This window comes from Myotis yumanensis, unplaced genomic scaffold (genome assembly GCF_028538775.1).
Source record: "Myotis yumanensis isolate MYYU_CA2020_CCGP unplaced genomic scaffold, mMyoYum1.0.hap1 SCAF_23, whole genome shotgun sequence".
In the NCBI taxonomy this organism is placed as follows: Eukaryota; Metazoa; Chordata; class Mammalia; order Chiroptera; family Vespertilionidae; genus Myotis; species Myotis yumanensis.
In genome coordinates, this window is record NW_027223774.1 from 3,793,842 (window position 1) to 3,861,694 (window position 67,853).

Sequence of the window (67,853 nt, forward strand, 5' to 3'; positions counted from 1 at the left end):
GGTCCCGGGTTCGATTCTAAGTCAAGGGCACTTACCTGGGTTGCAGGCTTGATCCCGGGCCCTGGTCAGGGCGCAAGTGGGAGGCAACCAATCGATGTGTCTCTCTCACATCGATGTTTTTCTCTGTCTCTCCCCTTCCCCTCCCACTCTTTCTGAAAATTAATAATAAAATAAAAAAGCAACGGAGAAAATAGCCTCGGGTGAGGATTAACCAAAAAAAAACAAAACACAAACATACCCAGAAAAGCCATTTCTGTGATTGTTCTCATCTGGAATGGAAAAAAGGAAAAAGGAAAAAGAAGGGGAACCAAACAACCACAGTTGAGGGTATAGGAAATCCCTGGCCTTTATATCAAATCAAAACATCATTTTTTCCACCGGGAAGCTCGCAGCCCGCCCCATCCTCTGGCAGCTGTCAGCAATCTCCTGTCACCCTTAGCTCTGCAGTCCGCCCGCTGACACCCAAACGCAGCCCTCGACATTGCTGCTGTGTGACGCAGGGCCAGGCACCCCCCCCCCCCCCCCCAGCCTCGGCCTCCACAGCTGTAAAGCAGACAAGATGACAGCGGTCTCCCCGGGGTGGGATGATGTGAGGATCACGGGACTTGGTCCATCTGGGGGGCCCTCCTGGCCCAGAATAAGTGCTTGGGAAAGACATCCTCAGCATCGCGAGAGTACCTTGCGACCACCCCTTGCACCCGGGCCTTCTGCTCCCTGTCTTTCTGCTGTGTCGAGGAAGGTTTAGGGTTGGGGAAGTGGGTTCCGGGCCCCACAGAAAGGAAATAGCAGCCCAGGTGTGTTTGCGGTCAGAAACGAAGACCTGGAAAAAATGGTGGTGATGGGGCCATGGGAGGGTGGGGTGCAGGGCCAGCTAGGGCCGGGCAGGGAGAAGCAGTGGCCGAGAGCTGCCCGGGGAGGCATCGGAGCTAGGGGCTAGAGGCAGTCGAGGCGGTTGCTCTGGACTCTGGAGCCCCACGGAGCTGGCTTTGTGATCTTGGGCGAGTCACCTCCTCTCTCTGAGGCCCGTCTGCTTCCTTGTCGGGCAGTGATCCGAGGTGGGGCTGCCCTGAGCACATACTGAGCGTTCACTGTGTGCCTGCTGGGCACTGTGCTAAGTTCATGGCCCACAGCGCGCCTGTCCTTGCAGGGAGACTCTGAGTATCATTCCATTTTCAAGCCGAGGACATGAAGTCAGAAAGGTTAAGTCACTTGTCCAAAGCCACACAGCAAAGGGCACACACAGGCTGATCCAAACCGGGGCAGTTGGCTTTCTGAGTAATACTGGGCACCCAGAGAGAGGATTTTTTTAAATTGATTTTAGACCGAAAGGGAGAGAGAGAAACATTGATGTGTGAGAGAAACGCCAGTTGCTTCGAATGCACCCCAACTGGGGATGGAGCCCACAACCTAGGTGTGTGCCCTGCCTGGGAATCGAACCCGCCACCTTTTGGGGTACAGGATGATGCTCCAACCAACTGAGCCACCTGGCCGGGGCAAGGATTTTGTCTTTGAAACTGTGAATTGAGATGCATTCGTGAGCGGAGGTCAGCATTTAAAAAAAAAAAAAAAAAAAAGGTTAGAATTGAAAATATTCCAGTGCTTAGTGTGTTTTAACAGTAAATCTTGTGTTGTGTTTTTTTCCACTCACGCAGCTGACAGAGGGGGAGGAGGGGTGGTTGTTTGCACAGGTTGCAATAAAAATGTTTATTCGTCTAGATTGAGGTCAGAGAAGTCTGAGAAACATAGCTGAGGTGGTGAATCAAGACTGGTTCTCCCAGAGAAATAAATGGAGAGAGAGAGAGAGAGAGAGAGAGAGAGAGAGAGAGAGAGAGAGAGAGAGAGAGAGAGAAGGGTAGAGGGCAGTTCTCACGCACGTCCATCTACCACAATTTTAAGTTCTTCCGGCCTTAACTTTTCCTCCACCCGATCGCTGGTATGTCCCAGAGTGCTCGCTACTGAAAGAGCAATGCCGGCTTCTTTGCTTTTCTCAAAGGACTCGATCAAACCTATAAATCTTGTTCCTCCGTGATGGCTGGGGACGGACACATACCTAGCCCTTCCCCCCCCCCCCCAACCCCCCCAACACTTAGCACTACCAATGGGCCGGCAGCCTTGCAAATACAGTTTTCCATGTCGTGTTCTTTGAGGTTTTCCTTGTGCCCTGGGAGGGAGCTGGTGATGTTTCATCCATTTTACAGAAAGGAAACGGAGAGATTCCCGCCACATCACAGATCCCAAGACCTGCAGCTGGCAAAGGGTGGGGCCTCCGTTCAAATAGAGCCTTCGTCAGAACGGACGGTTAGCACAAAGGCCGAGGTCATCGAAGGCCCTCCCAGAAGTCCCACAACAGCAGCCCGGCTGCAGGATGTGGGCAAAGGTTGGCAGGCATTTCCCTGTAACATGAACCCTGAGTGTCCACGTGGCCAGGGGACACCTCGCTTTCAGTGTATGCGCTGCCCGCCTCCAATTCATGCCATTGGGCCGATCTTGTAACGTAAAACAGTTTGCTTTATCGTCGTTATCTTACAAAAAGTGGGACATTATATTGTCTCTTTTTTAAAAAAATAACTACATTTATATCACAATCACTATTTTTTTAAAAATATATTTTATTGATTTTTTACAGAGAGGAAGGGAGAGGGATAGAGAGTTAGAAACATCTATCAGCTGCCTCCTGCACAGCCCCCACTGGGGATGTGCCCGCAGCCAAGGTACATGCCCTTGACTGGAATCGACCCTGGGACCTTTCAGTCCCCAGGCCGAAGCCATATCCACTGAACCTAACCAGCCGGGGCTATATTGTCTCTTTCAAACTCAAATCATTTTCATCAGGATACACTGTGCCTCGATGCAGATTCCCAGGCCTGCCCTATAAAAGGTTAGAATTCCCAGTTAGCATCTTCAGGCAAGCCCCTTCCTTAGAGATGAACTTGTATTTAGCGACTGCGTTGGTATAAACACAAATATAATCCGGACATTTTAAAAATAAATAAAACAGGTCAACGTTTTCCCCGGCCTCCGGAAGCGTGTGGGCCCCAGGCTCCGTGCCTGCTGTCTCCACGGGCGCTGTCAGCCCTGGGTTCGGGGACCCCCATGTGTGAGGAGCTGGGATTTTTGCCAAGTTTGGGGAGCACCCCCGAGGGTGGCTCATTGCCTGGCCTCCAGGCACCTCACATGTTTGTTCTCACTGGAATCAGCACCGCGTGGTGGTCACGGGCAGACCCAGGGCTGAGTGAGATGTGACTCAAGCAGCTGCGACCTCGGGCCTCACGGAGCCTCAGTTTTCCCCATCTGTAAAATGGGAGCAATCCCCGCACCATTATCCTGTCTCATGGGAGGCGTCCTGGGAGCTGCTGGCTAGACCCAGCGCTGGGGGTGCGGCTCTTACCTACAGGGATCCCCTCTAGACAGAGGCCCCTCTGACCCCCCCCCTCCTCCCCCGCAGATGCCGGTGCTGAAGCAGCTGGGCCCCGCGCAGCCCAAGAAGCGGCCAGAGCGCGGCGCCCTCTCCATCTCCGCGCCGCTCGGCGACTTCCGGCACACGCTGCACGTGGGGCGCGGGGGCGACGCCTTCGGGGACACCTCGTTCCTGAGCCGCCACGGCGGGGGGCCGCCCCCCGAGCCCCGCGCGCCTCCCGCGGGGGCCCCGCGCTCCGCGCCGCCGCCCGCCGTGCCCCAGCCCCCGCCGCCCGCCCTCCGCGCGCCCCGCGCCCGCCGACCCGCTGCTGTCCTTCCACCTGGATCTGGGCCCCTCGATGCTGGACGCGGTGCTGGGCGTCATGGACGCGGAGCGTCCGGGGGCCGCTGCCGCCAAGCCCGACGCGGACCCGGGCTCCGGGGCGCAGCACCCCAGGGCTCGCTGCCGCCCCAGCGCTGACCTCGAGCTGGACGACGTCATCGGCCTGTAGGCTCCCGGCTCCCCTGCCTTCCCGCACCCCACTTCTTTATACATAAACGACTAAGGTCTGCGCCCGCCTCTGTCTCTTCACTGTGCACCTGGGCAGAGGGTGAGGGGGTCCCGGCGCCTTTAAGAGTCAGGTGTGTCACCTGCGGCTCCGGTACCGCGGAGACCGGACCCGTCACTTGACGTGGCCCCGCCCACAGGCCCATTCATTCGTCCTGTTGACAGCGCCGCTGCGGGCCCGGGGCGGCCTGACTCCCTCCAGCTGCGGGGCGGGGTGCAGCGGCCCTTGCTGGGCGAGCCGCAGGGAAAAAGGCGCGGTCCCTGGAGGAGGCCCCCTGTCCTTCCCAGGTGCGTTGGTTCGAATGCGAGGACGGCAGCGGCGTCAAATCTGAGCTACGAAGTTTGATCTTGCAGACGCCTGGCGGTCCCTGCGCCCGCGGAGGACGCGACCGGAGGGCGGGGCCACACAGGCGGATCCCGAGGCGGGGCCGGAGCAGGCTCATCCAGCCCGGCCCGGGGAGGCGGGACGGCACGTGCACGCATTAGCCGGGCGGAGTCGGGCTCACCTAGGATTTCGAGAGGCGGAGCCGTACAGGTAACCAGTAGCCGGGGGCCAGGGCGCGCGGCGCGGGCCCGGGCGGGAGGTGCTGCACCGGTGGAAGGTTGGGGCGGGCGGCGGGGCCGCACCTGTAAACCGCGGAGGGGGGTGGGGACAGACTCCAGGTGACGCCGTGGGGCGGACCCACGTGGGCCTGAGTCAGAGTCCCTGGCGCGCGAGGGCGGGCTTCCCGGGTCGGGGCGCGGTCGGAGCGACCGCCGCTGACGACACAGTCGGGTCACCGCCCGGGTTCCTATGGCGGCGGCCGGAGAGCCCGCATCGACCCTGGAGTCTCCCGCCGCGGAGGCCCCGCCGCCGGCGGCCTGCCGCTTCTTCCTAGAGGGCCGTTGCCGCTTCGGCGCCCGCTGCCGCCAGCCCCACCCCGGGGATCCGACGCCGACGCAGCCTAGAGGCGGGGCCGGGGCAGGGGCCGAGGCCGGGGCCAAAAAGCCGCCGCTGCGCACCGCCGCGGCCGTCATCCAGCGCATCCGCTGGGACCCGCGCCTGGACCCCGCCGACTTCGCGGTGGGCTACACCGACCGCTTCCTGGGCGTGGTGGAGGAGCCCTTCGGCGCCTTCTGCTGGGACGAGCCGCTGGCGGCGCTCGGGCCCGGCTCGCTGGCCGTGCCGCAGCACCGCGTCCGCTACTTCCGCTTCCGCGGCCGCATCGTGTGGGATCGCGACTCGCGCACCGACCACGTCTTTGGCTCCGGCTCCGCGGAGGGCCGCGGGCCCACCATCCTGGACGCGCTCGACGGAGGGGACGTCCTCGGGGATGGAGAAGTGCGGGATGACACGGACGCGCACGCGCCCGGAACCAGAGAGGCGCCCGACAGCGGGGATGAGCATGGAGTCGAGGACACATCTGGGACCCGAGAAGCACAGGACTGCGCGGCTGCGCCCCCGTCTGGCGCCCCAGCAGGAGGGCTCGGACAGCCGCCTGGGACAGGCCACGAAGCGGAAGCCAGGAGCCCGGTGCTGTTAGGGACTAAGGTGAAGGCCCAGGAGCTGGGCGGGGCCGGCAGCCCCGCTTCCCCACGGATGGGGCCAGAAAGGGCGCTGAAGCCGGCCGCCAAAGCCGGGACCAGAGAGGCGCAGACCGTGGTGGTTCCAGGGCAGCCCCCGGATGACTTTTCCGAGACGAAAGAGGGGTGTCAAGTGGAGTGGGGTACTGGGGCCTGGCCCGAAGCTGGAGGAGAGGCCACCGCGGCCAGGGCCACAGCCCCTCGCCAGCCTCGGCCCACGCACTTTGTGGCCCTCATGGTGACAGAGCCCGTGCTGCAGGCGGGGGTGGCCAAGGCCCAGGAAGAGCTGGTCAGGTCTGCGCCATCGTGCGCTGCTTTCCTGGTGCCCCCCCAGGCCCTGCACCTGACGCTGGCCCTGCTGAGGCTGGGGGGCCCTGGCGAGACAGCGGCTGCGGTCAGCGCGCTGAAACGCGCCCTCTCAGATCCGGGACTGCAGGTACCCCCACAGGTGACGTTTAAGCAGCTGGTGCTCCTGGGCCCCCATGTGCTCTGTGCACCACCCTCCCCGTCCCTGGAAAACATGGCCCAAGTGCTGAGCCAGAGGCTGGAGGCTGAAGGGCTCAGAGTGCTACAGCCCCAAGGGGGGCTGCACCCCCACCTCACGCTGGCCAAGGTCCCCCGGGGCTCTCAAGGCCACCTCCCCGTGCCTGGGCCCAGCCCAGGGCAGGAGCTGGGGAGCCAGCTCCTGAGACAGCTCTGGCTGTGCCGCATGGGGAGGGCAGGGGACAGCTACCAGCCCCTGGCCGAGATCCCCCTGGGGTGACGGCCCCAGACCTCTGGGTAGACAAACCGGATCTCAGGGCCAAACACGGAGGAGAGCCAGTCCAAGCAGGAGGGACAAAGCACACGCTCGCTCTCTCTCTTTAATTGTGGTTTCTCTCAAGCTTCCACAAGTGCTCAGTGATCCAAAGAAAGAATGAAGGAAAGAAAGGGGGAGGGAGAGGAGGGGAGGGGAGGCAGAGAAGGAATATCTGGAAAAAAAGCAGCCTGACAGTCCAGCTGTTTGCAAACTCATTGCACAACCTCCAATTACATGGCAGAAGAGGGAGGGAGGGGAAAAGAAAAGGGGAGGAAGGAGGGAAAATAACTTAAATAAACACACAAAAAGAAACGAGAAGGAAATGTGACGTGAGCTGGTGATCCATGAAGGCGGGGAGGGGAACCGTTTACCTGTGCTGAACCAAGGGAGGAGGGAGCAGGGGGGGGAAGAGGGAGGGAAGGGGAAAAAAAACTAGAAGAGACACTGGGGTGGCAGGAGGAGGGGACACGAGACAACTTAATACAACTGCAGACGAGGCGGCCCGGCCGGTGAGGTCCCGCGATGGCCTCCGGAGTCTTCAGTGCAGGTGGCAACGTGGATCTGCTGGTGGCCTGGTGTGGCGATGGCGTTTCTGGGGCGGGAGCCGAGGGCAAGACACAGTCTCTGCGGCCCCCCGCGCCCCGAGCACTGAGGCCCCGGAGGGCTGGGCAACAAGAGTCTGTGGTGAGGTAGGCAGATGGGCGACGAGCGAGGAGCGGCGGGCAGCGTGCTGGTGCCCCCGCCGCAGCGGGCACGGGCGGAGCGGCCTGTCTTCTTCTGCTGGCCCCCTGGCATGAGATGGGCCAGGGTGCCGAGTTGGTACTGGAGTACGAGCTCGAGAGAGAGAGAGAGAAAACACTGAGACAGCATTAGTAGAGGTGCAGTGTGGACAGACCAAGCCCCCAACCCTCGGCTGCCCCCCTCCTCCCCATCCCATCCCTCTGAGGCAAAAATAAAAACGTAGAAAAATCTCTGTACAGACTCCCCGGTAGGAAAACGGGGGCAGGGATGGTGGCTCTTCCTGGAGCTCACTCCCCACAATTAATTTACAACCCAAGTCCATGGCTCAAAAACAAAATCTGCAGAGGTGGCGTGGGGGCCGCAGCCCTGCCCCCCACCCCCGTGGCGCGGTGCTCAGAAGGCGGACAGCTGCGCCAGGCTGAGGCGGCAGTCGATGCTGGTGTTGTCCGGGCCCGTGTAGGCCAGGCCTAGGGGCTCTAGGAAGGCCCGGCAGGCGGCCTCGCCCTCGAAGGCCAGCTCGGCCTGCAGGTAGGAGACTGGCAGCGCAGGGCGGAAGCTACGGAAACAAGAGGAGAATGTGATGAGGCGGGCGGCGGGCAGGGGCCCCACGAGCAGGGAGTGGGTGCCCCCCTTTCGACACCCAAAGGATTTCCTCAGCACATTACCTGCTGACCTCTGGTACCCACCCCTCACCCACCTCCCCACCTCTGGAGCTTGGGGGGCCCAGATATGGGGCTGACAGCCCCCACCCCAGTTGTGCCCCCATTACCCTCACTTACCTGTGCGGGAGGCCAGGAAGGAGGGGGAGGGAAGGGCCTCACCGGCTCTTCCACTGCTCCCAGGCCTGAGCAGTCCCTCAGAAGAGGGCCACTGTGGCCGAGGGCAGGGGCCAGGCAGATGGCCCATGGGGACAGGCACGGGACGGGAGGGTTGACTGCTACTCTGGGGGCCCGGCCCTCACGGGACCCCAACCCTGGGTCTGAGCGCCTCAGGGATGCCCTGGGCACAGGTGTCAGCCAGCACTTCCTACACATCCCACACAGGGAATTCTGGTTGTCACAAGAGACACTACTTGTTGAGCACGGGGCCTGCGCCTGGAAGCAGCTGTCTAAGTGCTCGCTGCCTGAGTGAACCCTCGCCTGTAGGCTGAGTCATCCACCCTCACAAACCACCCCCGTGTCACCTCGGACACTAGTGGCTCAAAGAACTCGGAATGGGCCTTGCCCCAAGCCCACGTGTGGCCCCAGCCCTGCTGTCCATGGAGCCCAGGAGAGCCTGCTGCCCCCCCCGAGCTGGCCTCCTGGCCAGCCTGCAGGGACCTGTCTGCCAAGGAAAGGCAGTACCAGTGCCAGGCCAGGCCCCTCTCACCTCGGCCAAGCACACACACTAACAAGGAGGAGTCCCGGCCCCGCTACCTGAGCTGGAGGAAGCCCGGGAGCTCCCCGCAGGGGCCTGTCGGGCTGCAGAGGGTGGACGCACTTGCCAGTAGGCAGCTCCTGTGCATCCTCACCCCGTTTCTGCCCATGTCCCCCTCTGTCCGTGGCCCTAGAGCAGTGGTGCTCAACCTTCCTAATGCCGACCCTTTAATACAGTTCCTCATGTTGTGACCCAACCATAAAATTATTTTCGTTGCAACTTCATAACTGTAATGTTGCTACTGTTATGAATCGTAATGTAAATATCTGATAGGCAGGATGTATTTAGACGGCCCCTGTGAAAGGGCTGTTCGACCACCCGCCCCCCCAAAGGCGTCTCGACTCACAGGTTGAGAACCGCTGCCCTAGAGTGTCCCTAACCTTCAGTTCGAACGTCCTGTCCCAGGCTCCAAACCATCCACATGGATCGAAAGCTAACAGACATGGCGTTCAAGGCCCTCGCACCACCAACCCAAGCAGGGCCCTCACCCTCGGAGAGGCCGACAGCGGGCCCCATTAGTGCTGTGGGGCGCCAGGCACTGTGGGCTGGTCAGCAGCATCCTGGACTCTACCCGCCACAGGCCAGCAGCAGCCCCGGCTGTGACAGCCGTGACAACAAAAGGCACCTCCTGACACGTCCCTGTCTCCCAGGAGACTCGCTGCCCTAGAACATGTCCCTCGCTCTCGAGCACGTGGCGGGCGCACCCAACGGCTGGGGAACAGCCCAGCCTGCCCGGCATCTCGCCCGTTTCCCTAACATCTGGTGCCCGCAAAAGACTCAAGTCAAGTGGGAATGGGGCCCTGTCCCGTCGGACCAGAAGCTGCCAAGAGCAGGGCCGTGTTTTCTAGTTTGTCTCTAGAGCGAGAGCTGTGGCAGGAGAGCCACGGGAGAAAGGCAGACAGAGGCCTCGAAGGCAGGAAGCCCAGAGCTGACCAGCCAGGGTCCCAGGTGATGTGAGTGGGAAGAAAACCCGCAGGGGGTGGAGGGACCCCGGAACGGAAACAAAGAATGGTGGAAGAGGGCCAGAGGGAGGGCCGAGCAAAGGGGAGCAGGGGGGACAGCAGAGGAGGACGAGACAGGGAGAGAGGACGAGACAGGGAGAGAGGATGAGACAGGGAGAGAGGACGACAGGGAGAGAGGACGAGACAGGGAGAAGGGGCCAGGACAGACCGGGACTGGAGCTAGAGGCCTGCTCGCCAGGAATGGAGGGGGAAGGGGGGGACGGGGGAGCTCCACTGAACATACGTTTTGATCATGGCCTTGAGGGCGGCTTTGCGCTCCCGGTCCACAAACTTGTCTATGAGGTAGCCAGACATACAGGGCGCGTGGCTGTAGAGCCGGAAGAAGCGGTGGTAGTTGCCCAGAGCCCAGGCTGCCCTCAGGGCCAAGGCGTGGGCCACACAAGGGTCCGTCTTCAGCTCCCGCGTCAGGTAGGCCAGCTCCGTGGTGATGTCTCCCGAGTTGTTGGTGAAGATGTAGTAGAGGATGCGGTAGGCGGTGAACTCACCCACGTTGCCGGGCAGGCTCTCCGCATACAGTGACTTGAGCTGCGTCTGGCACTGGTTGAACTCCTCGTGGTCACCCTGGTGGGCGGCAGGGCGAGGAGGAGCAGAGTGAGGCTGGGGAGAAAGCCCGGGAGGAGCCCGGGAGCAGCCCGGAGGCAGCCCGGCAGCCCACTCACCTTCTCCAAGGCGATGCGGGCGTGCGTCTCGTACACCTCCACGGTGAATTCGGTGCGCACGCCTTGCACCTGGGGCAGCAAGGAGAGGAGTCAGGCCAGAGCAGGGCGGGACGCACCCCGCACCCCTAGTCCCCGTCACCCAGCCCCAGCCCCTCACCGTCAGGTCCTGCCGGATGGACTTCATCTGCTCGCAGGCGAAGGCATAGTCCTGCTTCTCTTTCCATTGGGACTTGACCATGCACAGTGATTTCTTCAAGACCTGGAAGGCCACACATGGAGCTCAGTGACAGGCAGGCAGAGCAGGGACACTCCAAACCCCGTTAAGCCCCGCTAACTCGGTGTCTGAAATGAAGGCTGCAGCATCAAACCCGCCGAGTGGCCACGCGTGAGGAAGAACCCACAGACTGCGGGAGAGCTCCTGGGCCCTGTCCCACGTCAGCGCCCGGCCTGCGCGCACCCGGGACACGAACACTCACAGCCTTGTTCCTGGGCCTGTGAGGACTGGGGTCCTTTGTCCCATCTCGAGTAGGACCCGGAGGCCCAGAGGCCTGGCAAGTCCCCCGACAAGGCCGTGTGCTTGGGACTCAGGGCTCAGAGGCACAAGCTGTGCTCAGTTCACCCTCGAGTGCCCACCCGGCCAGCCAGGCCCTGCCCTTCCCAGCACTCACCGCCACAGGGCGCACCGTGGACGGGTCGGGGGCGCAGGTGAGACGCAGGTAGTGCTTGGTGATGTCAGGGCAGGTGCCCACGATCTGCAGCTCCTGCCAGTCGGGGTCGCCCCCGCTGCTCTCCAGGCCGCCCACCTGCAGCACCAGGGGCTCGAGGCGCAGGCGGCGGGAATGTCCGTGCTGGAAGCGGGCTGCCCGCTTCTGCTTCTTCAGCTCACGCTCGGGGTCCTCACACTCCAGCGCCGCCATCCTCTTGCGGTTGCGCTTGGTGGGCGCTAGATCATGCCTTGGGGGGAGGGGAGGGGAGGGCCGGTGAAGGAGACGGGCATCGAGCACCACCAGGCCTCTGCTACGCGGTCCAAGGGCACAGCTCCCTCCCTGGTCACCCACTCAGAGGCTCACTCACCTCTTCCCTCGCTGCGCCCTGCCTCGGCCCCGATCCATGTGGGCCCCCCGACCGCCTCGGCCTTTGGGGGGCGGGTTCCTGCGGCCCACAGGCTGACACTCATTCCCTGAGTAGGAACTGTCCGAGTCCGAGTGGGAGTCACTGTGTGGAAGAAGCAGGAAGGTGAGGCCCGAGCTCGCTCCCCCGCAGGCCCACCCCCGCCTGGAGCCTGCACCCACCTGCGGCGGAAGTGGCGGGTCGGGGACCGGGAGGAGGAGCGGGAACGGGATTCTGTGCTGGAGGAGGAGCTGTGGTCCTTCATGAACACATTGCGGTTGCCAAACTTGGCAAAGCTGCCCCGCGCTCGGCCAGCACCCCCAGCCCCTGGCGTCCCTCGCTGTGACTGGGCACCCCCGCCCCTGGTCGTGGCGCCTGCCCCCCTGGGAGGGTGAAGGCTGCTGGGGGCCTCCCACCGCTTCTTCTTGGGGCTCTCTGCCACAGTGTCCCGAGTCAGCCTGAGGACAGAGCAGGACATCACCAACCCACACCTCCCACCCAACCGGCCATCTGCCCCAGGGACACTCCACCCTGGTGATTCACCCACCTGCCTCCACGGGCCTCAGCTCCACCCTGGGCCCCACCCAGCACCCAGGCAGCCCTGGCCTCGTCTCCAGGCTGGACTCACCCGGGCAGAGGCTCCCGGCTCCAGTCGATGGTATAGGCCGAGCCATCCTGGAGCCGGGCCTGCAGCACCTCCTTGAGCAGCTTCTCCGTGCGGTCCTTGTCCTCTTCTGACTCGCAGGCCGTGAAGCAGCGCTCCACATACTCCTTCATGTCCTGCGGCCAGTCGTCTGGCTTCCCGGACAGGCTCCCCCTGCACAAGGGTGGAAGTGGGCACTCAGCTGGGAGCACCCACTCCGGCAAAGCCTGTCACCACCGCCGCTCCGTGAGCTGGCGCACAGGAGGCACGACTCCAGCGTTTCTTTCCTCCCGTTTAACGCTCACGGCAACCCCGAGGGAGCCACCGCCCTCTGGAGCAGCAGGGCCTGCCTGGCGTCCTCGGATGCCGAGTACCAGGCAAGGGCCATCACCTGTGGTTCTGGGCCTTCTCGGGGTTGGGCTGGGGGCCGAAGCCGCTGTGCTGGCCCTCCGAGGTGGAGCTGAAGTTCTGGTTGGTGACAGCAAAGGGCCGCTTCTGAATGTTGAACTTGAGACCACCAGTGCCAGGAGCCGCTGGGGGTGGGGGAGCAGCGAAAGCTGGAGTTAGGCCTACCCCAGACTCCTGGAATGGCAGGCCCAGCTCCAGGCAGCCCCCCGAGGCCTTGGGACAATCCCTGCACCCCGTGCCCCCTGCCGAGGCTGAGGTCCAGCCCGTGCCCTGGCTTCCCTGCGCTGCCCACTTACGCTTCATGCGGTTCCACAGCTGCTGGCCCTTCTTGGGCTTGGCCGGCTCGGTGTACGTGTGCTGCCCGTAGGCCTGGCCCGAGGTGGGCCCCGCCTGGCTGTGCTGTGTGGCTGGCGTTGTCCCAGGCTGGGGGCCGCTGTTCAGAGCGTGAGCCCCATGCGAGGGGTTGGAGGGTTGAGGGGGCTGAGCTGCTGGCAGCTGCTGGGGAGGGGCCTGGTAGGACATACCGTCATCCATGCCGGGGACGGGGGGCTGTGGGAGGAAGTGGCGCTGAGGGCGGGAGCAGAGCCTCTGGCTGCTCTCACACTCAGGTCACATCCCTCAGCTTTCAGCCCGGCCATGACCCTCCCCTGGGGAACGGGGTCTCCTAACCACCCTTCCACGGGCTGAGAAGGCGGGAAGACGGGCTCAGACATTGCTTTCCCATGGCCCCAGCTGGTAAGTGGCAGCAGCCTCCCCCCGCCCCCGCCTCCCCCGCCTCCCCCCATAGTGGTTATGGTCTGAGCACGTGTACCGTATCAGCCATGGCGCACACATGATTACACACTCCTAGCAGCTCTGTATTAAGCCAGTCACCATTCTCACTGAGCTGGCTGAGCAGCAGGTCACAGAACTGTACTCACACCCCAGAGGGGGTGCTGGGATTCCAACCCAGATCCCTCGCCTCCCTGCACTAGCCCCACCACTCCGCCAAGGTGCATGTAAGTGCAAGGCCAGGTCATGTGTGCGGCTGTGCACAGGTGCACATGCAGGGGGAACGCACAGATAAGCTGCCACACTACAGACTGCCCCCACCATCACCCCAACAGCCCAGGCCCTGGCCTTGCTAAGCCCCAAACCCATCCTGGTTTCAAAACCTCTGCTCTGCCCTCTTCATTCTCAAAGCAGGACTTGCTGGGCAGGAGGCGGGTGGCTCAACAAAACTCACAAACTACATCCCCAGCCGGAACCTGACACAGACACGGGCTGGGCGTTACCTGGTTCAGAGTGCCTTGGTGCTGGGGGGCTGCTGGCTGCTGGGGTGTGGCTGAGCCGTAGGAGCCGGCCATCCCGTACTGGGAGGGGGAGCCGTAGCCCTGGTACATGCTCTGCACAGGCAGGGAGGAGGGTGAGTGGCAGGCCGGCTCCCCTCCTCCTGCTGCTCAGCAGCCAACAGTCCTGACCCTCCCCTCGTCACTCACCCCTCTGCTTCTCTACCACATAAATGCACCAAATTCTCTCACATTAAGGAAAGTGTTAAATAAAATTAAAACCTCTAGCAAGCCTATATCCCACTTGCGCTCGCTCTCAGAATTCTTTCCCTATTCCACAGTAACTGCTGTGCCAGCTCCTCTAAGTGGGACCCTGGACAACCCATGCCCGAGTGAAGCTGGCACTCAAGGTACACGCGGCTGCAGACACACGTAACCGCCCAGCAATCAGTGCTGTGAAAGAAGAGGCCAAGGAGAGCAGCAGAGCGGAGGGCAGGGCGTACGCCTTTCAATAACAAAGCTCCTCAGAGAAAGGCGCCCTCTGGGGGGCGAGGGAGGACGCAGGAAGCACAGTGGCCGCAGCGCCCGTGGCCGTGGTGTGGGCAGATGGAGGTCCTGTGCAGTGAGCACAGGGAGGGCGGGGCGGGGACCTGGAGTGCCACGGGGGCGGGGACGGGGACGGGGACGGGGAGGGGGCACTCACCACGGGGTAGTAGTAGCTGTAGGGGTAGGCGTAGCTGTACTGCTGGTACCACTGGTAGTACTGCTGCTGCTGCAACGCCGAGGCTTCCGCCTGAGACACATACTGTGGGGAGAGGCCCACACGCCGTCAGCCTGGGCAGCAGGAGCCCACGGGCCACGGCCCCCTTAACCAGGAAGCAGGGTAACTGCCCAGGAACAGCACTGGGGCCGTCTCTCCACAGAGCCAGCCTCTGCCCTCAGACTCAGGCACCTCGGGGGTGGGGACACTGGCACCCTGGGCACTTCGCCGAACAGCCCTTGCCTCCCCCACTCTGGGAGCACCCTGACGCGGTGACCCGAGAGGGTACCAAGCTGTCCCGCCCCCAGCGACCCCCCCCACGGGGGTGCCCAGGCCGTGTGGCCTCCTCACCTGTGAGCCGGCCACAGGCCCGTTGCTGCTGGCCTTGGAGCTGCCGGCAGCGCCCGCCTTGCTGATGCTGGCCAGGGCCTGGCGGGCCTTCTCCCACTCCGGGTTCTCGTGCATGGGCGTCTCCATGCCGTTCTCCCTGCCCGCCCCGGCCACCATGCTGTACTGGGAGGACCTGTGGAGCGCACAGAGCCGGCTGCTGAACCGACTGCGTGGGGGGGGGGGAGCGGGGGGGGGAAAGGCCACCACCCACCCTGTGGGATCACAGGTCCCGCACTGGCTCCTGCAGCCTAAATGCCCCAATCTAGGACGTGCTGACACCCCGTTTCTGTGTCGGTTTTCTGTGTGGAGTCAAGGAGATTCCCTACCTAAGAGACTTGTGCAGGGCCTGGTGCACAGCAGTTGTTAAACATAAAGCGAACAAAGCACTACAACCTGCAGACCTGAACACGGGACCTGGTGCCTGGCAGGTCTAAGTGGTCTAGGAACAATGAATTCTGCCCGACACCACCCCACTCCGCAGGCTATAATCACACTGTTTTGGAAAAAATAAGGAATTCTTTCTGACAACACCCCACTCAGCAGATTATAATCACACAGTTTTAGAAAAAAAATAAGGAATTTGCAAGAAGATAGCAGCTGAGTGCTGGAGGTTGCCCCCAATCGGTTCACTGAACGAAGCATCGCGATCTGCAAACCAGCACTGGACTGTGGCAAGTGAGGGCTCTGAAGGCTTGACACCCCACAGGCAGCCCAGGCTCCCTCACTCTGCGGTCAGGGGGCCAGCCCTGCCCTGACCCCCAGGGGTGCCGTCCAAGGCCCTACCCCGAGGAGGAGGAGGACGCTGGGGCTCGCTCCTCTTGCCACCCCCCCCCCCCACCCCCTCTGTCCCTCTAGCCCACTAACCAGTCGGTTCCACGCTGATCACCCACATTGGCCGCCATCTGGACCCTGGGGTGTAAGGGGGGGACCTCGGGAGCCAGATTGCTTTTTCACCGTCTGCGAGAAAAGGATCCGTTAGGGCAGTGGTTCTCAACCTTCCTGATGCCGTGACCCTTTCATACAGTTCCTCATGTGGTGATGACCCCCAACCATAACATTATTCTCGTTGCTACTTCATAACTAATGTTGCTACTGTTATGAATCATCATGTAAATATCTGATATGCAGGATGTACTTTCATTGTTACAAATTGAACATAATTAAAGCATAGTGACTCATCACAAAAACAATATGTAATCATATATGTGTTTTCCGAGGGTCTTCGGCGACCCCTGTGAAAGGGTCGTTCGACCCCCAAAGGGGTCGGGACCCACAGGTTGAGAACCACTGCGTTCGGGGAGACTCAAGCAGCAGCAAAAGAAACGTCACAAAGTGGGGGAGAGAAGCAGATGGACTCAGGGAAGCCAGGCAGGAAGGGGAGTGTGAGAGGGGAGCCCCGGGGCAGAGTGTGGGACCAAAGGGCCACTGTGGGGGGGGGTGGGAGGGGGGCTGGCCTCCCTGCAGGGCTCTGGGTGGAAAGCGAGGGGATTCCCCAGAGGGAAGGAGCAGGATCTGAAACCCCTATGAAAGGGAAGGAGGAGGGGCACCCCGAGACAGGGGGAGGTCAGAGGGCGGGGTGGGGGCCTGGCCAAGGGTGAGGGCGGACTCTGTGAATTCCTGAGCAGCAGCGGGAGAGAGAGGGCACCCTCCGGGCTGGGAGAACTGGGTCAAGAGGGCAGCGTCTGACCCAGCCTCCAGCAAAACACAGAGGGGAAAAGAAAAGAAAGGAAAGGGAAGGGGGAAGAAAAGAAAACACAGCGGAAAGGGGGGTTTCTGGAGAAGCCCAGGGTGCCCGGGGGGAATGTCACCGTGAGGCAATGGCTTCCCAGACAGCTGAGCACAGGGGTGGGGAACCCCCTTCCTGCCCGGGGACAGCTGGACGTTTGTAACAACAGTCGAGGCCCATACAAAACCATCAGCTTAAAAATGGGTCAGACATTAATTCACACACCCTCACGCCTCGGCAGGGCCAGACCAGATGATGTCGGGGCCCTCGGACTGGACGCTCCCCACCCACCTTAAGAGGAGAGAGGGAGAGAGAGAGAGAGAGAGAGAGAGAGAGAGATTGATTGATTGATTGACTTCAGAAAGGTTCCCGAAGGCTCCCGACCTAGAGGGAGGGGTGGGCCTGCGGGGAGGAGGTGGGGTGAGCAGAGAAAGCCGCGGGGTGCCGGAGCCCTTTCGGAAGGTAAGGGTCGGGTGGGGAGGATACAAGGAAGTGAATGGGTGTCTTGGGGGGGGCAAGGACTTGGGGGCGGGGAGGGGGGTCCTAAACCCGAAGGAATAATTGACAAGGACGGTGAGCTCCAAGGCGAATCCGGCTGGAGAACCCGGAAATCCTACAAAAGTGAGGGGACGGCCCTGGGGAAAGTCTTAAAGGGGAAACAGAAGGCGGGCGGCCCCGGAAGGAGGATGCGGGAAGGCCCGGCGGGGCCCGGGGGGAGGGTCCTGGGCAGGTGTAAAAGGCCGAGGCACCGGGCAGATTCGGGGGGGACGGGGCGGGGGGGAAGGAGGAGGAAGAACCAGCCCGACCCCCGCACCTGGCCCGCGAGCCACCGCCCCGGCCGCGCCGCGAGTGCGCACCGCGTTCCGGCGCCAGGGTCTCCCCCCGTCGCCCGGACAACGCTGTCGTCTCCGTGGCACCGCCCAGCCAATAGGAGATAAGGGGCGCCGGGGGCCCAGGAATTCCAAGCGACCGGCGGGCAGCGGCGAGGGACACAGCACGGGCCGCAGGGTGCGCCGCCGCGCGCCCCACCCGCCCGCGCAGGCGCAGTGCCGCCCGCGCCGCCACACCCTGTGGACGCTCGCGCGCCGCGTCCGTTGAGGTGACAGCCACCAAGGCCTCAGGGCCCCGCGGGGCGTGAGGCCGGAAGCAGACGCCGCGCCGACCCGCCCGCCGGCTCCCCGCCCCTCACACCCACCTCCGCCGTTCGCTCCGGGGCCTCGGCAGCTGCGGGCTAAGGCGACAACACCACCTCCGAGGGGAGGCTCGCGAGCTGGCTGACTCCGGTCTTCCTTGAGCTTCGACGTTCGGAGCGCGGCGTCATGACGTCAGCCGCAGGCCTCGTCCCGCCCCGCCCCCCCCAGGCGACCCTTCACAGCCAATGGGCGTCGCGCTCTGGGCTTTGAGCCCGCCCTCCCGCCTACGCACTCAGCGGGCGGGCTCTCCTGACAAGCCGGAAGACGGGGTGGGGACGGTGGCCCCGAGGGGACACGCGCGACCGGGTTGGGCGTTGCGTTCGTCCTTTAGCCGAGTTTTGGCTGCGTTCGTGGTAGCCATTTACTATTCCGATTGTAGACATAAACCAGGGTGGCTGGGACTTGTGGGACTGCCCGCCGTCCAGGCATGGGGGAGCCTGGGGAAGGGAGTGACGAGCGCAAAAAGGGGTGAACACAGGCCCCACCGGAAATGGAAGCGCCCTTAGTCCCTGAAACGGAACGGCGCGTCCGGCAGAGGGGATGGCGGGTCCCACGCTTGGAGACAAGCCCGGCTTAGGTGGGCAGAGAGTGGGGACGGCAAAATACAGGTGTGGGGTCCTGGTGAAGAGGCAGGCCCGTAGAGGGGGACAGGTAGCCGGTCCGTACAGGGGGGACAGGTAGCAGGCCCGTACAAGGGGGCAGGTGGCCGGTTATGGCAGGTAGCAGGTCCGCGAGGCCGCTGATGGAGGCTGAGGAGTGTTTGCACCATCTCTGTAAACAGGCCTATTTTTTTTTTAAACTTCTCGTAACGAAACTTGCAAGTGTTTCCCTCCAGGACCCGGATAAAATCACCCCGTCCGGGTGCAGGACGGGTCCCCCTGGCAGCGACAGCAGGTGGCGGAGCAGCATTCCAAGGCGGCTTCCTCCCCAGGTTTTGCTATTCTGCGCGTTCCCTTTGATCCCTGCGTCTCCGGTGGTTGCCATTAGAATAATTGTAGATTCACAGAAAGGCTGGGGCGGGGGGGGGTGCAGGGCCCCGATGCCCTCACCTCCTGTGACTGTAGGATCTGTCACAACTAAGAAGCCCACGTTGGCACTTGGCTATTCACTAGACCGCAGACTTCATGTGAATGTCGCCACCTTTCCCACTAATGTGTCACTGAGTCCAACCCAGGGGACCACAGTGTATTCAGTATTTAGCGTCCCTTTAGTTTGTCTTCCCTGTATTTAAGGTGGGTTCTTGTACCCAGCATCGAGTCGGATCTTTCTTTTCCCCCTAAGCCTGCAATCTCTGCCTTTTATTTATTTATTTACTTATTTATTTATTTTGAACAATTTCCCGAAAGAGCCAAAGGTTCCGCCCTAACCTGCTTTGACCGGAGTTCCACCCTTATAAGCCCCTCCTCTCTTAACCTCTGCCTTTTATTTTTTTTTAATATATTTTATTGGTTTTTACAGAGAGGAAGGGAGAGGGATAGAGAGTTAGAAACATTGATGAGAGAGAAACATCGATCAGCTGCCTCCTGCGCACCCCCTACTGGGGATGTGCCCGCTACCAAGGTACATACCCTTGGCCAGAATCGAACCTGGGACCCTTCAGTCCGCAGGCCGACGCTCTATCCACTGAGCCAAACCGGCCAGGGCCAATCTCTGGATTTTAAAAGCAGTGTTTGTCACTGTTCTTTAACGTGATCATTGGTATGGTGACGTTTAAACCTCTTGACTTGCTATAGGATTTCTATGTGTCCATGGTTCTTTTTTTTTTCTTTTTTCTTTTTTTTTTAGAGTTTAAAGTGAAAGAGAGTTTATGAGTGAAGCAGTGAGACAGAGTGAGCTACTCCACGGACAGAGCAGCTGTCCCCCTTCCTTTGCTCCCCTCTCCTCATTTTATTTTATTTTTTTAGGTTTGTTTTTTTCAGAGAGAGGGAGGGAGAGGGGAGAGAGAAACATCAATGATGAGAGAGAATCATGGATCGGCCGCCTCCTGCACGCCCCCGCCACTGGGGATCGAGCCCGCAACCCAGGCATGTGCTCTGACAGGGGGGGGGGGGGGGGGGGGGGGGGAAGCAAACCATAACCTCCTGGGTCATAGGTTGACGCTCAACCACTGAGCCACCCCAGCCAGGCGCCTTTTCCTCTTTTCCTGCCTTCTTTTGGTTTGAGCATGTTTAAGTAGTAGACTTTGTTTTTTTTAGAGCAGTTTTGGGGGGGCCTTTGGGAGGTGCTGTGCCTCAGTTCCCCTCCCCCCAAGTCCCTTGGCGGGAAACGCTCTGATGACAGGGGCTGTGGCGATTTCAGGGCTCAGCTCGACATTCCCCATCCCTCCGGGATCTCTCTCCTCCCTGGACTGATGTCTTGGGCACCGTTATTGTTGCACATATTTCGTCTGGTTTTGGGGGCTGTTTTCAGGAAAGAGGGCAAATCCAAGTCCCTGTTCCTCCATCTGGCTTGGCAGTGAAAACTGCTCATATGTTTCATATGTTATCATTTTGAAATAAAAAGATTTCCTTTTTGTTGTTGTTGTTGTTTTCTTAATATATTTTTATTGATTTTTGTGCCGCACCAGCACAGCCAAGGGTGAGCCTGAGGGCCGGTGAAGGATTGAAGAAAAGGCAGACAAGAGAATATAGCTGGGGCTAGGTGGACCTCCCGTGCCTGGATGAGGACACACAAGACCCAGCCTGCAAGCTGCTGCTTTATTTTACAGTTTGATTAAAACAAGGGTAGATGAACATGTATACAAATGTTCTTGTTTTGGCAACACTTGCTGCACCTCCCACAGCCCATTAGCTCCTTAGGGAGGAATTAGAGAGGCTACAAGGTCAGGCTTAATTATGCTAGGAGAGCTCCACCCTCAGCCTGGGGCCTGTTTGTGGCCCTGCCACAGGTCTGCGTGACCCTAGAGCCGCTCCCTACAGATTTTAGAGAGAAAAGGAGAGGGAGAGAGAGAAACATCAATAGTGAGAGAGAATCATTGATAGGCTGCCTCCTCCACGCCTCACACTGGGGATCCAGCCCGCAACCTGGGCTTGTGCCCTGACCAGGAATCGGACCATGACCTCCTGGTTCATAGGTCGACACTAACCGCAGAGCCAAAGATTTACTTTTTGTAAAGGTCACTGGGAGGCTCGCTCGCAGGAAATCAGGCGGGCTGAATGGCAGGGTAGTTTGCAAACATCCCGCCAACATCAATCAGCACACAGTTCTGCCTCGGGACCCGGTCTCAGCCACCAGGGGGCAGTGTTTGAGAGCAAAGCAGCCCCCATAGCACAGGGCTGGCCCCAGGGTCACCCGGCACAGTCAAGAGAAGGAAGTCTATACAGGTAGCCCCCAGGTCCCCCCTCCCACCGGCTCCTCGAAATAGTAGTGGGTTTTCCTTTCCCAGCTTCAGGCCCTCACACGGAAAGCTGCCTTGAACATTCCTTGCAGTTTGCAAACCAGAAATAATCAGGGGGCATGGAGAAGCCCCTATGGCAGGTGGCACTCGGGACCAACAAGCCCTGACCCCTGGGAATGCCCACGTGTGCATGTTGGGACCTGGGGCTTTTCAGTTTCGAGAGGCAACGTGGTGTATAGTCCGCACGGCACCTCGTTCCCTTAGGACCCTGCAGGACATGTCCCCATCCGGGTTCCTGCAGGGAGCAGATGAACATGGCCACCAGGTGGGGACATCGTCTCTGAGTGACCCCCTGCCAGGGTGGCTCAGGTGTGGACGCCCAGTGAGTCAGGGGAGGATCTCTGGTCCAAGTGCTCTTTGGATTTCAGAAATTTCTTACCGCCCCCCCACCCCCACCCCCGGGGACAAAAGGGGCCGCATGCTGACCTGACAAGCTCAGGGGAGGCCTGCATGGCGGTCTTGCAAACTCGGAGACCTAAAGTCACCACAAAGGATGGTCTGAAATTAAACTTTGACTAAAAGCAGTGATGGTGGGCAGTTACGTCCTGGGCCAGTATCTTCACTGACAACGTTAACCTTTACCTTAACGGAGCCTATCTGTCTTTTTGCATCTATGATAACATACCCTTGAAATGTCTGGGTAACTTGTGACTTCCCTGTATCTGGAGCCCCTGGGGCACAACCGAATGTGCTGGGTCCCAGGACAGAGACCACAGATTCCTTCATCATCATGTTAATTATTCCTGCACCCACCTAAGTGTGTGTCCATCATTTTACTTTTTATCCAATCCCAGGGGTTTCCCTGCTTTGCTTATCCCTCCTCCTTAATCTGTCACCAATGAATTTCATGTAACCCACCTACGTGCCTTTCCTTTGATTGCAATGTATAAATGCAGATGTAACCCCGCCATTTTCTGGAGCATTATCTCAATTCGTTGAGGTTCTGCTTCCCGGCATATGTTGACAGTTTGGCTCAAATAAACTCACAAAAATTCTTTACAGGTTTCAATGGTTTTTTTACGTTAACACCCCCACTTTTCTTTATTGATTAAGGTATTACATATGTGTCCATATCTCCCCATTACACCCCAACCCCCAATCCTGCCCTCACCCTCACCCCCTGTTGTCTGCGTCCATTGATGAGGCTTATACGCATGTATACAAGTCCTTTGGTTGATCTCTCCCCCTTACCCCTCCCCTACCTTCCCTCTGAGGTTTGAGCATCTGATCGATGCTTCTGTCTCTGGATCTGTTTTTGTTCATCGGTTTATGTTGTTCATTATATTCCAAAAATGAGTGAGAGCATGTGATATTGATCTATTTTTTTTTTTTAAAGAATATGTTTGTTTGGTTGGTTGGTTGGTTTTAGAGAAGAAGGGAGAAGGGGAAACACCCATGAGAGAGAACCATCCACCGGCTGCCAGGGATCGGGCCCCGAACCCCAGGCGGGCGCCCTGACCAGAAATCAAAGCTGGCGACCTCTTACTGCCCAGGACAAGGCTCCAGCCAACGAAGCCGCACCAGCCAGGGTAGGTTTCAGGATTGAGAGGAAGGACCGAGAAGCAGTCAGTGGCACCACCCACCTGGCAGATAAGGCAGCTTCCCTTACCAGGGCCTCATCTGCTTTTGTCCCCTCCCCTGCCCCTGTCTGTCACACCCACCTCAAACCTTTCTCTGGCCTTTTTTTTTTTTTTTTCTTCTAAAATCCCAAACCCAGCCGAGCGCTGTCATGTTTGGATAACCCCGTGGTACAGTGACTTGATGGATTCGTCCTCTCTCGGTGGATTTTGGTTTCTCGAGTGTAGCCGGTCAAAGTTTTGTTGCAGAAAACAGCCCTCAGTGTCTGTACTGAGTCAACTACCTCTGCTTTGTTTGCATCAACTGATTCCCAAAAGCAGGAGGGCCAGCTCACAGGGTCTGTATAGTGTTGTTTTTTTAAAAAATATATTTTTATTTATTTCAGAGAGTAAGGGAGAGGGCGATAGAAACATCAATGATGAGAGAGAATCATGGATCGGCTGCCTCCTGCACACCCCCTACTGGGGATGGAGCCCGCAACCCAGGCATGTGCCCTTGACCAGAATCAAACCTGGGACCCCTCAGTCGGCAGGCTGACGGTCTATCCACTGAGCCAGACCAGGTAGGGCTATGCAGCTTTGATTTCATCCCACATAAGATTATATTTTTCGTAGGATTGCAATTCACAGCCTCAAGAGCAGCTTGTTTGAGCCCCCCGGCCCCCCACATCCTTGCCAGCAGAGAATGTTAGCACTCCTTTAATTTTTATGGGAACCGGGTGGTGGCGGGGGAAATCGTTTCAAATTGCACTTCCTAATACTCAGGGTTTGAATGGATTTTTGTCTGTTCACTGGTGTTGGGATGATCATGTCATTGGAAGTTCAACTTGCTTGTTTTTAAGTTGGGTTGCCTTTTTCTTTGTGGAAGCTTTGTAGATTATATTCATGTATTAAGATATATATATATCTTATATATATATATATTGCCACCTGTATTTTTTAAAAGAATATCACAATTTTCCCCAGGCGATCAGCTTGCCCCTTTGTGGTATTTTTTTTTTTAATTCTATGATTTGTCCAATAGATTACCTTTTCCTTTCTGGCTTCAGGATATCTTGTTTAAAATCCACCCCAGCCCTGGCCGATGTGGCTCGGTTGGGCATCTTCCCAAGCACCAAAAGGTTGTGGGTTCGATTCCCAGTCAGGGCACATGTCTGGGTTGCAGTCTTGATCCCCTGGTGGGGGGCGTGCAGGAGGCAGCCAATCAATGTTTGGCTCTCACACGGTGTTTCTCTCTCTCCCTCTTCCATAGAAACACCAATGATGAGAGAGGATCATTGATTGGCTGCCTCCTGCACGCCCCCCACTGGGGGACGTATCCACAACCAGGAATGTGCCCGACCTCAAATGCTCAGCCATGAGCCATGCTGGCCAAGCTTCCTCTCTCTCTCTCTCTCTCTCTCTCTCTCTCTTCTCTCTCTCTCTCTCTCTTTCTCTCTCTTTTATTTTAATCCTCCCCCTAGGATATTTTCCCATTGATTTTTAGAGAGAGTGGGAGGGGGAGAGACAGAAAGAGAGAAGCATGGATGTGAGAGCCGTACATTGATTGGTTGCCTCCTGCACCAAGAGGAGCCTCCGGGCTGGGGAGGAACCTACAACCAAGGTCCATGCCCTTGACCGGAACTGAACCTGGGACTCTTCAGTCCGCAGGCCAACGCTCCTCTCTCTCTCTAAAAAAAAAAAATCTTTAAAATCCACCCCACCCAAGCAAGATATACAAAATCCTCCTTCCCCTTGCAAGACTGCTGGCGCCTGGTCTGCATTTAGATGTGTCACCCCTCTTGCATGTAGAGTGCTTTCTGCCAGATGGAGACCCGATCCGTCGTGTGAGCGGTCGGTGCCGTGGCACCAGCCGGTCCTTCCCGCCTGCCTTGAAGCTGCCTTCCGTCATCTCCACACACCCCAAGGCCTATTTCCAGGCTGTCTATTCCCACCCGGGGTGGCTGTCTTCCTGTGTCAGCACGCGCGCTGCTTTTAGAATCAGGGGGAGGTGTGTGTGTGTGTGTGTGTGTGTGTGTGTGTGTGGAAATAGCAATCCCTTCGGAAACCCTGCAGAGCCTGGTGTGTGTTGGGGGGGGGGGGGGGCGGGGGCGAGCATAGCAATCCCTTTAGAACCCCTGCAGAGCCTGGTGTGTGTGTGTGTGTGTGTGTGTGTGTGTGTGTGTAAATAGCAATCCCTTTGGAGCCCCTGCAGAGCCTGGTGTGTGTGTGTGTGTGTGTGTGTGTGTGTAAATAGCAATCCCTTTGGAGCCCCTGCAGAGCCTGGTGTGTGTGTGTGTGTGTGTGTGTAAATAGCAATCCCTTTGGAACCCCTACAGAGCCTGGTGTGTGTGTGTGTGTGTGTAAATAGCAATCCCTTTGGAACCCCTGCAGAGCCTGGTGTGTGTGTGTATGTGTGTGTAAATAGTGATCCCTTCGGAACCCCTGCAGAGCCTGGTTGTGTGTGTGTGTGTGTGTGTGTGTGTGTGTAAATAGCAATCCCTCTGGAGCCCCTGCAGAGCCTGGTGTGTGTGTGTGTGTGTGTAAATAGCAATCCCTTTGGAACCCCTGCAGAGCCTGGTGTGTGTGTGTATGTGTGTGTAAATAGTGATCCCTTCGGAACCCCTGCAGAGCCTGGTTGTGTGTGTGTGTGTGTGTGTGTGTGTGTAAATAGCAATCCCTCTGGAGCCCCTGCAGAGCCTGGTGTGTGTGTGTGTGTGTGTGTGTGTGTGTGTAAATAGCAATCCCTTTGGAACCCCTACAGAGCCTGGTGTGTGTGTGTGTGTGTGTGTGTGTGTGTGTAAATAGCAATCCCTTTGGAACCCCTGCAGAGCCTGGCCTCCGAGCTGAAGGGGCAGGTCTCCCCACCCGACCAGGAGGCCAGATCGGGGAGGGGAGAGAGAGGAAGGAGAGAGCTGGTTGTAAAATAAAGTCTTCCCTTTTATTTCAAATCAACCCATTCCCAAGTTAGTGCCGCGAGTTGAGATCAGAGGCCCTACGCCCACCGAGGCGGGGTGGGGCGGGGTGGGGGTGCTCGTGTCCCTCAGGGCTGGCCCCTGGTGGCCAAGGAGGAGGGGCCCCTGGCTGGCCAGCCCCGGGCCCTGGCCTTCTCCTGGGCTACGGGCTACGGGCATGAGGAGGAGGCGGGCCGGGGAGGCGGTCCTGTCTGGGGTGTCCGTGGCCAGGGCCGTTGTTAGCGGGGGAGGCCCGTCAGGCTGGGTTAGTGGGGTCTTCTCCGGCAGCCCGGGAAGGAGCTGCAGAGAGAGACAGAGACGGCGCTGGGGCTGGCGGGAAGGCCACCCAGGCTCCACGAGGGAAGGAGGGGGGGACCGGCTCCCAGGGCCGGGGGTCACTCTCTCACTCACCGGGGAGGGGGCACAGGCTCCCGTCTGGCGTGGAGAAGAGGCTCAGATAGAGGACTGCCACTGCACGAAGCGCTTGGATTCCTGGGGGGGTTTGGGGTCAGAGGAGGGCATGACATGGGAATCTGGCTTTGTAGTGTGGGCCCCAGCCTCCTCCCTCAGACCAGGAGTCCCCGCCCACAGCCTCCTCCCTCAGACCAGAAGTCTGGGCCCCCAGCCTCCTCCCTCAGACCAGGAGTCCAGGCCCCTAGCCTTCTCCCTCAGACCCAGGAGCCCAGGCCCCAGCCTCCTCCCTCAGACCCAGGAGTCCAGCCCCTCCTCCCTCAGACCAGGAGTCCAGGCCCCAGCCTCCTCCCTCAGACCAGGAGTCCAGGCCCCTAGCCTCCTCCCTCAGACCTAGGAGTCCAGCTCCAGCCCCTCCTCCCTCAGACCCAGGAGTCCAGCTCCAGCCCCTCCTCCCTCAGACCCAGGAGTCCAGCTCCAGCCCCTCCTCCCTCAGACCCAGGAGTCCAGCTCCAGCCCCTGCTCCCTCAGACCCAGGAGTCCAGCTCCAGCCCCTCCTCCCTCAGACCCAGGAGTCCAGGCCCCCAGCCCCTCCTCCCTCAGACCCAGGAGTCCAGTACCTGAGGGTTGAAAGGATCGTCATCGTCTGTGTCATCATAGTCATCACTGGGGGGTTGAGGGGGGGGAGTGGCAGAGAAGGAGGATGGGTAATGCATCAGGAGGCTCTCCCCCCAACAGGACACCCCCACCCCCCGCCTTGTGGCCTCCTCCCACCTCCTCCGTCCCGCCCTGACCTGGGTGGAAACAGGGCCCAGGCGCGGGGCAGGCTGCAGAGGGCGGTGGCCAGGGCCCCCGCGGACAGGAGGGAGAAGAGCAGCAGGAAGAGCAGGCCCTCGAGGGCGTCTTCGCACAGGCCCCGCAGGGCGGCGCTGTAGTCCTGGGGGGCAGGAGAGGCCATCAGCGGACAGGTCCCCCTCTCTCGCCCCCCCCCCCCACTCAGACTGCCCCCATGCCGGCTGTGCCATGCTGGACAAGTCACTCAGCTTCTCTGTGCCTCAGTTTCCTCCCCGTCCTACGAGCTCAGCACAGAGCCTGGTGCACGGGAAGCATTTGGCGCACAGTAGGGGCTGCGGTCACTGTCATGATCACACCCACAGGTAGGACCTCAAATCTGGGCCTCTTGCCGGTCACTGAGAACCCTCTTCCCCGCCCCACCCCCCACCTACTAGATGCCAGTAGCACCGCCCCCGTTGTGACAATCAAACACGCCCCCAGTACTGCCCCGTGTCCCCTGGGCCAGGTCGCTGGCCTGAGCTGCAGCAGACCCCTGGGGTTGGGGGCGGGGTGACAGTGGGTGAACATTCAGGAGGCAGAAGTGACAAGACTGGTGACGCCCTGGCTGGGGGGTTATGGGAAGGGGAAGGAGAGGGGCGAGGGCCTGGTGCCAGGTCCCTGCCTCCGTGGAGTACAGGGCCAGCTCTGTGACCTCGGGTGACCCCAGCCCTGTGTACCTGATCATCCAAGTCTGCAAGACAGACAATAACAGCAGTTTCTTCTTGATGGCATTACTAAGAGGGCTCCAGGGCCCGGTGAGTCACCACCCCGAAAATAGCCCAGAGCCCCGACTTAGTGAAGCCCACGGGCATGCGGGGGATGGCTGATTTTCTCCTCCTGCACCCTCACAACCACCCTGCCAAGCAGGTCCCCACGCCCTCATCTCACAGGCGAGAAGGCGGATATTCAGGGGGTGCACTTGCCGGGGGCCACACCGCCCGCCTCGGAGCCAGACTGGAAGGGGTCTGGGACCCCGGGCTCCCTCTCTCCTGGGTGTCCTGCCCGGGTCCTGCCTCGGCAGGATGACAGCATGTGCCACACCAGAGCTTGGCAGGCATTCAGCCTGACTCCCGGCCTTGTAAGTGAGGACACTGAGGCACAGAGAAGTCAGCGACTTGCCTGAGGTCCAGAGCTAGGGCTGCAACCAAGGCCGTCTCCCTCCAGGCAGATAGGGAGACAGGGAGGGAGAGAGGGGAGGACCAGGAGGAGAGTGGGTGAACTGGAGGGGGAAGCGAGGGATGAGGACAGAGCAGGGATGAGGGGTGGGGAGAGAGGGAGGAAGGCAGGAAATATGGATTCTAGAGGACAGATGGACAGATGGTTAATGGGTAGAGAATAGTATGTGATATATAGACAATAGATTGACAGATAAGGGGATTTGGGGGGGCAATGGGGAAAGACTGGCAGGGTGCGGGAGGGAGGAGGCCCTTCAGGGTCCAGGCAGAGAGTGCTGAGGGGCGGGGTCAAGGGTCACCTTGTGCAAGCCTCGACAGTGCAGTAGCGCCACCAGCTGATGGAAGTTTCCTTCCGTCACATTCAACGTCTCCTCCAAGGACAGCAGAGGTTTCTGTGGTGGGAAGGGGTTGTTGTCCTACCCTGGACCTGCCCCTGGCCGGGGCCCCGCCCATCTCTTCAGACACCGCCCACACAGGCAGGCCACGCCCCTCTAGCCAGGCCACGCCCCCTGACCCAACCCTCCGGCTCCGCCCATCTCTTCAGACAGACCACGCCCCTTTATTCGGGCCACGCCCACACCACAAGACCACGCCCAGACCATTAATTCCCACGCCCCACCCACAGCCACGCCCACCGACCTTTCCTCGGGCCCGCCCATAGCTCGGGGCCACGCCCACCAAACACGCCCTTCTCTGTGTCCCTGTCCTTTCTGTGGCCCCGCCTAAATCTGAGGGCCACGCCCACCGACCCGCCCTTTCAACGGCCCCTCCCACAGTTCAGGACCACGCCCACTAATAGACTCTCCCGACCACGCCCATGTCCGGGCCACACCCACCAAACACGCCCTTTCGGCGCCCCTTCCCTTTCTGTGGCCCCGCCCATATCTCAGGGCCACGCCCACCGACCCGTCCTTTTCGGAGGGCCCCGCCCGCACCCACAGATCTGGCCCCGCCCTTTCCCTGGGAGCCGGGTGTAGGCATGCGCAGCGCCCACCTGCGCGGAAGGGAACTGGGGCACAGCTTCCCGCTCCAGGCCCTGCAGCTGGGAGTGGATGTTGGCCAGAGCTCGCTGGGACAGGGTCAGTCTCTGGGGGGACACAGGGTGGGAGGGAGGGAGGAAGACCCCGTGGTCCACGCCCCCAGCCCGCTCCTCCCTCGCAACACAGGATTGGGGTCCCTGGCACCTTCATTCTCCCCCACCCGGGGACCCTGAAGTCCAGGCCCCAGCCCCGCCCTCTCCACCGGAGTCCCTGGCCGCAGCCCTCACCTGTTGAAAGGGGCTGGAGATGGCCTGGTTGCAGAGGAAATAATAGCTCAGGATGTCTGAGGCGGGAGGGAAGAGGGGAGGCCGTGAGCCTGGTAGACCCCCCCCACCCCCCAGCTCAGGACCCCCCTGAGCTCCCAGTGGCCTGGCATTCGGAGACCGGCCTCGCCCAGTCCCTAAAAGAAACACGCTGGTCTCCACCCTCCACCTGCTGCTGAGGCCCTGGCTGGACCACACTGTGCGGGGTACCCCCAGTTTCTCCATCCCTCAGGCCCCCAAACTCAGGCCCCGCCCCCCTCCTGAGCCCAGCATCTTCATCCCTCGTCTTCTCCAGCCCACCCTGGGGGTGCTGAGAGCGTCAGGGACCGGACCAGCCTTGCTGACAGCGTGGCACCCCCATTCCACCCCACCCCACCCCAGGCAGGACGGGGCACAGAGGCCTGAGCACCCAAGGGGTGCACCGGACCACTGGGGTCACCTGAGTCGAGCCCAGTCTCCTCTTGCGTCAGGTTCAGGATGTAGGTGTCGGGACTAGAGCAGAAGTCGCTGAGGCCCTGAGGGAGGCAGCAGGAAAGGGGGCTCAGACCAGAAGCTGCCCCAGTGCCACACCCCCAGGGACTCAGTGACCCCAGCCTCCTTCCTCAGACCCAGGAGCCCAGGCCCCCAGCTTCCTCCCTCAGACCCAGGAGTCCAAGCCCCCAGCCCCTCCTCCCTCAGACCCAGGAGTCCAGGCCCCCAGCCCCTCCTCCCTCAGACCCAGGAGTCCAGGCCCCCAGCCCCTCCTCCCTCAGACCCAGGAGCCCAGGCCCCCAGCCCCTCCTCCCTCAGACCCAGGAGTCCAGGCCCCCAGCCCCTCCTCCCTCAGACCCAGGAGCCCAGGCCCCCAGCCCCTCCTCCCTCAGACCCAGGAGCCCAGGCCCCAGGACCTAGAAAACTAGCCCCTTAACCTCAGAACCTGTGACCCTGGCCCCCACCTGCCCCAGGATCCGGGAGCCCGACCTCTGCACTCACCACAGCAGTAGCTGCCTCCAGGCCCAGGGAGCCCCAGCTCAGGACAAGGACCACCAGGCTCATTACCGTCATCCTGGGGGGCAGGGAGGGATTGGACTTGGGATTTTGGGGTTCTGGCCTCTTCCCTTTCCCCACCCCAAATCCCATCACAGCTCTACCCCCGACCTCTGGAGCCTGGAGGGTCAGAATCAGGGGCAGAGAAGTTGGAGGGGTGGATGGACCTGTGACTGTTAATGTCAGACTGAACATCCGGTCCCTGACCAGGGGGCGGAGGGAGGGTGGGGCAGTGAGAAGGGCCCAGGCCAGCAGGATCCAGCCCAGCTCTGCCCCATCCTCTGGGCCCCTGAGGGGACTCCTGCCCACCGCTGGGCCCCATTTCCCAGCTGTGAATTTTGCCGGGACCCCGCCATCCCCAAGCGCACCCCCAGGCTCTCCCTTGGTTAGCCACCCGCTCCCCCAGACTGCTCCTCCGAGAAGTGGAGACGGCTCCAGGGCTGAAATCACCTCCCGGTTTCTCTCTAGGGATGGGGTTTGGGGGGAGGGGTTAGCACTGGAGGGTGGGCAGCAGGCATGACGGGCATCTGGGGGGCCCAATCCATGCCCTGACCGACCAGGGCCAGGTTTTATCATCTCCAAGCCCCTGGGGGAGAGTGGAGACCCCGTGGGCACCAGCACAGCCTCCTCCCCACTCGGGACACCAGCCCAGGGGCAGGCAGGAGGCAAGGGCTCCCCCAAATGGCACAGGCTGGCCGAGCTGACTCTGGAGCCAGCACTGCTTGGCTGGGCAGCCTTGGGCAAGTGGCCCAACCTCTCTGAGCCCGAATCTTCCCCCCTGTTCAATGGAAGGAAAGTGCCTCCTCCTCCTGGGGCACATAGAATGAGCCCGAAAGCCATGTCATGGCCACGCAGCCTCACGCGTGGTCACCTCCCGCCTCTGGTCCCTCATCGGCTCCATGGGCTCCTGACAGGCCCCCCCTTCCCAGGTTGTGGTGACAGCAAAGGAGTCAGGTGCACGGCCCACAGTGGATGTCGGCCATCGCCGCCATCCTCAGTGCCAGCATCACTCACATCCACACTAGGGCTTATGTGCTTCCCTGACAAGGTGGCCTGTTTGCATGCAGGCCCGCCCCTCCTGGCGGCTCCAGGTCTGGCTTCAGCCCCGCCCGGGAACTCCATGGAGGTCATGGAGGCTCATGGGTGGTCCCCCCTCACTCAAGAGCACAGAGGGATGGAGCTCTGCCCTCTGCACTGGGACAGGAGCCCGCGAGGGCGCCCGGACTCACACGATCACCAGCCACTTGCTCTGCTTGGCCAGGCCCAGGAGGGTGAAGAGGCAGACCAGCAGCTCCAGCAGCAGGAGGAGGACGTAGGCCAGCCACCTGGGGAGGGACAGGGGGAGGGGGGGCAGCTGAGGAAGTAAATCCAGCCTTCCCGCCCCAGGCCCCGGCCAAGCAGGAGGCTAGGGCCCCCCACACCATCACCAGGTCTCCAGGCCACGGCCCAGCTCCTCCGTGAAATGGGTGCGCGGGAGGCGGGCCACCCTCGCCTTCTGTTTATTCACAGCCTAAGGCTGTGGTCGGCAAACTGCGGCTCTCGAGCCACATACAGCTCTTTGGCCCCCTGAGTGTGGCTCTTCCTAAGCCTTAGGAGTACCCTAATGAAGTTAATAACAATGTACCTACCTATGTAGTTTAAGTTTAAAAAATTGGGCTCTCCAAAGAAATTTCAATCTTGTACTGTTGATATTTGGCTCTGTTGACTAATGAGTTTGCCGACCACTGGCCTAAGGCCATGGTGTCTGCAGGCAGACTGCCCGGGCCTCCACTCTGCCTCCCGTGCCTCAGTTTCCCCACCTGGAACGCGGGAAGAGAGACAACAACACCTACTTCCAAAGATTCCATGAGCCCGGCCAGCATGGCTCGGTGGTTGAGCATCAACCTATGAACCAGGAGGTCACCGTTCGGTTCGATTCCTGGTCAAGGGCACATGCCCAGGTTGCCGGCTCGATCCCCAGTGTGGGGTGTGCAGGAGGCAGCCGATCCATGATTCTCTCTCTCATTGATGTTTCTATCTCTCTCTCCCTCTCCCTTCCTCTCTGAAATCAATAAAAATATATTTTAAAAAAGAAGATTGTGTGAGGCTACTGAGTGAGAACCCGTAAATCGCTCAGAAGCGGGCCAGGCATGGGGTCACAGCCAAGTATCCGCTTGAACGTGCATAAGGGAACTTCAGATGTCACTTAATAATTCAGTGTCAGCGAATAATAATTCACTGACGAGAGGAGAACGCACGTGAGGCCAGGGCACAGAGCCTTGCAAGTGCTGGATAAACAGCGTGTTCTCAGGCCCTCCCCCGGCAAAGCTGTGCAGGGGCTGGGGCGCCCGACTGGCCCCAGGTGACCTCAGGCCCTCGCTCTCCACGTCCCCGCTGCCAGCTCCTGCCACCAGCTCCGCTCCCACTTCCTCCCTCTGTGGGCAGACGGCCAACGTGCGCTCAGCGGCTGGAGCACCTGCGTTCCGTGAACTCTGAGAACCCAGCCAGCAAACCTCCCCCCTCCAGGCCAAGATCCTTCCAGGAAATTGACTGAAGTGCCAGGCACTCGGGTTGCTGCGTCCAGAAGGTATTTCCTGTGCTGGTGGGCCCGCCTCCCCCTGTCCTGCATGCAGGGCCACCCCCAGGCACCTGGAAGGGGCTGAGGCCAGCCTGTGCGGCCCCTGGCTCAGCCACCGCGCAGGGCCTGGACTCACGGGGACCCAGGTTGCGGGCTTGATCCCCAGTGTGGGGTGTGCAGGAGGCAGCCAATCCATGATTCTCTCTCTCATTGATGTTTCTAGCTCTCTCTCCCTCTCCCTTCCTCTCTGAAATCAATAAAAATATATTTTTTATTGATGAAATGCACCTGAGACAGCAGGTGGGGAGGAGGCTGTGCTGGTGCCCACACGGTCTCCACTCTCCCCCAGGGGCTTGTGCCCTTGACCGCAGCACACCTGGGCCCCACCCCCAGAATGTGTCTTCTTTTATTTTTTATTTTTTTAAAAAAATATATTTCATCAATTCTGTACAAAGAGGAAGGGAGAGAGACAGAGAGCTAGAAACATTGATGAGAGAGAAACATCGATCAGCTGCCTCCTGCACACTCCCCACTGGGGATGTGCCTGCAACCAAGGCACATGCCCCCAACCGGAACAGAACCTGGGACCCCCCAGTCCACAGGCCGATGCTCTATCCACTGAGCCAAACCGGTTCCGGCAAGTGTGTCTTCTTTTATTTATTTATTTATTTATTTATTTAAAAAATATATTTTATTGATTTTTTACAGAGAGGAAGGGAGATAGAGAGTTAGAAACATCGATGAGAGAGAAACATCGATCAGCTGCCTCCTGCACATCTCCTACTGGGGATATGCCCGCAACCCAGGTACATGCCCTTGACCGGAATCGAACCTGGGACCTTTGAGTCCGCAGGCCGACGCTCTATCCACTGAGCCAAACCGGTTTTGGCTGTGTCTTCTTTTAAAAAAGAATTTTTTTAAATTGATTTCAGAGAGGAAGGGAGAGGGAGAGAGAGAGAGAAACATCAATGATGAGAGAGAATCATGGATCGGCTGCCTCTTGCACGCCCCACACTGGAGATCAAGCTCACAACCCGGGCCTGTGCCCTGACCGGGAATCGAACCATGGCCCCTTGGTGCATAGGTCGACGCTCAACCACTGAGCCACGCCGGCCGGGCGAGGGGGTCTTTTTGGATGAATGAGAGAAATAACTCTTAGTGGACGAAGTAACTTGCACTTCATCGTGGGGGCTGCCAGGGAGCGTGGCTGTCCCAGATGTCGGCCTAACCCAGCCGTGGGCAAACTACGGCCCGCGGGCCGGATCCGGCCCGTTTGAAATGAATAAAACTAAAAAAAAAAAAGACCGTATCCTTTTATGTAATGATGTTTACTTTGAATCTATATTAGTTCACACAAACACTCCATCCATGCTTTTGTTCCAGCCCTCCGGTCCAGTTTAAGAACCCATTGTGGCCCTCGAGTCAAAAAGTTTGCCCACCCCTGGCCTAACCTGTTCCCTCCTCCCCTTCAGATGGCACCTCCTCAGCGTGGCCTTCCAGGTCTCCCCACTCAGACCGTCAGCTCCAGTCCTCAGCCCGCCTCCTCTCTCTCTCTCTTTTTAAAAAATATATCTTATTGATTTTTTACAGAGAAGAAGGGAGAGGGATAGAGACTTAGAAATATCGATGAGAGAGAAACATCCATCAGCTGCCTCCTGCACAACCCCCACTGGGGATGCTCCCGCAACCAAGGCACATGCCCTTGACCGGAATCGAACCTGGGACCCTTCAGTCCTCAGGCCGACGCTCTATCCACTGAGCCACACCGGTTAGGGCCCGCCTCCTCTCTTGCTTAATTTCCTCCAGCGCTCTTTCCACCCGCCAAGTACATTACGGGGAGACGGCAGGAATCCCTCTCTGCTTTAGTCATGGTTCTATCTTACAAAAACCCACACTTTACCAACGCCTGGATAGTGTGTGCTCGTCGCTGTTGTAAGCACTTGACCGACGCCAACTCGTTTGATCCTCAGCAAACCAACAAGGGGGGAGGGGCACTATTCATCATTCCCATTTCACAGATGGGGACACTGAGGCACAGAGCTGGAGAGGACTGGCTTGAGGTCACGTGGTTCGGGAGTGGCCGTCTGGCTTCCAGCACAGGTTCCTAACCACGTGGGCTGCCTGCCCTCTCTCTCACCAGAAGGTGTTAAATCAGTATTTGTTGAATGGATATGGGTGTCAGGTGGATGGCTGAGCGAGTGAACCAGTTAAATGGGCTGGTCCGGAAAGGAGTGGGTGCAACAGTGAATGAATGAATGAATGAATGAATGGGGGAGTGAAGCAATGAGGGGATGAGTGAGTGAATGGAGGGACTGGCCCTAGCCGGTGTGGCTCAGTGGATAGAGCGTGGGCCTGTGGACTCAAGGGTCCCGGGTTTGATTCAGGTCAAGGGCACATGCCCAGGTTGCAGGCTTGATCCCCAAGAGGGGGCATGCAGGAGGCAGCCGATCCATGATTCTCTCTCATCATTGATGTTTCTATCTCTCCCTCTCCCTTCCTCTCTGAAATCAATAAAAAATTAAATGGAGGGACTGATAAACGGATGAATACTTGGGCACGCGTGTAGGCATCCCTTGGGTGTGGGCATCCCTCGGTCTGTCTCTCCACAGCCTTTCTCACCTCGTCACTGCTGGCAGGGGACGGGTTGCCCTGGCTGTGGGCCCGTCCTGCCCACCGTGGGATGTTAAGGCAGCAGCATCCCCGGCCTCCACCCGCCAGATGCCCACTTGTGCCAACCAACCGTGTCTCCATGGCCCGCCGCCCGCCGGGGCACTAGCACCAGGTGAGAGCCCTGCCACCCACCTGTACTCCTCCACGAAGGACACGTCCTCGGCCACCTGCCGGGGGCTCAGGGGCACCCCCTCCCAGAAGGCCAGCCCCTGGAGCTGCTGGGCCACGGCCTCCGCCTGCCGCCGAGCCCCCCGGGTGGCGGCCACCAGCTCCGTGCGCTGCGCGAACACCTCCTCCAGGGTGGTCAGCTCTGTCCTCACCGCCTCGCCCAGCCTCTCCACCGTCTCCGACACCTGGGTGCAGGGGTGGGGCCGGGTCAGGGGAGGGACACCTGGGCGCAGGGGTGGGGCCAGGTCAGGGGAGGGACACCTGGGTGCAGGGGTGGGGCTGGGTCAGGGGAGGGACACCTGGGTGCAGGGGTGGGGCCGGGTCAGGGGAGGGACACCTGGGTGCAGGGGTGGGGCTGGGTCAGGGGAGGACGTGCTGAGGGGCCCAGGGATGGGGGGGGCGGGCATGTGAAGTAGGAATGCAAACTTGGGGGGCCTCAGTGTTGAGCCCCAGGGACCAGATCAGGGACAAGCAATGGCTGGTGAGGTAGGAACGCACAATGAGCCATGGCTGGTGTCTGCGATCTGGGGCGACTGTGATTGAGGAAGGGCTAGACAGGGCTCTCCAGTCTGTGTGTGGAGCTCTGTGGCCTCGGTGGGTCAGGAGCTCTGAGGGGCCATGGCTTGAGCCCCAGGGCCCGGAAGAAGAAGTTGGTGTGGGGGTCCCAGGTGTGACTCTCTGAGTCTGCGGTCCCATCTGGGTTCCATGGTCCTGGGTCTGCCCAGGACAGGGATCTGAGGTGTGAGGTCAGGCTGGTCTCATCCTAGCACTGGGAGGGGAGTGGGGCCCCTGGTCTGGTCCCTGGGGCTCACCACTGGGGTCTCTACGTTTGCATTTGGGCTGAGAATCAGGTCTCGATTTGGCCTGGAAGAGGAAGACGGTGGGTGGGTGGGGGGTCCCTAGTGTTTGGTCTGGGGCCTGGGCTGGGTGTGAGTGTGGGGTCTAGTGTGTGTGGTTGCCAAGGAGTCACTGTGTGAGGCCCTGATTTGCACAGTCAGGGTGGGCTCGGCTGTACGGTTGGATTCTGAAATTCTGAGCCAGCCGGGAACTCTCTGCATTTCAGGTCTGGGGTCTAGGCTCTGAGTTTGGGTCCCGCTGCCTGGCCCCCTCACCAGGTAGTCGATGGCGCTGAGCGTGTGGTTGGCCTGCAGCAGTGCCGAGCTGAGCTGGGCCACCCCATCGCTGGTCTCGCTGTTGCCATAGAAACCGATGCCAATGCCCGCGCTATGAGAAGGAGGGATGGGAAATCACAACGGGTCCCGGGACCCGAGGGACCGCGGTCCTCACACACCCAATCCCGCCCGCCCCCCCAACCCCCTACACACACCGATTGGTCCAGCCCATCGTGGGAAAAGAACGTCTCCAGCCCGGTTGCCACGGCAACGGGAAGGCTTCCCACCCCCGGCCCGAGGGACGTCATTGTGATGCTAATGGTAGGTGGGGTGGCGAGGGGAGGGGGCCCCAGATTTAACTCGCAGGGCACCGGCACCGGAGCGGAACCCCGTCACGCCCAGCTCCCCCTCCCCCCCCGCCCCCCACAACACCCCCGTGACAGCTGCCCCCGCCCCCACCCTCTCCATCCTTTCCCACGCACCCAGGGTCCTCAGCACCTGTCCCTCCGCCGCCCAGCCGGCCCCTCCCCCACAGCCTGGGGGTTTCCTGGGGGACCCCAGGCCACCCCCCACCCCGGGACCCAAGCTTCTGGACAGCCGGGAGCCAAGCGAGGGAATGTGGGCCGCCGGGCCGGGCGCCCCCCGCCCCTCCGCGGCCAACACAGAGCCCCATTGTGGGCCAGCATCGGGGCCCATCCCCCGCACCCCGAGTCCCTCCAAGGCGGGCCAGGGCCAGACCGAGGCGGGGGAGCCGGCTGCCCTCCCACTTCCCAGCCCCCCCCCCCCCCGCCCCCTGTCACTCCTCCCTCCCCACCCTCACCCCCACCCCCACTGGGACCCGACGCCCCCGCCCCGCCCCCGCCCATTGTTCCCGGCTCACAAAGCTGCCCTTGTCCCGGGCTGCTGGCCGGCCGCCGTGTCTCTCCCCCACCGGGCCTTTGTCCGCCTCCCCGTCCACCCCCCTCAGGAGAACCCCCAGAGCTTGGACGCAGGCCACCCAGCCGCCTCCCCCACATCCATCCCCCCTTCCCCCCCCCCCCCCCCCCCCCAAACACAGGCTCTGTCCCTGCAGGACGAAGAGGCAGAGCCCGGCCGGACGGGGGTGGGAGTCCAGCTTCCGGGCCACTCCTCCGGATCGGATCTGGGCGAGCCTCCCGGAGCCCTAATCTGGGGGACAGGACAGCTGTCCGGCCCCGTGGGGGTGGCCCTGCCGCCGGCTGAGCGCCCGGCTGGCCCCTGTGGTATATGGGGTGTCAAGCGCTCCTCTTCTCGCTCCCCTGGGGCTGGCCCTGAAGAAGGCCCCGGACTCCCAAGGGTTTGCTGCTTGGGCCAAGTGGCCTTGAGATGTAGCCTGGTCCTCCCTCTTTCTTTCTTTCTTTTTTAAAATTTAATCCTCACCTGAGGATATTTCCCCCACTGATTTTTAGAGAGAGTGGAAGAGAGAGGAATATCGTTGTGAGAGAAACACATGGATTGGTTGCCTCCTGCAGGAGCCGGACCAGGGTCCGGGCCAGGGAGAAGCCTGCAACTGAGGTACCTGCCCTGGACCGGAATCGAACCCGGGACCCTTTGTCCCGCAGGCCCACGCTCTATCCACTGAGCCACACCAGCCAGGGCTGAGCCTTTCTCGTTCAGAGCTGGGAGTGACATCCCTGAGTCCAGCAGGGTTACTGCGGGAGGGACCGGCTCAGGCCTGGGCCAGGAGGGGGTGGTCTGGGCCCAGCCTAGCGTTGTCTGTCTCTGGGACCAGAACACCAGCGCCACGAGGGCAGCGACCTGGCCAGGCCTGCTCAGTGTCTCCTGGCCCATAGTAGGTCCTCAAGGAGTGGTGGCTGCATGAATGAGTTTATGAATGATGTCGCTGGTGAACAGCTGAGTACAGCTGTGAGCTGGGTACTGTACATTCTCCCATTCAATGTTCCCACTAGGAGGTGGGTGTTGCCGTGATACCCATTTTAGAGATGTGGAAACTGAGGCCAGGAGGGGCTAGGTCACTCCCCCAGGCGGCACAGCCATTAAGGGGCAGAGCCACCAAACCCAGGCAGTCTGAACGCCCAGCTCTGATCCCCGACTTCATCCTGCCAGGCCGGCTGCCTGAGCCTCAGTCTCTCCATCCATTCAATGGGGACAGTGCTGTCTGCCGCTGAGGAGGTGGGGTGGGGGGTGGAGGTCGCCAGTGGAAGCCTGACAGAGAGCTTGGGGAGCCCCGTCCCTGCCCCCACCCGCCCTGGGGCCCCATTACCAGCTGACGAGAAGGGCAGCTATGCAGCTCCAGGTGACGCAGCCTCCCCCGGGCGGGGGGCTCTTGGCGCCGGGGGGCTCGGGGGGCCGGCAGCAGCAGACACGGATGAGGTAGGCAGCGATGAGGATGAGGCTGAGGCCCAGACCCAGGCCGGCCAAGGCCGCCACCAGCAGCAGGGCCTGGGGAAGGGGGGAACGTCAGTGGAGGAGGATGGGGTCCCCACTCCCCCAGGTTGGCAGCTGGGCTCTGTCATTGGGGAGCCGGGTCCCTGGAGGGAGGCCCACGTCCTGGGTTCCAGCGCTGCTCTGCCCACTGAGGCTGTGAGACGCTGGGCAGGAGCCCTCCCCTCTCTGGGCCTCAGCTTCCTCCTCCACCAGGTAGTTAGATGTAGCATCTCCCAGGGCCCAACCCGGGACTGTGGGATGGGGGGCGGGTGGGGCACCTGTTCCTGGAGATGAGTGAGGCTGAGGGGGGGAGGCTTGGGGGGGCTTCTCCTCCCTCCTCCCTGCTGGTGGTCCTCCCTCACTGTGCCCAGCTGCTGAGCTCTGCACACCCACCACGGGTGAGTCTGTCACCCAGGGAGTGCGTGTGTGTGCAGGACTGAGAGAGGCTGGGAGGCCACAGTGAAGCAGGGGGCAGGCAGACTCAGGGAGGGAGAGAGAGAGAGAGAGAGAGAGAGAGAGAGAGAGAGAGAGGCGGACTCGGAGACGGGGGAGACAGGTGGAGGCTGAGCCAAGGCTGGAGGCCAGAGGCAGGGCGGGAACGCGTGTGCGAGGTGGGAAAGCCTCGCAGAGGAACGGGCTGCTCCACGGGCGGGGTTCTACGCGGAGGCTCTGCGGTTCTGTCACCCGCACAAACGCCCAGAGTGGGGCAGGGGTTCGCCTGGGGCCACACAGCACGGGAGGGACAGCCCCGGGAGCAGAGTCAGGCTTCTGGGCTCAGTGAGGCTGTTCCCCCTGAAGCAGGCCTCTGCCTTTGTCCTCGCTGCGTGCGTGTGTGTGTGTGTGTGTGTGTGTGTGTGTGTGTGTGTGACAGTGTGGGCGTGCTTGTGTTTCTGACTGTTATGGGTGTGACTGAGTAGGTTGGTCACGAGCTAATAATACACCTAAGTGTGTGTGTGTGTGTGTGTGTGTGTGTGTGTGAGGGTGAGAGCGTGTGTGCACCTTCAGGTGTGAGAGTGATCTGTGGGCGCCCGTGTGCTGCTGGCACAATTCCTTGAGTGTAAGTGGGTCTCTGGTGGAGTGTGTGTGAGAGAAAAAAAGTGCATGTGAGTAGGGGGTGTGTGATATGTAAATATGAACATGAGTGTGCAAATGTATGTGTGAGCATGTGAAGGTGTGTGTGTGACTGAGTGCAAGAATGTGTAAATATGTGAGTTTGTGTGAGTGTACATGTGCGTGTACATGTCAGTGTGGGTATGGGAGTGTATAGGTGTGTGTGTAGGTGTCAATGTGTGTGCATGTGAGTGCATGTGTGTGGGTGTGTATGTGTGTACATGTGTGAAAACGTTTGTGCATGTAGGAGTGTGTGTGCATCTGAGTGAGCGTGAGTGAACATCTGTGTATATGTGTGTGTCTTAGTGTATGTGTGTGTGAGTGTGTGTGTGTCTGAGTGTATGTGTGTGTCTGAGTGTGTCTGTGTGTGTGTGTCTGTGTGTGTCTGAGTGTGTGAGTGTGCGCGTGTGTCTGAGTGAGTGTGTATGTGTGTATGTGAGTGTCTGAGTGTGTGTGTGTGTGTGTGTCTGAGTGTTGTGAGTGTGTGTGTCTGAGTGTGTGTCTGAGTGTGTATGTGTGAGTGTGAGTGTCTGAGTGTGTGTGTGTGTCTGAGTGTGTGTGAGTGTGTCTGAGTGTGTGTGTGTGTCTGAGTGTGTGTGTGTCTGAGTGTATGTGTGTGTGTCTGAGTGTGTGAGTGTGTGTGTGTCTGAGTGTGTGTCTGAGTGTGTATGTGTGAGTGTGTGTGTGAGTGTCTGAGTGTGTGTGTGTGTGTGTGTGTCTGAGTGTTGTGAGTGTGTGTGTCTGAGTGTGTATGTGTGAGTGTGAGTGTCTGAGTGTGTGTGTGTGTCTGAGTGTGTGTGAGTGTGTCTGAGTGTGTGTGTGTGTCTGAGTGTGTGTGTGTGTCTGAGTGTATGTGTGTGTGTCTGAGTGTGTGAGTGTGTGTGTGTCTGAGTGTGTGTCTGAGTGTGTATGTGTGAGTGTGTGTGTGAGTGTCTGAGTGTGTGTGTGTGTCTGAGTGTGTCTGAGTGTGTGTGTGTCTGAGTGTGTGTGAGTGTGTGTGTGTGAGTGTGTGTGTCCCCAGCTCGGTGTCACCCAGCCCCTGACTGTCCCAGCCGTGCCATTGCGGTGACCTCCCTGGGGGCAGTGCCCCCCCCCCCCCCCCCAGGCACGTGGCTCTGTGCCTGGGTCCCAGAGCTGCCCCGCTCTGTGCGGGGGGTGAGCCTGCTGAGTGTGTCAGGCGGTAACCGGTCCTCCTGCGTGGCCGTGGCCGTGGCCGTGGCCGTGGCCGTGTGGGCCCCCGCGTGGGAAGGTCTCCCTGGCCGGGAGCAGCGGGGGGGAGAGCGGAGGTTGCGATTGTGTAACCGGAGGGAGGCCGTGGGAGAGGGGCTGCCTCCGCGGTGGGGAGCGGGCGCCAGCAGCACGGGGAGGAGCGGCTGGGCCGGGCGGCCCTGACCCAGATAGCTCAGAGCACAGCCCATCCTCCTCCCGCGCTCTGGGACCCCCACCCCCACCCCCACCCCCACCCCCACCGGAGCTCTCCAGTTCCCAGCCCAAGTCCCCGAGGAGCTTCCCAGAACAGAACCGGGGGTCTGGACCCAGCACGCAGGGCCCAGGACCCATCCCGCCCGCCAGCCCCCACCCACCGCCTGCAGCTCGGCCGAGCTGGCTCCCTAATCTCCAAGTCCAGGGCTGGCCTGAAACTGGGTCAAGGGACAGTTCTAGGGCCCCTATGGGCGCTGGGCCCCCTTTCCCAGGGACCTGGGGTTCCCCGAGCCTCCCACCCCCAGCCACCTCCTCCGGACCCTGTCTGTCCTCCTTCCTCCCCAAACCACACTCACCCCCAGCTGCTCACCCTCCCTCGCCCCTCCCGTGCCCGGACCCCCCTCCCAGCCGCCGCCTCCAACACCCCCACCTCATTTCCCAGCCCAGCCCTCACCCCTCGCCCCCTCTCCCCATTCCAGGTCTCAGTCCTGTCCCAGAACCAGAACCGGGCACCCCCAGCCTCTCCCCTCCCCGCCATCACCAGCTCCCCTCTCCCGGCCCCACCTTCACGACTCTCCATCCCACGAGGGAGGGGTCACTTGTAGGGCGCCTGCACCCCCCAACCCCAGGCAGCTCCCAGACCCTGGAGTCTCAGGGCCCCCGTCCCCTTCCTTCTCGGGGACTCAGGGGTCCGGATCCCAAGCCCCCCCTTATGTAAGCAGCGGAGGGGTCTGGTCCCCCCAACGCCCGTCCCAGGGGAACCTCCAGGAATTGGGGCTCCACACGCCTCGTCCCTCAGACACCCCGAAGTCGGGGTCCAGCCCCCAGCGCCCGAGAGAGAGCCCAGGGGGGCCTGTCACCCGGGCCCCTTCGCCCCCAGGACCCCAACAGCGGCCCCCCCGCCACCCCGCCCGCCCCCAGCCCCGCGCCCCCAGCCCCGCGCCCCGGCTCCCACCTGCTGGTATCCCTGCTCCCGGGGCGCGAAGTCGCTGGGCACCGGGCGGAGCTGGAAGTCGGCGCGGGGCAGCTGGTGGAGCAGATGCACCCAGGCCGAGGGGCGGTAGCCCGGGGGCTCCCCCATGGCCCCCGGGAGGGCGTGCGGGGCTGAGGCCGGGCCGCGGGAGCCTCGCTGGCGGAGCGGGGCGCGGGCGGAGCGGGGTCTGGCGGGGCTCAGGGGAGCGGGGCCCGGAGGAGGGAGGGGGCGGGGGGCGGGGACTGGGGGGAGGAGAGGGAGGGGAGGCGCGCGGGGCGGGCTCGGTGCTGCCCCTGGCGGCCGCGGGGGGCACTGCGGCGCCGTGGTGGCGGGGGGGGGGGGGGGCGGGGGGGGCGGCCCAGCTTTCCTTCCCCTCCGAGAGGGCGCCCACCTCCGGCCGCGCAGGCACCTGGATATCCCCGTCCCTATAGGCCACCCCTGCTATGGTGTCAGCTTATAACAGGAGGATCCCCTCATCTTTTTTTTTTTTTAAGTTCTCTCTCTCTTTTTAAAAATTCTCACCTGAGGATATTTTCCCATTCATTTTTAAAAAAATATATTTTATTGATTTTTTACAGAGAGGAAGGGAGAGGGATAGAGAGTTAGAAACATCGATCAGCTGCCTCCTGCACACCCGCCACTGGGGATGTGCCCGCAACCCAGGTACACGCCCTTGACCGGAATCGAACCCGGGACCCTTCAGTCCGCAGGCCGACGCTCTATCCACTGAGCCAAACCGGTTGGGGCTCCCATTGATTTTTTAAAAATATATATTTTATTGATTTTTTACAGAGAGGAAGGGAGAGGGATAGAGAGTTAGAAACATCGATGAGAGAGAAACATCCATCAGCTGCCTCCTGCACACTCCCTACTGGGGTTGTGCCCGCAACCAAAGCACATGCCCTTGACCGGAATTGAACCTGGGACCCTTCAGTCCACAGGCTGATGCTCTATCCACTGAGACAAACCAGTCAGGGCTCCCATTGATTTTTAGAGAGAGTGGAAGGGAGGGGGAGGAGGGAGGGAGGGAGGGGGAGACGGAGAGAGAAACATGGATGTGAGAGAGACACATGGATTGGTTGTCTCCTGCACCCGCCCAGGGGCCCGGGCCAGGAAGGAGTCTGCAACCCAGGTAGGTGCCCTTGACTGGAATCAAACCCACGACCCTGCAGTCCGCAGGCCGATGCTCTATCCACTGAGCCACACCAGCGAGGGCTCCTGCATTCCATGTTCATAAGGTCCCTCCTGGTGGTGGTGAACCGCTCCAAAGGATTACTGGGTGTATATAGGGATCTCCCCGCCCCTCCCCACTCAGGTCCCAGTTTATAGCCACCACCTAGGTTGAGCCTCACAGGATCCCACGGAGGCCACACTGGTCCATGGGAACAGAGGCCCTTGGAGGGGAACCTGCAACTTGGAGGTCATCACCCAGGTAGTCACAGTTGGAGCTAAAACTAAGGTCCCCAGAAATCTGCCCCAGGGATCTACCCCCCCCCCCCACACACACACCCACAGAGCAGGGCTAGGCTTTGCACTTGAGGTCCCCATGCCAGCTGTCCCTTGTGGGGAACAAGATGGGCGAGAGGAAGAAGGGGAGGGCCGTACCCCATCTGTCTCATTCCAATATTTTGTCCCAGATTGGGGAGAAGGGCTGGGGGGTGCTGCCCGTGCCATTACCAGAGAGAGAAATGACGGTGGTGATGGGATGGTGATGATGGTGATAATGGGGATGATGGTGATGGTGATAATGATGGTAATGATGGTGATGATGATGGTGATGATGGTGATGTTGGTGATGATGGTGATGATGGTAATGATGGTGATGTTGGTGATGATGGTGATGTTGGTGATGATGGTGATGATGGTGATGATGGTGATGTTGGTGATGATGGTGATGTTGGTGATGATGGTGATGATGGTGATGTTGGTGATGATGGTGATGATGGTGATGTTGGTGATGATGGTGATGTTGGTGATGATGGTGATGATGGTGATGTTGGTGATGTTGGTGATGTTGGTGATGATGGTGATGTTGGTGATGATGGTGATGATGGTGATGATGGTGATGATGGTGATGTTGGTGATGATGGTGATGATGGTGATGTTGGTGATGATGGTGATGTTGGTGATGATGGTGATGATGGTGATGTTGGTGATGATGGTGATGATGGTGATGATGGTGATGGTGGTGGTGATGGTGATGTTGGTGATGATGGTGTGATGGTGATGATGGTGATGGTGATGTTGGTGATGATGGTGATGATGGTGATGTTGGTGATGATGGTGATGATGGTGATGGTGATGTTGGTGATGATGGTGATGATGGTGATGATGGTGATGTTGGTGGTGATGGTGATGTTAATGATGGTGATGATGAGGATAGTGATGATGGTGATGTTGGTGATGATGATGATGGTGAGGATGGTGATAATAGTGATGATGTTGTGATGGTGATGGTGAGGAGGATAATGGTGGAGGTGATGGTGAGGATGGTGGTGATGATGATGGTGATGGTGATAATGGGGATGATGGAGATGATGATGATGATGGTGATGTTGGTGATGTTGGTGATGATGGTGATTATGGTGATGATAGGATAATGATGATGGTGATGTTGGTGATGATGGTGATTATGGTGATGATAGGATAATGATGATGGTGATGTTGGTGATGATGGTGATGGTGATGGTGATAATGGGGAGGATGGGGATGTTGGTGATGGTGACGATGGTGATGGTGAGGATGGTGATAATAATGACGATGTTATGATGGTGATGGTGAGGATGGTGATAATAATGACGATGTTATGATGGTGATGGTGAGGAGGATAATGGTGGAGGTGATGGTGAGGATGGTGATGATGATGGTGAGGATGAAGACATGTGCCCTGACCGGGAATCACACCGGTGACCTCCTGGTTCATTGGTAGATGCTCAACAACTGAGTCGAGCTGGCCAGGTTGAAATTAAAACTTTTTTTAACCAAAAAGTGAGGATAGCTGCCTCCCCCACCACCCCGTCGCCCCCCACACATACACACACACCTCCCTTTCACTCCCTTCAGAAAACGGCTTGCATTGACTCTCTCTCTCTCCCTCTCCCTCTCCCTCTCCCTCTCCCTCTCCCCCCCTCTCTCTCCTTCACTCTGGCTCTTTCTCCCATGTCCAGCTCTGTCTCTCACACAGGGTCTGGGTCCCAGGTGCCTGCAGCCTGGCATTTCTAGAGAACTGCTTTATCTTGCACTGAGTAAGCCCAGGACATCCATCCTCGTGTATGGGAGACCTGAGCTGCTCCTGGTAGCAATGTGCTGGCTTGGCCTCCTCCTGCCCTTGTTCCCTAGACCTGTTTCTCCTGGGGAGACAGGTGGTTATCCAGGGTGTTCTTCGAGCTTTATTCCTAGGGGTTTCCCTGAATACCTTCCCGACACCATCTTAAGCTCCATGGGTTTTCATTCAGGACATGGTGCCCGAGACCCCTTCCCCCCCCCCCCCCACCAGGAGGACGGCTCCGAGCACATGGTGGTTGCTGTTTAATCCCAGCCAAGCCTGGCCATATGGGCAGAGGGACTCGGCATCGCCAGATGTTTCCATTTTCCAAGAGAAGACAGAAACCTGGCTATTTTTAAAAGCAAAACCCCTCCGCTTTTAAATGTTAAAACTGATTCGAATGGAAAAAGATGCGGTGTGGGCCAAATAAAGCCTGCCCGTGGGCTGGAGCTGGCTGCGTTGTAAGCTCTGGTCGAGGCAGACGCCTCTGAGCAGCACCAGCATGGAAGGGGTGAGGCGGGGGGGGGGGGGGAGCCCCAAAGAGACTGAGAAGGAGCAGCCAGGGAGGTGGGAAGGGAGCCAGAGAGAGGCAGCAATGCCGCCGCCTCCAGGAAGGCACCCTGGCCAAACTCTCTGGACTGAAGACAGGGGCAGGTCCTGGCTCAAGGGCTCAGCGTGGCCTCCCACGACCGTAGACTCTGGCTTGGTGAAGTGGCTGTGAGTGCATGTATTATGAGCACACTTAGATCCCGTTCTAGGACATACAGAACTCACCTATGGCGGCAACGTCTTCAGAGCAGTGGCTCCACCAGGGACGATGGGGACAGGGCTGAGTGGGGAGGAGGCTGAGGTGATGGCGTTGTTCTGTATTTTTTTAAAAATATATTTTATTGATTTTTTACGGAGAAGAAGGGAGAGGGATAGAGAGTTAGAAACATCATTGAGAGAGATTGACCAGCTGCCTCCCGCACACCCCCCACTGGGGATGTGCCTGCAACCAAGGTCCATGCCCCTTGACCGGAATCGAACCCAGGACCCTTGAGTCCGCAGGCCGACGCTCTATCCACTGAGCCAAACCAGTTCGGCTGTTCTGTATTTTTTTTTTTTTAGAAATATATTTTTATTGGCTTCAGAGAGAAAGGGAGAGGGAGAGAGAAAGAGAGAAACATCAATGATGAGAGAGAATCATTGACCGGCTGCCTCCAGCACGTCCCTGAATGGGGATCGAGCCCGAAGCCTGCAACCTGGGCATATTGCCCTGGACCTGGAATCGAACTGTGACCTACTGGCTCATAGGTCGATGCTCAACCACTGAGTCACGCCGGCCGGGCTGTTCTGTATGTTGATGAGGGTTCGGGGTGCACAGGGGTCTGTCTTTACTAGTATAATGCCGGGAACCCCTTAACTAAGTGCCAGGCGGGTAGTTGATCACTTTAACTAAGAACAAGCTACATAATCTTTACTCCCTAGAATGGAGATAAGAAATGCCCTAACCTTTGGAATAGAAATTGACAGGATTAAAATCAACTGGTATAAATACAGATGTAACAAGACAACAGGAGACAGAACCTACAGACAGAACCTAGAGAGAGAACCTGGGTGAAGAACCTAGGGACAGAACCTAGACACAGAACCTAGAGACAGAACCTAGGGAGAGAACATGGCAAAAGATCCTGGACAGAACCTGGCCACAGAACTTGGCTGGAGATCCTGGAGGGAGAACCTCGCTATGCTGATCAACTGAACGCTGCCTCTGTGTCATTCCTTCATCGCCAACTCCGTCCACACCTTTGGGGACCCCTGGACCTGTTGGGGTTGGACCCCAGCAGTATAACACACTTCAGATGTGCGCATTTCATGGCACATTCAGCCTCAAAAGGAAAATAAGAGCTCTGGTTAACGGTGTGCACGCTGTGGACGAAAAGGGGCCACAGGCTCACTTCACAAGCCTGCAAATGGAGAGACCTAATTTAACCACAAGTGGTGGTTCTCAACCTTCTGGCCCTTTAAATACCGTTCCTCATGTTGTGACCCCCCCCCCCCCCAACCATAAAATTATTTTCGTTGCTACCTCATCACTGTCATGTGGCTACTGTGATGAATCGCAATGTAAATATCTGACATGCAGGATGGTCTTAGGCGACCCCTGTGAAAGGGTCGTTCGACCAGCAAAGGGGTCGCGACCCACGGGTTGAGAACCGCTGCCCCAAAGGATGGCCTGAAATGAAAACTTTCGAAACCAAACGCCGTTTATAGCGGGTCGCCATGTCCTAGGCCGGTATCTTCCCTGACAGAGGTCAACCTTTACCTGAACTGAGCCTGTCTCTTGCCTCGTTGCATCTGCGATAGCACAGCGTTGGAATGTCAACGTAATTTTCCTTTTTCCCGGACCCCCTCAAAGCAGGGGCACTGCTCTGTGGAGACCACAACCCCCTCATTGTTATCGAGTTAATTATTGACTGTTAACTGTCCTGCACTCACCTAAGTCAGTGGTCCACAAACTCATTAGTCAACAGAGCCAGATACCAGCAGTACAACGATGAAATTTCTTTTGAGAGCCACATTTTTTTAAACTTAAACTATACAGGTAGGTACATGGTGATTAACTTCATTAGGGGACTCCTAAGCTGGCCTTGGCTAAAAACGTCCTCAATCTGATGGAGGTACGTTCGCTGAGGTCGACCCCTTCCAACTCTCCCATCCACACTCGTCTTGTCTACTTGTTTCGTCCATCTCCTTCCGTTCATCCTCTCTCTATGTCCACCCCTCGCTTCTTTTTTTTAAAAAATATATTTTATTGATTTTTTACAGAGAGGAAGGGAGAGGGAGAGGGATAGAGAGTTAGAAACATCGATGAGAGAGAAACATCTATCAGCTGCCTCCTGCACGCCCCCTCCTGGGGATGTGCCCGCAACCCAGGTACATGCCCTTGACTGGAATTGAACCTGGGACCCCTCAGTCCGCAGGCAGACGCTCTATCCGCTGAGCCAAACCGGTCAGGGCCCCTCACTTCTTTTAACGCCACTTCTTCAAAATAGACTCACTCGCCCAGGCCGAAAACCGACTTCTGCGCACGGGCCACGAAGTTTCAATCGCACTGTATGCGCGTGCCCGCACGTGGTATTTTGTGGAAGAGCCGCACTCAAGGGGCCAAAGAGCCGCATGTGGCTCGTGAGCCGCGGTTTGCCGAACACTGACCTAAGTAGAAGGAGCCTGTGTCTATCATTTTACTTTTTATCCAATCGAAGGGCTTTCCCCACTTTGCTTTCTCCCGCCTCTCTAGTCCATCACCAATGGATTTCATGTCACCCACATACATCTCCTCTTTTGATTGTAATGTATAAAATAAGGTTCTAAATTGTCCTTCTCCGAACCATTACCTCAATCCGGTGAGATTTTGCTTCCTTCCCATCACTTGTCAACAGTCTGGCTCAAATAAACGCACAGGTTTGAGTGTTTCTTACGCCGACAACGCTTAAGTATTCGGGGGATGTGTAATGGTGTCTTTAGTTTCCTTTGAAATGGGTCCAAAAATAAAATAAGATGGGTTGACAGGGGGATCCATAGGTAATAAGGTATAATATCAAGGGAAGAAATTAACCAAAGACCTTATATGCATAACCCATGGACATAGACAATAGTGTGGGGAAGGCGTAGGGTGGGGTGGGGGCTGGGTGGATGGGGACCAGGGGGGGATGGGGGACATCTGTTATACAACAATAAATAACAAGTTAAAAAAGGCATCCAAATCGGAAAGGAAGAGGTAAAACTGTCATGATGCAGAAGACGTGGTGCCGTAAGCAGAGGACTCCAAAGATTCCGCTAAAAAAACTACTGGAACCGATCCATGAATTCAGTCAAGTAGCAGGACACAAAATAGATATCCAGAAAAATCAGCTGCATTTCTATACACCAACGAGGAACTATCAGGAAGGGAAACTAAGGAATCAAGCCCATTTACAATCGCATAAGCCCGGCCGGCGTGGCTCGGTGGTTGACCATCGACCTATGAACCAGGAGGTCATGTTTCAATTCCCGGTCAGGGCACAGGCCCGGGTTGTGAGCTGCGGGTTCAGTCCCCAGTGTGGGGTGTGCAGGAGGCAACTGATCAGTGATTCTCTCTCACCACTGATGTTTCTATCTCGTTCTCCCTCTCCCTTCCTCTCTGAAATCAATCCTAAATAATAAAAGCTTAATATGCTAAGTGTCGAGTCAGCCGATTGGCCGTTCAACCAATCAAAGCATAATATGCTAATGATATGCTAAGGCAGCTCAACCGCTTGCTATGATGGGCACTTACCACCAGGGGGCAGACGCTGCGACCAGTAGGCTAGCTTGCTGGTGGGGTCTGCCGATTGGGACTGAGCGAGATGGGCCAGACATGCCCTGGAGCCCTCCCATGGTTCGTCCCCGACTGGCCAACCTCCCAAGTCCCTCCCCATGCCCTGATCATGCACCGGTGGGGTCCCTCAGCCTGGCCTGTGCCCTCTCGCAGTCCAGGTCCCCTCGGGGGATGTCAGAGATCCGGTTTAGGCCAGATCCTACAGGCCAGTCTGAGGGATCCCACTGGTGCACAAATTTGTGCACCGGGCCTCTAGTAAGAATATATATTTTTAAATCCCTAGGAATAAATTTAACCAGAGATGTAAAAGACCCATACTTGTAAAATTATAAGACACTGAAGAAAGAAATTGAGGAAGATAGAAATAAGTGGAAGCATATACCTTGTTCATGGACGGGAAGAATTGTCACCCTTAAAGGGAACAGCATGACAATTCGGGAAGCGGGGAGAGGGAGTGGGGAGGAGAGGGGAAGCAGGAGTAATCTGACTTCCTCAGCCCGGGGTTACAGGTGAACATCACCCTTGGTGAGTCACGCTGACTTATACAGAACGTGGTCTCCTGGGTGGGATCTTGGAACAGAAGGACATCAGGTAAAAACCAGGGAGACCCACATAAATCGTGGACTTCATTATTGTTATTTTTTTAATCCTCACCTGAGGGTATTTTCCCATTGATTTTTTATATATATTTTGTTGATTTTTCACAGAGAGGAAGAGAGAGGGATGGAGAGTTAGAAACATCGATGAGAGAGAAACATCGATCAGCTGCCTCCTGCACACCCCCTACTGGGGATGTGCCCACAACCAAGGTAAATTCCCTTGACCGGAATCGAACCTGGGACCTTTCAGCCCGCAGGCCGACGCTCTATCCGCTGAGCCAAACCGGTCAGGGCCCCATTGATTTTTAGGGAGAGTGGAAGAGAGAGGGAGAGACGGAGAGAAATATCGATGGGTTGCCTCTTGCACGTGTCCCGACCAGGGCCAGGACTGAGGAAGAGACTGCAACCTAAGTACATGCCCTTGACCGGAATTGAACCCGGGACCCTTCCGTCTGCAGGCCGACGCTCTACCCACTGAGCCACAGCAGCCAGGGCCAAAGCGTGGACTTGAGCTAACAAAGCCCATCCCTGCTGATTTATGGGTTACGACCCCTGCGCCATGGTAACAGAAGATGTTAACAGCAGGGGAAACTGTACTATCTTTACAGCTTTTCTGTAAATTTAAAGCTGTTCTAAATTTAAAGCTTCCCTAAAAAAAGAAACCCAAAAAACAATTTTATTTTTCAAATGATAGAATAAGAAAAAGTCTGAGCTCAGTGGTGCGAGCAGGAGCCAGTGGTATTTGATCTCCCTCCATCTCCCTGGGTCCCTTCCCCTTCTCCTTGGCTCGGTCGGGAGCAGGTCTTCCAAACTTTCTTGCCGCTTCGAGGTTTTCCAACAGCCTCGATTTCAGGGCATCAAGGGTCCAGCCTAACTCACTGTGAAAACATCCAGAGGGCGCCCTGGACAGTGCTGTTCTGTGGTTAGACCTGCGAAGGGAAGGGTCTTGGGTTCGAGTCCCCGCAAGAGCCCAGGTGTGTGTGCAGGAGGCAACCAGTTGATGTGTCTCTCTCACATTGATGTTTCTCTCTCTCTCTCTCTCTCTCTCTCTCTCTCTCTCTCTCTCTCTCTCTCTCCCTGCCTCCACTCTCTCAAAAAATCCCTGGGTGAGGACCAGGGGGCCCTGTACTAGGTACAGAGGCAGCAGGAATCCTTGAGTGAGGAGGAGGAGGGATTGGTGGCTGTGGCTTGCACACTGACCGGATCGGATGTTCTATGAGATGTTTTGGGATCCAGCCCAAAGCCCGCAACCCGGGCGTGTGCCCTGACCGGGAATCGAACCGTGACCTCCTGGTTCAGAGGTCAATGCTCAACTGCTGAGCCAGGCCCCCCAGAGGCCATCACGTCTATTCTGCACATCCGTGGTCTTTATGGGAGAGACCTGGTCGCCAGGTCAGGCATTTATTTCCGCCTCTCCCTCCCCCTGAACGCGTTGGGCCTCTGTGGCATCTGCAGAGGCGAGGGGCCCAGCTCCCAGCCTTGTCCCGCCTCTCTGGCCACCGCACCAGAGTCCCGAATGGCCATGGACGCCCCGCCCACCCGGGAACACCTCCAGCAGGCCCGGCATGAGGGAGAGACACTGGGTGCCAAACCTCTAAAGTGGGGGTTTCCCATTGCAGGGCCACCCCAAGTCACCCCTCTGCACTGCGCTGGTCACTCACAGGTTCTCTCTCAGGGTCCTGCTGTGACCTTGTGACCTTCCTCATTCCGCTCCCCATGTCACACTCCAGGGCCCCCCTCCTCCAGGCAGTCCCCCGGGCTGTCCTCACGGCCAGGCAGCTCCCACAGTGTCGGGCCTGCTCCCGCCGTGTGCTGGCTGTGACGGGGGGTGCTCGGCTTTCCGATGCCCGCTCCCCGGCCCTGTGCCCCTCCAACTGTGGGGACTCACGCCCCTCTTCTCTCAGCGACTCCAGCTCAGTGCCACGGAGGCACCCAGATGATATAAAACGCAGGTTTTGTTATTGACCAGAGACACATAGACCAGCATTTCAGGAAGGAAGTGGTTTGCGGTACTCACAGATTCGGGGTTGTGTGGGGAAACCTCTCTTCCTGGCTTGCATTGACCACACGTGGGAGAGAGATAGAGACAGAGACAGAGATAGAGAGGGAGAGACAGAGATAGAGAGAGAGAAGAGAAGAGAAGAGAAGGGAAGGGAAGGGAAGGGAAGGGAAGGGAAGGGAAGGGAAGAGAAGAGAAGAGAAGAGAAGAGAAGAGAAGAGAAGAGAAGAGAAGAGAAGAGAAGGGAAGGGAAGGGAAGGGAAGGGAAGGGAAGGGAAGGGAAGGGAAGGGAAGGGAAGGGGAAGAGAAGGGAAGGGAAGGGAAGGGAAGGGAAGGGAAGGGAAGGGAAGGGAAGAGAAGAGAAGAGAAGAGAAGAGAAGAGAAGAGAAGAGAAGAGAAGAGAAGAGAAGAGAAGAGAAGAAGAGAGAAGAGAGATGTCTCCAGTCTGGCAAGCGTGGCTCAGTGGTTGAGCGTCGACCTCTGAGCCAGGAGGTCACGGTTTGATTCCCGGTCAGGGCACGTTTCTGGGTGGCGGGCTCCATCCCCAGGAGGGCTCGTGCAAGAGGCAGCCGATCCATGATTCCCTCATCATTGATGTTCTGTCTCTCTCTCCCCCTCCCTTCCTCTCTGAAATATATATATATATGAACTTCTAGCCCTAATCGGTTTGGCTCCGTGGATAGAGCGTCGGCCTACAGACTCAAGGGTCCCAGGTTCGATTCCGGCCAAGGGCGTGTACCTGGGTTGCGGGGCACATCCCCCAATAAGGGGTGTGCAGGAGGCAGCTGATCGATGTTTCTCTCTCATAGATGTTTCTAACTCTCTGTCCCTCTCCCTTCCTCTCTGTAAAAAATCAATAAGATATATTTTTAAAAAAGAACCTCTATATAGGCTGTTGGGAGAAGAGGAGCTGAGAACCGATGCAGCCAGCACAGAGTGGGCGGACAGAGGGGGAGAGCGTAAGGGCCCCCATGCACAGCGTGTAGGTTGTGCGCGGCACGATGCTGGCTCCCGTAGGCTCCCTTTCCGACAGAGTCCCCTGGAGCCTTGGGGAGTGAGGCGCCTCCTGAGACCTCCAGGCCCTGCCACCCGGGGGTCAGGCAGGTTCCCGTCTTGAGCAGCCTTGACTGGGAGAAAGAAGGGAGGGAACCGCTGGGGGGTGTGTGAACGCCGCTGGGATGGCGCCTCTCCTGCGGTGAGAAGGACTCCGCTTTCCGGTGAAGATGCATGCATTTTGTGGGCCCTCGATCAGTGTCTGCACGCGGTAGGAGGTCAGTGAATGGTTAACTGTGTGCAAAAAGGAATTTGTCGCGCGAAAAAGCATCCTTTCCTTCGACTTAAAAGAGGCGTTCTCCGTGGCGGCCACTAGGGGGCGCGCGAGACACACGTTCATTCTCCGTAGCCCCAGGTGAGTGGTCCAGGGCCCTGCGCCTCCAGGTCGGGGGGCCAGGTGACCAGAGACGCACAGAGCACAGGTGAGCATCCGCCTCCCCATCGGTAGCAAGGAGACAAGATGCCTGGAATGCGCTGCCTTGAAGAACGAAGGGGACAAGGCGCGCACGTGGAGAGAGAATCGTGGGTCGGCTGCCTCCCGCAAGCCCCCTATTGTGTGGGTCCAAACACATTAAACCACACGCAGGTCTTTTTTTAAAAAAGTTTTCATTGATTTTTAGAGAGAGAGTGAGGGAGAGGGCAAGAGAGATAGAGCCTGTACCCGAGGCATGTTCCCTGACTGGGAATCGAACCAGCGACTTCTTGGTTCATGGGTCGACGCTCAACCATTGAGCCACACCGGCTGGGCACAGGTCCTAAGATATGTAATTATTATACCTCAATTTAAAAAAAAATCTGTTTAAAAATAAATACAATGAAGCCCTGGCTGGTGTTGCTCAGTTGGTTGGGCGTCCTCCCAGCCACCAAAGGATTGCCAATTGGATTTGGGACAGGGCATATGCCCAGGTTTCGGGCTCTATCCCAGTAGGGGGCGTGCAGGAGGCAGAAGATGGATGTGTGGCACTCACATTAATGTTTTCTCTGTCTCTTTCCCTCTTCCTTCCTCTCTCTTTAAAAATCAATTTAAAAATCTTAAAAAACAAAACAAATTAAAAAAATTACATTGAATGACTAAAAGCCATTAGGCTAGCACAAAAAAAACGACACCCCCAATATAATAAGAAAATAAGAAATATTTATATTTTATTTATTTATTTTTATGTATTTATTGGGGGTGACATTGGTTAATAAAATTAACCAGGTTTCAGGAGTACCATTCTATGACACATCACCTGTCTATTGCAAAAAAAAAAAATAATAATAAAACCCATTCATGCCCTAACATAGTGCATAGGAATGTGCTTTAGAAAAACTTCCTGACCAAAGGCCTCCTTGTTTGTAGAGAAGGAATCGTGATTATAAAGCTTGATGTGCCCTGACCAGGTTGGCTCAGTGGATAGAGCGTCCACCTGCGGACTGAAGGGTCCCCAGGTTCGATTCTGCTCAAGGGCACATGCCTGGGTTGGGGGCTCGATCCCCAGTAGGGGGCGTGCAGGAGGCAGCCGATCAATGATCCTCTCTCATCATTGATGTTTCTCTCCCTCTCTCCCTTTCCCCTCCTCTCTGAAATCAATAAGAAATATATATATATTTTTAAAAGGGTCAACGTGTGCTAATTTCTGTCCAAAGAGCAATGAATGCGAAAATACTCAGGTGAGCTCCATTAAAATGAAGACGAGCCAGAAAGAAGGAGGAGATGGGGTTACCTGAGGTCACAAAGATGGGGCCTCACAGGATTAGTGTCTCACAGGAAGAGGGAGAGACAGACTTCACCTCTGGGGGGGGGGGGGGGAGGGAGGGGGGAGGGGCAGAGAGGGACGACCTGTGAGGGCAGGGGGACAAAAGGGCTATCGACAAGTTAAGGAGAAGCCACAGGAGGAACCAGCCCCACCGAGGGCATCCAGCCTCCAGGATCATGACACAATATACATCTGTTGTTTTTATTAAATATATTTTTATTGATTTCAGAGAGGAAGGGAGCGGGAGAGAGAAATAGAAACATCAATGATGAAAAAGAATCATTGATTGGCTGCCTCCTGCAGGCCCCGCACTGAGGATCGAGCCTGCAACCTGGCCGTGTGCCCTTGACTGGAATTGAACCTGGGACCCTTCAGTCCACAGGCCGACGCTCTATTCCCTGAGCCAAATCGGCTAGAGCAACATAGGTTATTTTAAAAATGCCACTTTTCCATTATCTTCCAACTTCCGAAGTGGTCGATGACAAGCCTGATGTATTGGTGACATCTGGTACTTAAATATAGTTGTCGTGTTTCTCTCTCTGAGGAGCTGTTGGGTTTTTATTTCCTCCATTTTTGAAAAATGTGGTGATAATAATGTACTTTGGTGCATGCCTTGCCCCTCACATTCTCTCTCTCCCTCTCTCCCTCTCTCTCTCTCTCACTTCTTTTTTTCCTCTTCTAGTCCAAAAGTTGTGTGCTCAGCAAGTAATTCCCCAAACTTCATAGTTCCTTTTTTTTAAAATAAAAGACTGAGACCATAAACATTTCCTTCTCAGAATGACGGGTAGTGCATCTAACAAGTTTCGGTATGATTCACCCTCTCTGCGCACATGTAAATATTTCATAGCATCTGTGTTGTGTGTCATTTTGACTCTGCCATTCACAATTTAGACAGAAATTCTTGGGGTTTCAAAATATATTTTTTTTCACCAGGCCGGCGGGGTTCAGTGGTTGAGCATCGACCTATGAACCAGGGGATCACGGTTCGATTCTCGGTCAGGGCACATGCCCCGGTTGTGGGCTCGATCCCCAGTGTGGGGTGTGCAAGAGGCAGCCGATCAGTGATTCTCTCTCACATTGATGTTTCTATCTCTCTCCCTCTCCCTTCCTCTCTGAAATCAATAAAGATATATCAAAATGTATGTTTTCAACCTTTTTAAAAAATATATTTTATTGATTTTTTACAGAGAGGAAGGGAGGGGGGTAGAGAGTTAGAAACATTGATGAGAGAGAAACATCCATCAGCTGCCTCCTGCACACCCCCTACTGGGGATGTGCCTGCAACCAAGGTACATGCCCTTGACCGGAATCTAACCTGGGAAACCTTGAGTCCGCAGGCTGATGCTGTATCCACTGAGCCAAACCGGTTGGGGCTGTTTTCAACCTTTTAATTTTTGCTTTCTGATACCATTTCTGGAGTCAGGGAATAGGGTTTGTATTAGAGAAAATTCTATGGACTATTTTGGGGTCTCCTTGGTGGATTAACAAGTGGTTGATTTTTGTAAACACGTTGTTCTGGAAAGAATGTTGATTCTCTGATAGTGCTGTTTCGTGCATATAAATAGAACAGTTACAGTGATGATAACAATCATACTGACGACCAATGTTTGAGCCCTTATTATATGCTAGGCTTTGTCTGAGCGCTTTTAACACATTGACTCATTGCGTATTCACAGGCATTCTAAAATCTAGGAACTGCTATTTATTTATTTATTTATTTTTAAATATATCTATTTCTTTATTGATTTTTAAGAGAGGAAGGGAGAGAGAGAAAGAAACATCAGTGATGAGAGAGAATTACTGATCGGCTGCCTCCTGCACAGCCCATACTGGGGATCGAGCCCACAACCCAGGCATGTGCCCTTGGCCGGAATCGAACCCGGGACCCTTCAGCCCGCAGGCCGACGCTCTATCCACTGAGCCAAACCGGTTAGGGCAGGAGGTTTCTTAACTTGCCCAAAGTTACAGAGCTTGTGGGTGGCAGGGCCAGGATTCAAATAGAGAAGTCTGGTTTCTAGAATTGTATGGAACAACTAGAGGCCCGATGCACAAAATTCTGCAAGGGGCTCGGCCCTCGCAGCCCCGGCTTCGTCTGGAAGGTTGTCTGGAAGGTCATCCTATCTAATTGGCATGTTACGCTTTAATTATTATAGATAATAATGCACTAGGTGACCCTGGTTGGTGTTGCTTAGTGGTTAGAGAGTCAGCCCATGCAACCAAGGGTCGCAGCTTCGATTCCTGGTCAAGGACATGTACCTGGGTTGCTGGTTAGATCCCTGGCCATGGCCAGGGTGTGTGAGTATGTGCAGGAGGCAACCAATCCATGGTCCCTCTCACATCGATGTCCCTCTCTGTGGTGTCACATAATTATAATTTCTTCTTGTGAGGGAACAATGAAGTCTCTTAGCAAGTTTAATGCTTACAACGCAGTATTCCTGTCTACAGATCGCCAGGATTTATTTAGCGACTAGTTGCAACTTTGTACCCTTAAAAGAACATCTTCCATTCTGTTCCCTCACTCCCGGCCCCTGGTAACCACCATTCTACTCTCTGTTTCTATGAGTTTGCTGAATTCTTTCTTTCTTTCTTTCTTCCTTTCTTCCTTTCTTCCTTTCTTCCTTTCTTCCTTTCTTCCTTTCTTCCTTTCTTCCTTTCTTCCTTTCTTCCTTCCTTCCTTCCTTTTTTCCTTCCTTCCTTCCTTCCTTCCTTCCTTCCTTCCTTCCTTCCTTCCTTCCTTCCTTCCTCTCTCTTTCTCTCTCTTCTTTCTTTCTTCTTTCTTTCTTTCTTTCTTTCTTTCTTTCTTTCTTTCTTTCATCAAAAATATTTTCATAGCCAAGGCCGGTTTGGCTCAGTGGATAGAGCGTCGGCCTGTGGACTGAAGGGTCCCGGGTTTGATTCCAATCGGGGGCATGTGCCTGGATTGCGGGCACATCCCCAGTGGGGGATGTGCAGGAGGCAGCTGATCGATGTTTCTCTCTCATCGATGTTTCTGGCTCTCTATCTCTCTCCCTTCCTCTCTGTAAAAAATCAATAAAATATATTAAAAAAAATATTTTCATTGATTCCAGAGAGGAAGGGAGAGGGAGATAGAAACATCAATGATGAGAGCGAAACATTGATCGGCTGCCTCCTACTGGGGATTGAGCCTGCCACCCGGGCACGTGCCCTTGACCATCGGCCTGCAGACCAAAGGGTCCTGGGTTCGATTCCGGTCAAGGGCACATACCCCGGTTGCAGGCTCCTCCCCAGCCTGGACCCCGGTCAGGGCTCCTGCAGGAGGCAACCAATCGATGTGTTTCTCTCACATGGATGTTTCTCTCTGTCTTTCCCTCTCTCTTCCACTCTCTCTAAAAATCAATAGAAAAATATCCTCAGGTGAGGATTAAAAAAAAAAAATTTAAAATGAGAACAAAACACCAGGTTTCTAGGCCTTTCTAAGGTCTTGCTAATGCCCAGGTAACTGCTATTCCCGTAGGCAGCCCTTCTGGCTGTTTCAAATCCAGGGTGTTTTGGGAGCACCTCCTGCACAGTGGGACCTTCGAGCTGATGCTTGAAATTGTTGCTAACGGGACCTCCCCAAGTTCCATTCCGTTTTCTGGTCTGCCACCTGCTGCGTTCGCTTTCCGGATCAGCGAGCCGTCCTGTGAAACTACCCCCAAATAGAAATTCCTCTTTCTCAGCTTCCTTCCCCTTTTATACCTCAAATCCCTAAGTTCTGTCTGCCTTGGGAGCTCTCGAGGTCTAGAAACAGATGTTCTAGTTTGGGTGTTTGTTGTTGTTTTTGGTTTTTTGGTTGTTTTTTTTTTTTCCAGTGGGGAGTTTAGTCTAAAAACCCCTCGTCAGACACAGGAACCCAACTTTCACCGGCAGTTTTGAGCGAGCTTCCCAGTTCGTTTACTTAAGCCTCTGGCGGTCCCAGGCCACTCATCCCCGAGCTGGAGGGCAGAGCTCCTGGGCTGGCCTACCCATGTCCTTCCTGGTTTCTTCAACAAGTACAACATATACGTGTGTTTTATTCTATTCTTTTAAAATATAGGTGTTTATTGATTTTGGAGAGGAAGGGAGAAGGAGAGAGAGGCAGAAACACCAACGATGAAAGAGAATCATTGATCGGCTGCCTTCTGCACGGCCCCCACTGGGGATTGAGCCCGCAACCCAGCCATGTGCCCTGGACCGGGAATCGAATCATGACCTCCTGGTTCATAGGTTGACTCTCAACCACTGAGCCACGCCAGCCAGGCTATTTTATTCTATCCTTTTTAAAAAATATATATTTTTATTGATTTCAGAGAGAAAGGGAGAGGTAGAGGGAGATGGAAACATCAATGGTGAGAATCATTGTTCTGCTGCCTCCTGCATGCCCCCTAATGGGGATCGAACCCACAACTTGGGCATGTGCCCTTGACCAGAATCGAGCCTGGGACCCTTCAGTCTGCAGGCCAACGCTCTAATCACTGAGCCAAACTGGCTAGGGCTATTCTTGCTAAATATAATATGGCGACAGGATATTATAGTTGAGAACATGGGGTCCACCCAGATTGCAATCCAGCTCCACACCTTACTTGTCCTGCAACACGAATTCAATGAGTTTACCCTCTGAGCCTCGGTGCTCTCATCTGCAAAATGGGTCTAATACAGAAAACTCCTTCACAGAGTCATTATGAGAATTAAGTAAACCGTCCACATGGAGGACTCAGGATGGCGTCTGGCAAGTGCTCGGGACGTGTTCACTGTGGTTTTTATTGCTTCCTCAATTCTTCTCCATGAAGTGGTCATGCAGATATATTTTAGACCAAAATCTGATTACACACAAAAAGTGTGTATACATTTTTTGGGATACCCTATATTTATTTCATTTAATGGGAAATACCCATACACAGGAAGCTTTGGTAAAAAACTCCATCTCTCCGCCCTAGCCGGTTTGGCTCAGTGGATAGAGTGTCGGCCTGTGGACTGAAGGGTCCCAGGTTCGATTCCGGTCAAGGGCATGTACCTTGGTTGCAGGCATATCCCCAGTAGGAGATGTGCAGGAGGCAGCTGATCGATGTTTCTCTCTCATCGGTGTTTCTAACTCTCTATCCCTCTCCCTTACTCTCTGTAAAAAATCAATAAAATATATTAAAAAAAAAAAAACTCCATCTCTTTTTCTCTCTCTCTCTCTTTCCCTCCCTCTCTAAAATAAATAAATAAAAATATAGATCAGCCGGATTATAATGAGATTTGGAAATTCTGTTCTTCAAAATACACCAGCCAGACAGTGAAGCCTCAGCTAGATGAGTCGATACTGACAGTGAGAATGTTTCTGAGGAAAGAACTCACATGCAAAGCAGGGAAATAGAAAGCTCTCTACCAAAAGAAATTAAATTAAATGTAAAAAAAAATGACAGCCCATTGGAATGAGGAAGTGAGAACAAGCTCCAAACAGACAGTTCACAGAAATAAAAGGGACCTCCAGTTAACCCAAACCTCATGCAAATGTCCCCGGGCGCGTTAGTCATCAGAGAAATGCCAACTAAAGGCACCAGACGCCTCTACCCACAGCACTGTAGCTAAAACCAAGGGGTGGAGGCTTGACGAGGTTGGTGGGATGTAACCAGGACACTGAGAGGCACTGGGTGTGAACTGATACCGTCACTTCCCTCTCTTGCTTGTTTGTTTTCAGATTTTTAAAAATTGATTTTTAGCTCTGACCAGTGTGGATAGAGCGTCGGCCTGCAGACTGAAGGGTCCCAGGTTTGATTCCGGTCAAGGGCATGTACCTTGGTTGCGGGCACATCCCCAGTAGGGAGTGTGCAGGAGACAGCTGATCGATGTTTCTCTCTCATCGATGTTTCTAACTCTCTATCCCTCTCCCTTCCTCTCTGTAAAAAATCAATAAAATATATATTTTTAAAAATTGATTTTTAGCCGAAACCGGTTTGGCTCAATGGATAGAGCGTCGGCCTGCGGACTGGGGGGTCCCGGGTTCGATTCCAGCCAAGGGCATGTACCTTGGCTGCGGTCACATCCCCAGTAGGAGATGTGCAGGAGGCAGCTGATCGATGTTTCTCTCTCATCGATGTTTCTAACTCTCTATCCCTCTCCCTTCCTCTCTGTAAAAAATCAATAAAATATATTTAAAAAAAAATAAAAAATAAAAATTGATTTTTAGAGGGAGGAAGGGAGGGGGAGAGAGAGAGAGAAACATCAACGTGAGAGCTGAACATCGATGGGCTGCCTCCTGCACGCCCCCTACCGGGGCTCGAGCCAGCAACCCGGGCCTGTGCCCTGACCGGGAATTGAACCGGTGACTGTTGGGGGCACAGGATGACGCCCAACCCACTGAGCCACACCAGCCAGGGGGATACCATCACTTTGAAAAGCGTTTGGCGGTACCCACAGAAGTTGAATAAATGCACAGCATCAGAAAAAAAAAAACAATCACACGCCCAGATTCATACCAGCAGAAAAGCACATATCTGCTTATAGAGAAATACGTATTAAGGTATTCAGCTTGGCCGATGTGGCTCAGTGGTTGAGCATCAATCCATGAACCAAGGGGTCCCGGGTTCGATTCCCGGTCTGGGCACATGCCCGGGTTGTGGGCTCAGTCCCCAGTGTGGGGCCTGCAGGAGGCAGCTGATCTGTGATTCTCTCTCATCATTGATGTTTCTCTCTCTCTCCCTTCCTCTCTCTAAAATCAATTAAAAATATTTTTAAAAAAATAAAGTGTTGGTATGAGTTCAGCTCCGTATAAAAACCATGCCGTGCCCATGGGGAGATGGGCTGGGACAGAGCTGCCCCCTGGGAGGCCCGGGTTAGGACTCCTGATCAGGAAGCGGGGCCCTTGCAGGGCCCGACCCGGGAGGCGCAGGGACTGGCCCAGGGTCGGGGGAAGAAGGGAAGAGAACTCTTGTTAGGTGGGGAGGAAGCCGCTCCCTGTGGTGCGAGTTCTGCTTAAGCCGCGGGCGCACCACATCCTGCGCACTTGCTCCTGCGTCGGTTTGGAGCAGCCCAAGCGTTTTGCACCCCCAGGCCCGCCCGCCCCGGGGCCTGCGTGTCTCCGGGAGTCAGGGAGACGAAGGAAGGAGGGGGTGCGGGTGGAAAACCGTGTCCTGAGCACCTGGCCGTGCACCGCCCAGGGCTGCAGGTGGGAGCCCGTGGGAAGCTGGACCCACGCACCGCCCAGTCCAGGCCGCGCTGGGCCGGGCTGTCAACCCCCGGAGCCTGGGCTTCAGACGAAGGTGGGTGCGCGGTGGTGAGGGCTTCCTTCCTGGTTCCATCCAGGCCGGGGGTGGGGGGTTGGGGGGGTTGGGGAGGGCGGGGATCCGGGTGCAAGTGGGTGAGTCCCCCCCTCCCCCACACCCCCAGGTTGCTTTCAAGGCTGGGCGCACAGGTTCTCCCAGGAGGAGGGTGACATATGGAGGAGCGGGCTCATCCGGATGACTTGGGGCGCAGGGTGGGGGTGGGGGGCGCTTTGCATGTGCGTCTCCTGGAATCACCAAGACACAGAGACCCCCGGCCCTTGTGGGGTCAGACTCTGCCCACTGCAGACGCTCCCATGGGGCTGAGCCCCGCCGGGACGCGCAGAAACGGAGGTTTCTGCTCAGCGGTTGAACGTCCACCCCATGAACCGGGAGGTCACGGTTCGATTCCCCATCAGGGCACAGGCCCAGGTGCAGGCTCGGTCCCCAGTGTGGGGCGCGCAGGAGGCAGCCGATGCATGATTCTCTCTCATCATGGATGTTTCTCTCTCTCTCTCTCTCTCTCTCTCTCTCTCTCTCTCTCTCTCTCTCTCTTTCTCTCTCCCCCTCTCACTTCCTCTTTGAAAACAATAAAAATACATTTTTAAAAAAGGAAGCAGGGCTCTTTGAGCTCGGAGGGCCTGCTCGGTGCGTGAGGGCCAGACCCAGGGCTGCAGCATGCGGATGGGCCCGGGTCCATGGGCAGCGCCCTGGTCTGTCCATGGGGGTCCTGAGCCCATCGCAGCCCCCGGAGGAGGGCCGCTCAGCATGGGGCCCACCCCGGGGTGTTTCAATATGCCAAGCATTCTGATGCAAACACATCTCTCTTCTTAAAACTGAGATGCAATCGAAGTAGAACATTGTGTAAGTTTAAAGCGCACGGGGTGTTAATTTGATGCACTTCTATGGCCATAGAGTTGCCATTGCAGGGGCACGAACCCCGCCCCCACCCCTGGCCCCGCCCTTTCTTCCAGCGCCCCCTCCTGGGGTGGGGGGGGGGGGGGGAAGATGGGAAGAGAACTCTTGTTAGCAGGATATGTGTGTTTTTTTTGTGGTTATTACAATATTTTATTTTATTTTTTTAGATTAAATCTTTATTGTTCAGATTATTACAGTTGTTCCTCTTTTTCCCCCCATAACTCAACCCGGTTCCCACCACACCCTCCGCCCTCACCCACCCCACACTGTCCTCATCCATAGGTGCACGATTTTTGTCCAATCTCTTCCCGCACCCCCACACCCCTTTCCCCTCCAAGAATAGACAGTCCACTCCCTTTCTATGTCCCTGATTCTATTATATTCACCAGTTTATTCTGTTCACCAGATTATTTATTCACTTGATTTTTAGATTCACTTGTTGATAGATGCGTATTTGTTGTTCATAATTTGTATCTTTACCTTTTTCTTCTTCTTCCTCTTCTTAAAGGATACCTTTCAGCATTTCATATAATACTGGTTTGGTGGTGATGAACTCCTTTAGCTTTTCCTTATCTGTGAAGCTCTTTATCTGACCTTCAATTCTGAATGATAGCTTTGCTGGATGAAGTAATCTTGGTTGTAGGTTCTTGGTATTCATCACTTTGAATATTTCTTGCCACTCCCTTCTGGCCTGCAAAGTTTCTGTTGAGAAAACAGCTGACATTCGTATGGGTATTCCCTTGTAGGTAACTGACTTTTTTTTCTCTTGCTGCTTTTAAGATTCTCTCTTTGTCTTTTGCTCTTGGCATTTTAATTATGATGTGTCTTGGTGTGGTCCTCTTTGGATTCCTTTTGTTTGGGGTTCTCTGCACTTCCTGGACTTGGAAGTCTATTTCTTTCACCAGGTAGGGGAAGTTTTCTGTCATTATTTCTTCAAATAGGTTTTCAATATCTTGCTCTCTCTCTTCTTCTGGCACCCCTATAATTCGGATGTTGGTACGCTTGAAGTTGTCCCAGAGGCTCCTTACACTATCTTCATATTTTGGGGTTCTTTTTTCTTTTTGTTTTTCTGGTTGGGTATTTTTTGTTTCTCTGTATTTCAAATCTTTGACTTGATTCTTGGGATCCTCTTGTCTGCTGTTGGATCTCTGTATATTATTCTTTATTTCAGTCAGTGTATGCTTAATTTCTAGTTGGTCTTTTTTCATATCCTCCAGGGTCTCACTAAATTTATCGGCGGTTTCCATAAAGTTCTTGAAAAACCTTAATAGTGTGGTTTTGAACTCTATATCCAGTCGTTTGCTTTCCTCCATTTCTGTCATTTGTGACCTGTTTCTTTGTCTCTGCATTTTTTATGCTTCCCTGTGTTGGTAGAGTGGTTTTGTGTGCTAGGTGTCCTATAGGGCCCAGTGGCTCAGCCTCCCCAGTTATCTGAGGTGGACACTCTTGGTGCACCCCCTTGTGGGCTTTGTGCACAGTCTTGTAGTTATGCCTTGATTGTTGTAGGTATCACTGGGAGGAATTGACCTCCAGGCCAATTGGCTGTGAGAATCAGCTGTGTCTGCAGTGGGAGAACTTTTGTGCTGAAGACACCCTTCTGGGGCAAGACTTGCTTCAGTGGGGCTTTTGTGCTCACTGGGTCTGCCCCCTGAGTGTTTCCCTTATGGATCTGAGGAGTTGTAATCTGGATGGTCCCACTCTGACCACTGGGTACACTGGCTCTTGGATCTCTAAGGAGGTGCTAATTTAGCCTCTTCCTGAGGCTACCCAGAAGGAGCTACGAAAAGATCTGCAGATTCCCCTTCCTTTTTTGGGGTTTGGAGGTGCCCAGATGAGACCCAGCTGTGAAGCAATGCAAGCTGCTGTGGGGCCTTGGGACTTCTCTTGGAAGTTCCGGGTCTGTCTGGCCCAGCTGCAATTTGTTAGGTAATTTTCAGATTGCAAAGGGCTAGGGCATTCATATGCAGAATCCTCTGCCCCAGCCTGGGTGGGGCGGGTCTCAGGGAATCAGCAGGGCGGAGCAAGCAGCTATGGCTCATCCTCAGCCCTCCCCTAAGGGGCCCTCGTCTCAGTGTCCCAGTAATTGCTGCAACCACCTCTGAGGGAAAGCCGCCCTCAAGTTCTGAGTTCTGCCCGCTGCCAGACAGTCCAGTTTCTCCCCGTATGAGTCCTGGGTCCCCAGAGACTTCCCGGAACTGGAGTTCAGAGCAGTCGGGAGCTTGTGACTCCCTCCCGATTCAAAAAGACAGCCTCGACCTCAGGTGCCTGCCCCTTTCCTTGCGTGCTAGAGCCTCCGTACCTCTGCACTTTACTTCCGCACCTCCTCTGAGTCTCAGTGTGCTTTTCTCTTTCCTTCTAGTTGTAGAATTTCCACTCAGCCAGCCTTCCTGTGGTTCTGGATGGTGTCCGTTTTGTCTTTTCGTTGTATTTTTGAAGTTGTTGTGGGAGGTAGCAATTTCCGGTGTTTACCGCCATCTTGGTTTCTCTCTTTGTTTCTTTTTAAAATATATTTTTATTGATTTCAGAGAGGAAGGGAGAGGGAGAGAAAGAGGAACATCCATGATGAGAGAGAATCATGGGTCGGCTGTCTCCTGCACGCCCCCCACTGGGGATTGAGCCCACAACCTGGGCATGAGCCCTTGACCGGGAATCGAACCGATACCTCCTGGTTCACAGGCTGATGCTCAACCACTGAGCCGCGCCGGCCGGGCTGGGAAGGTAAGGCATCTCCACATACTTGGAGGGAGAGTGTCGGCTTCCCATTTTCAACATGAGGACATGGCCGCGTGAAGTGGAGTAAGGCCTTGCACAAGCACAGAGTCCGTTAGCGGCGCTGGAACCCACGCTGAAGTCAGGTGGCTGCACAAACCCAGCTTGGCCTCGTCCTGCAGATCAGAGTGTGGTCGGCGGTCAGGGGCTTATTTGCAGGTCAGCTCAGCTACATCCATCGCGGCTGGGTAGCCGGGCGCGGGGGGGCGGTGAGGTGGGGGGAGAAATGGTTGGCGAAGCCACAGCCCTCCCCTGTCTCGAGCGGGAAGCAGTGGAAAGGCCTGGAGAAATCTCTTCCCCTTTGGGCAGGGACGCTGATGTAGCAACTACAGGACCGCCTGACCCACACATCCTGTGCCTAGTGCCAGCTGCAGGCTCTGCCCTTCCACCTCCTGACTCCGGGGCTGCCCAGGCTGCCGGCTGGCCATGAGCCCCCGGCCCTCCACCCTCCTGGGCCTCGGTGAGTCCTGGATGGAGAGACAGCATTCCAGGGACCAAGGGGGTGGGAGCTGGGGAGGCGTCCACATCCCTGCTCAGTCTGACTCCAGCCCAGGAGACTGATGGTCCCTCCTGGGGGCCTGGCCCTCAGCTCTGGCCCTGACCTAAGTGTGACCATGGGAGGGTCAGTCCTAGAAGCAGGTGCCTGGGTGTGGGGACAGGTTCTGACTGAGGACCTGATTGGAAGGGGGTGGGGGGGTTTGTCTGGAAACTCAGAGCAGGAAGCAGGATTGTGCTCAGAGGGAATGCTGAGGAGGGAGCCTGGGATATTCTCAGGGCTGAGCCTGCTGCCTCCAGGAAGGCCCCCTGATATCAGCCCAAGGAGAACCGGGTGCTGGGCGTTGATCTCACCAGACCTTCCCTTGCAGTGCTCTGCCTGGGCCAGACGATCCACATGCAGCCGTGTGAGTCCACCTTTTTCTATGGAGTTTTTCATACAAGTTTCATGTTCTGGCAAAATATTGATTTCCCTTGGAATCCTCTCCGGGTGTATCTTCAGCTGGAATGAGCCCCCAGCCTCTCTCTTTGTCTGGATCTGTCTGTTCTCACGCCCTTCTGGCTAAGTTACCTTCGGAAACCCAGCCTTTCTTTCACTTTCACAAGCACCATGTTCCTGCTGGACCTCGGCCTCTTCCCAGGCTGAGGGCTCCTGTGCTGGGCTTGGCTAATTCATACCTCACCCTCTGGTCTCAGCTCAGGGCGGCCCCCCACT

At 57.0% G+C, this 67,853-nt stretch overlaps 5 protein-coding genes across 9 annotated transcripts in view; 3 read left to right on the forward strand and 2 right to left on the reverse strand.

Annotated features, from left to right (window-relative positions):
- CDC42EP5 (CDC42 effector protein 5) overlaps window positions 1-3,968 on the forward strand; it is a 5,727-nt gene extending 1,759 nt beyond the window's left edge. The window contains 2 exon segments of the mRNA XM_070402412.1: window positions 3,446-3,679; window positions 3,681-3,968. Of these exon segments, the coding sequence (XP_070258513.1) occupies window positions 3,446-3,679; window positions 3,681-3,908 (462 nt within the window). The 3' untranslated portion in view covers window positions 3,909-3,968.
- A 656-nt stretch (window positions 3,969-4,624) lies between these two features.
- LENG9 (leukocyte receptor cluster member 9) lies at window positions 4,625-6,638 on the forward strand. The gene has a single exon (XM_070402389.1). It carries the CDS (start codon window positions 4,758-4,760, stop codon window positions 6,288-6,290), a length of 1,533 nt encoding a protein of 510 aa, XP_070258490.1. The 5' UTR covers window positions 4,625-4,757; the 3' UTR covers window positions 6,291-6,638.
- Window positions 6,377-17,773, reverse strand: LENG8 (leukocyte receptor cluster member 8). Of its 2 annotated transcripts, XM_070402383.1 has the most exons (15): window positions 17,665-17,773; window positions 15,608-15,700; window positions 14,705-14,876; window positions 14,297-14,398; window positions 13,600-13,710; window positions 12,622-12,874; window positions 12,309-12,450; window positions 11,903-12,091; window positions 11,457-11,732; window positions 11,239-11,379; window positions 10,833-11,118; window positions 10,322-10,423; window positions 10,165-10,233; window positions 9,729-10,066; window positions 6,377-7,623 (listed from the first exon to the last, which is right to left on the reverse strand). In XM_070402383.1, exons 2-15 carry the CDS (start codon window positions 15,643-15,645, stop codon window positions 7,461-7,463), a joined length of 2,382 nt encoding a protein of 793 aa, XP_070258484.1. In that variant the 5' UTR covers window positions 15,646-15,700; window positions 17,665-17,773; the 3' UTR covers window positions 6,377-7,460. The 2 variants fall into 2 exon arrangements, with proteins under 2 accessions (XP_070258484.1, XP_070258485.1); XM_070402384.1 differs by lacking the exon at window positions 13,600-13,710.
- Window positions 17,774-25,534: 7,761 nt separating this feature from the next.
- On the reverse strand, window positions 25,535-42,935 carry TTYH1 (tweety family member 1). 2 transcript variants are annotated; one of them, XM_070402395.1, is made up of 14 exons: window positions 42,719-42,934; window positions 39,068-39,246; window positions 36,826-36,937; window positions 35,678-35,898; window positions 31,548-31,643; window positions 30,265-30,337; window positions 29,732-29,807; window positions 29,257-29,312; window positions 28,984-29,076; window positions 28,289-28,381; window positions 26,775-26,917; window positions 26,601-26,646; window positions 25,981-26,061; window positions 25,535-25,869 (listed from the first exon to the last, which is right to left on the reverse strand). In XM_070402395.1, the coding sequence occupies exons 1-13, from the start codon at window positions 42,842-42,844 to the stop codon at window positions 26,023-26,025; spliced, it is 1,353 nt and encodes a 450-aa protein (XP_070258496.1). In that variant the 5' UTR covers window positions 42,845-42,934; the 3' UTR covers window positions 25,535-25,869; window positions 25,981-26,022. The 2 variants fall into 2 exon arrangements, with proteins under 2 accessions (XP_070258496.1, XP_070258495.1); XM_070402394.1 differs by lacking the exon at window positions 26,601-26,646 and having other exon boundaries at window positions 42,719-42,935.
- Window positions 42,936-62,754: 19,819 nt separating this feature from the next.
- LOC139000125 (leukocyte-associated immunoglobulin-like receptor 1) overlaps window positions 62,755-67,853 on the forward strand; it is a 13,629-nt gene continuing 8,530 nt past the window's right edge. For 2 of the 3 annotated variants that reach the window (XM_070402408.1, XM_070402410.1), the window contains exons 1-4: window positions 62,755-62,956; window positions 66,551-66,802; window positions 66,953-67,103; window positions 67,510-67,545. In XM_070402408.1, the coding sequence (XP_070258509.1) occupies window positions 67,070-67,103; window positions 67,510-67,545 (70 nt within the window). In that variant the 5' untranslated portion in view covers window positions 62,755-62,956; window positions 66,551-66,802; window positions 66,953-67,069. The remainder of the gene's footprint in view (window positions 62,957-66,550; window positions 66,803-66,952; window positions 67,104-67,509; window positions 67,546-67,853) is intronic. The other variant, XM_070402409.1, reaches the window with a different exon arrangement.

Bases quoted from the DNA above. Each gene is read 5' to 3' on its own strand.
- LENG9 (XM_070402389.1), top strand. From the start codon at position 4,758: ATGGCGGCGGCCGGAGAGCCCGCATCGACCCTGGAGTCTCCCGCCGCG.
- LENG8 (XM_070402383.1), bottom strand. From the start codon at position 15,645: ATGGCGGCCAATGTGGGTGATCAGCGTGGAACCGACTG. The intron at 12,451-12,621 runs GTAAGTGGGCAG...CCCCACCCCCAG, and splicing joins GCTGTGGAACCGCATGAAGC to CGGCTCCTGGCACTGGTGGT. The intron at 7,624-9,728 runs GTATGTTCAGTG...TTGTTTCCGTAG, and splicing joins CTCAAGGCCATGATCAAAAC to CTTCCGCCCTGCGCTGCCAG.
- TTYH1 (XM_070402394.1), bottom strand. From the start codon at position 42,844: ATGGGGGAGCCCCCGGGCTACCGCCCCTCGGCCTGGGTGCATCTGCTC. The intron at 30,338-31,547 runs GTGAGTCCGGGC...CCTGCCCCCCAG, and splicing joins AGCAAGTGGCTGGTGATCGT to GATGACGGTAATGAGCCTGG. The intron at 29,313-29,731 runs GTGACCCCAGTG...CTCCCGCCTCAG, and splicing joins GGAGACTGGGCTCGACTCAG to ACATCCTGAGCTATTATTTC.